Source organism: Cannabis sativa, chromosome 5 (genome assembly GCF_029168945.1).
Source record: "Cannabis sativa cultivar Pink pepper isolate KNU-18-1 chromosome 5, ASM2916894v1, whole genome shotgun sequence".
NCBI lineage: Eukaryota > Viridiplantae > Streptophyta > Magnoliopsida > Rosales > Cannabaceae > Cannabis > Cannabis sativa.
The window spans coordinates 70910755-70973156 of NC_083605.1; the positions used below are offsets into that span (position 1 = coordinate 70910755).

The window sequence follows — 62402 nt, forward strand, 5'->3', positions numbered from 1 at the left end:
TTGAGGTAGCAGTCAAAATAAGTACTCCCATAATGAAGAAGAGTGACATCTATACCATTTTGCCATAGGAGAAGTAGACCCCCACTCATTCCAACACGAGGAGATTCAAGACCATTGTGAAAATTTAAGGATTGTCTAAACCGAGAAATAGAATTACTAGGAAGTTTAGTTTCCATGAGAAAAAGAACATGGGGCGATTGTTGTTGAACAAGCAATCGGAGATGTCTGAATGCATTCGGGTTATTTATGTCTAAATATGAGGAAACATTATATAATTTTGTTGGGTCAGTTATATAATAATTTTGCATGTATTATTTCTAATATTTTATAAATTAATATATTTATAAAATTAAATTGACAAAGTCTTAGATAAAAATTAAATATATGCAAAATGATTAGTTTAGGAATTGATCAATACTTTCTTATTATTAGAAAATAGCTACAGCAATGCCACGTGCTTTGACTAGTATCTTAAATGATTAATATTATAAAATTTTATGGCAAGTTATTCACAATAAATTTTCATGATGTACAAATAATAACAAAATAGTAGTCATGAGACGTGGGACCAAAACAAGTAATTTGTCATTGTTCTCGGCCCTTCTCCGAAGACACGGCATTCTTTAGAACATTGTAATTAAGTACTGAATAATTTGAGAAAAATATTTTTTTAAAGAATATGAATAATTACCTCTGAAGATGATGGCTATATGACTCTGATATCATATTAAGAATCATGGGGTTCTATTTCAAAACCAATTGACAATGAGTGGAGTAGCCCATATTCTTATATATGGCTCAATTCTCTACCATTTATTCCATGTGGGACATTATCTACAATAATAACTAATCGTAGAGCGTCACCTACGAAAAATATTGGGCACCACTATCATCAAACATATATGCTACAAGTTTTTATAGGACTTGACTCGAACCCGCAGTCAGTGTACTAACGTGGAAGTTGTTCCTCTCCCAATCTTGACCTTTCAATATTTATCTCTTCAATTAAATTTTAACCATTAATAAAATGAATTATTCGGGATGGCTGGACCATTAATTTTGTTCTCTGGTTATTGCAATATTTTTGTTGTCGAGTGAATTTCGCAACACAAAAATGTATTAATTAATATAAAAGAGAATTTTCAGGGAAGTGACAAGTGCGAGTATTCGACTTAGAATGGCGAGTACTCGACTGGGAATGCAAGAACAAATAACAAGGCTGGAAAATGTAAATAAGACAAAGAATTATAGTGGTTCAGTCAGATTGTGATCCGCTTAGTCCATTGTAGCAAAGGATTCGTAGGTGCCCTTTTCATGGTGGATCACCCCTTTATATACAAAGTAGGTGTCCAATCGGTTACACAAGGATTACATTCATTGTTAATCCATTATTTGCATATTGAATGGCAATAATTAAACTCAAACAACGTCAACATCAATAAATGTGTAACAGTTACTAAGTTAATCAACGTATGCGTCTTCCGTATCTGCGAGTTGACTGTTCATGTTCCGCTTGTTGAGTTCGCAGGGTCGCCAGTACGTTTGGAACGTCTGCGCCCTTAGGTAATCGCCCCTCGTAGACATCGCATGTTTGAGCTGGTAGAACTTGGACATGCAAAATTATATTGGGGTTACTGGGTCATTGGGACCAAATTGTATCATAGAGAGTTGGTCTCTATGTTTTCGCGGAAATATAGAGGGGATACTCGCACATGTTCTGACACACGCGAGTTGGATCTACCCTGCATAATGAGAATTATGGTTATGCGGTGCGACTTATGTCGCACTCGCAGTATCTCGCTGGTTTTATCCTGGGCGAGGTCTAAAACTTCGAGAAGTCTCTCATGGACATTCCAGCTTTCGTTGGAAATCTGAATACACGTGTCCTTTAAATAGGAGTCTGGTCTCGAGTTTCTAGGTGAGAGAAATCTCACTATAACACATGCCCCTAGTTTCGCGACGTGACAGGAGCGGTCACTAAGGGAAACTATTATTCGAGAGACAGGTGAAAGGTTGTCACGAGGAGGTGACCTTTATGTTGTCCCATCGAGGGTTTCAAAAAATGACGGCTATAATTATTAGTAATTATTACCTTTATGGTGCCACGTCACGAAACTCTTCGGTTTTCGTGCAGGCGTGGCCATAGTTGGCCGTTAGATTGGGCGACCTTAGGCATTCTGGCTGCCACGTGTCACAATCCCAATAAATAAGGGATATGGGTATTTAAACGCTTTGATACGAATCAAATTTTCCCATTTTTCCCTCTTACTCTTAACTTCACTCCATTACATACACTTCGAAAAATCCATTCCAAGATTTCCTACCATTTTCCACAACATCCTCAATCTCAGAGGTGATCGAGAGCAATCGCAGAAATCAGAACTAAAGGTTAGTTTCCAAATCACTGCATTTTTGTTTTCTGTTTAGGAGAAAATATGCTTTATTTTCTGGGTTTGGGTTTTTTAAAGGCTTTTTAGGAATGTATGCTAGTGGGTGTTTATAAGGCTATGTGTTTTAGGAAAGTAAACTTGGGTAAATTCATAGAATATGACCTGTAAACTGACATAACCGCACACAATTCATAGGCACTGTTTCACGTCTTGAATACTCGCGGATATTCGGATGAACAACTTGAATGTTCGCGGGTGTTTAGATGAACAGTTTGAATACTCGCATATTTCCAAGGTTTATTTCCATTTGACTGTTAGCTAGATCTTTTAGGATTTTTATATGTCGCGGGCTGAGTTGCGAGGGTATTAATCGCTATTCCAAATGGTGGGTGTGTCACAGTATTCTAATGGCCATATACGCGGTTATATGCCCCTTGAGATACTGAGATACACCCAGCCATTTGTGACATGCGTTAATATTCAGATGAGCGTACTCTTTGGTTGATAGGTAGTCTTTGAACGGTGGGGGTCTCCCAGTAACTTCAGGGTTATGCTCAAAAATGCATGCCTCTTGAGTCACTGGGAAACTCCCAGCCGTTTCTGGAGGTACACCGTTTAGCCGAGGATGCGTGAATTACTTGCCCAAGATAGTTTTATCTCTTCTCGCACATTTGATGGGATGGTCAGTATTCGCAAGGAGACTGACCATTCTGTCGAGTGTGATTTTATAATCTACTGCGGGTGAGATCACTTACTTTATTTTTCACACATCCATCACGCTGAAAAGATCTTCTATCTTTCAGATGAGCGATTTATCGGATAGCCAGCAGCTCGGCTCAGGAGGCCACGCATTTGACGGTGAGTCTGACCAGGAGAGGGACAGTTTTCTCCCCACGGATATTTCTGAAGTGGAGGCCGCTCAAATAGAATTGGGTCCGATGTCTTCCGTGGATATCGAGAGGATGGTGCAGGAACTCGCGGAACCTGGGACCATCGATATTCGGGACAGCGAGTCCACAGTGTCTGCACGCGACTATCTTATACATACGAGGCATGCTCCTGACGTCGAGGTCGAGGAGATGGACGAGGAATGGACGACTCCAGCTCGCGAGTCAGGTGGGGAAGAGGAGGAGGCGGAAGGGAGTGGGACAGATTCGATTGACGATTCCCAACTGAACGAGCCCTTCGCGTGCGAGGATTTAATCTCGAGGGTTGCCAAATCAGACTTCACCACCTTTGTGAGGTTGAATTTGCTGCGACTCGCGTTTCAACGTCCTAAACCGTCTCAGAGAGTGCACCTTCCATTTACTAACCCTGCGATCATTCCCAAGGAGGATGTGGTAGTCTCAATACCCATCCTTAGGTGTGGTGTGTCAATCCCCTTTCACCCCTTCATCGCAGCCATTCTCAGGCGATATGATATATCGCCCTTTCAGCTAACTCCCAACAGTTATCGCACCGTCCTAGCCTTTTATGCGATGTACATGGAGTATGTCCATAGGGCTCCTTCAGTAGAAGAATTCAGCTATTTCTACGACATAAAAAGCGTAGGTCTTCATAACGGCTTCTACTGTTTTAGCAAATGGGCGACTTCTGAAATCAATGGAGTTGAGGGAATGGTGTCGAACATGGGTGATTGGAAATCGAAGTGGTTCTATGTCTTTAAGGTTCCTGGGATTAGGACTGACTTTAATCGCAGACCTAGTATGTCGCGTATTTCTTGACTTAGACATTTTTTGCATTATTTTTAAAATCTTTTGCTCACTCACTCTTTGTTGTCATCGCAGATAGACCAGCTCGACCGACCCTTGACGCGACTAGCAAGGAGACAGCTGAAATTCTCGGGAGTCTTCCGGTACAAGATCGCGACTGGCGATTATTGTGTACAACTGCAAAGTTGCGAGAACATCAGCTGATTCCTGAGAACGCAAGTCTTCAAAGGGAGCCAGTATACAAAGAACCATCCGAGAAGCAGCAAGAACGAATAGACAAGCGTCTTTCTAAACAAACTCCTCGACAAATTCCAGGTAATTCGTCTCTTGTTATAAACTAACAGGTAGGATTTTGACTTATACTTATCTTTCATTCATGTTCGCAGATATGACTTTTCTGAAGTCTGCCCCTGTCCTGAAGATCAAACCAAAGGGTGGAACAGCGACGAATTCGCCGGTTGTTGCCCAGAAGAGGAAGAGCGATGTGATGGTTTCACTTGTCGCAGACTCTTCCAAGAAGCTGGCCAAGACCACTCGGGACAAGGGGAAGAAGGTCGTCATTGATCCTCCTGTTCGAGCTTGCGACTTCCTGGCCATGCAGGAAAAGTTCCTGGCTGAGATCCCTTACAAGGATCTTGTTACGCGATCTGTTGAACTGGCCGCGCAGTCAATGGCTTTGTTCATAAAAGTTGGGGCGACTCCTTCGAAGGAAGCCGACTCGCTGAAGAGGCAGAACGCTCATTTTCAGGAGAATATAAAAAAGCTGAAGCAGGATGTGGCGAGGATGGAGAAAGAGCTTGAGGAGCTCAGCAAGGCCAAGGAGAAGGAGCTCGAGGAACTCAGCAGGGCGAAAGAACAGGCGGAGCTCGAGGTCAAGAAGTCGCAGACAACGATCGCGGAGATGGCTCGCGATTTGGAGGCTGAGAAAGAGAATGGGAAGAAGCAGTATGATCAGGCAGTGTCTGATTATATCTATACCACTCTTTCCAAAGTCCCAGACTTCGACTTCTCTCTTCTCGGAGCTGAAGCCGCTGAGATGGCCGAGGCTTTTCGCGCCATGTCGCCTACTCAAACTCAAGGTGGGGGAGGTAACCTTCTTGACGAGGTCGAGGGCGTACAAGCTGAAGAAGTCGAGAATGAGGTCATCAGCAAAGTCGCGGATGAGACTGCTCCGGATGAGACTACTCATGCTGCTCCAGATGCTTAATTATCCTTATGTTGTTTTTTTAATTTTACTTCTGTCTTTTTTTTTTTATTTATGCGGTACAAGGGTACTCGCACTTACGTACTTGGACGAATTTACTTTTTGTTTTGGACAAATTTTTATCCTCGCGGGGATAGCTATCCTTTAATATTTACGCAGTACACGGGTACTCGCGATTTTTATATATATATATTTGCGACTTTGATTACAGCTTGGTGTAATAAGTAGGCAAATTTGCACAGCTCGTAAAATTTTTGAAAATTTAGCAAGTAATTTTATTCACATAATCAATAGTACATTCGGGCATATACCCCCCTATACTTAGGATTTTTCCTTGTTGAATGAAAAATATCTAAGTATAAGTACAAGAATGAACATAATCGAATAATGCGAACACTATTGATAATAAAATTTCAAGCTCTCGCTATTCCATGCTCGTGGAATCGCAGTTCCATCGAGTGTTGCGAGTCGATAAGTTGCATCACCAATTTGATTCCCAATTATCCCCGAAAACCCCGTGCGACGGGATTTTGGTGTTTGGCATTACTCTTCTAAGGACCAAGTCTCCTGCTCGCAGGGCTTTTACCTTCACTTTGGAGTTAAAGTATCTTGCAGTTCGTTGTTGGTAAGCCGCATTTTGTAGGTGCGCTTTATCACGTTTTTCCTCCAAAAGGTCAAGGCAGAATAGCTTGTTCTCGTTGTTCTGCGAGATGTTAAAAATTTCCCTGCGAAGGGAACCTGCCCCAACTTCAACTGGCAACATGGCCTCGCACCCATAAGAAAGTAAGAAAGGTGTTTCGCCAGTTGTAGATCGAGGGGTTGTATTATAAGACCATAGGACTTGCGATAACTCGTCTGGCCAAGTCCCTTTGCGATCTTCTAATTTTCCTTTATGGTGTGTTTAATTATTTTATTAATGGCTTCAGTTTGTCCATTACTCTGCGGGTAAGCAACCGCGGAAAAGGATTTTTTAATCCCCAAATCGTCGCATAGCTGTCGCATCTCTTTACAGTCAAACTGTTTTCCATTGTCTGAAATGAGTTTATGCGGAATGCCAAAACGACAAATGATGGAGGTATAGACAAACTCGCGTAATTTCGTTGCAGTGATGGTTGCGAGTGCTTTGGCTTCAGCCCACTTTGTGAAGTAATCAACTGCGACTACAGCATATTTGACTTCGCCTTTTCCCTTGGGTAATTCGCCGATTAAATCGATTCCCCATATTGCAAAGGGCCAGGGACTTGTGATAGAATGGAGGTTACTCGGGGGCTGGTGTGTGTAAGTGGCTATTCGCTGACATCTATCACACCTTTTTGCAAATGCGAGGGCATCTTGTCGCAATGTTGGCCAATAATACCCTTGCCGCATAATTTTTAAGGCAAGGGAATTACCTCCGGTATGATTGCCACAAATCCCCTCGTGTACTTCACGCAGTATGTAACCGCAGTCTTCTCCACTGATACATTTGAGAAGTGGTTGGCTAAAACTTCTGCGATACAACCTTTGATCATATATCACATATCGGGCTGCTTGCTGTCGCAATTTCCTCGCTTCTGTTTTATCATCAGGTAGGAGCCCCTTTTCAAGGTATGCGAGGATAGGAGTCATCCAGGTAATCTCTTGAACATCATCGATCTCCATGATTGTTTCTCGATCTATGGTTGGGTGAGCCAATACATCAACCGGAATCACATCGAGTAATTCGCCTTCTCTAGTTGAGGCCAATCGGGCCAATGCGTCTGCGTGGGCATTTTGAGCACGCGGTACTCGAGACACAACTACATTTTTGAACTTCTGCATTATTTCACGAACGATGGCTAAGTATTTAACCAATCTTCCGCCACTTGCTAGGTATTCTCCATTCACTTGGCATACCACGATTTGAGAGTCACTAAAAGCCTGTAGATACTCGACTTTCATCTCGAGGGCCAGTTTTAAACCTGCGATTAAAGCCTCATACTCGGCTTCATTGTTAGATGCAGAGAATTCAAAACGTAAAGCAGCGTGTACCTTGAAATTATTGGGACTGATTAACAAGATCCCACTGCCAAAACCTTCGTTATTTGAGGCTCCATCGACGTACAATGTCCATACTTCTTTGCTTGCCATGACAATGTCATTTCTATCCTCTACAACCGCTACCTCGGTGCTTGGGAATTCAAGTATAAAATCTGCCAAGGCTTGCCCCTTGATCGCAGTTCTCGGTTTATATTTGATGTCGAACTGACTCAACTCCATCGCCCATTTTAACAATCTCCCCGATGCTTCTGGTTTCGCTAAGACCTGTCTTAAGGGGAAGTTTGTCAAAACTTCAATGCTGTGAGCCTGGAAATAAGGTCGCAATTTTCTTGAGGATATTATCAAGGCAAAGGCCAATTTTTCCATTTGAGGATAACGCGTCTCGGCGTCTAGTAATCGCTTACTAACGTAATATACCGGGTATTGGCGTCCTTGGTCTTCGCGTATTAGTACTGAACTAATCGCATATTCGGAGACGGCCAAATAGATAGACAAAACTTCTCCGGACAACGGCTTTGATAAGATTGGAGGTTGCCCCAAATGCGTTTTTAAAGCTTGGAAGGCCTGCTCGCATTTTTCGTTCCATTGAAACCTTTTGTTGCCTTTCAAAGTCTGGAAAAACTCTTTACACTTATCAGAGGATCTGGATATGAAGCGGTTTAAAGCCGCGACTTTACCTGTGAGGCTTTGAACCTCCTTTGGCTTAGTCGGTGATGGCATCTCTACCAATGCCCTGATCTTCGCAGGATTGGCTTCTATTCCTCGCTGATTTACCATAAAACCAAGGAATTTCCCAGAGCCTACCCCGAAGACGCATTTCAACGGATTTAGACGCATCTTGTATCGCCGCAATATGTCGAACATGGCCTGCAAGTGGGCAATATGATCCTCCGCATGTTGCGATTTTACGAGCATATCGTCAACATATACCTCCATTGTCTTTCCAATAAGATCTGCGAACATCATATTCACTAGCCTTGGATAAGTCACACCTGCGTTTATTAAACCAAAAGGCATTACTTTATAACAGTATAATCCTCGATCAGTAATGAACGAGGTATGTTCTTGGTCTGGTTCATACATCGGGATTTGATTGTATCCCGAGTACGCATCCATGAAGCTCAAAAGCGCGTGACCTGCAGTGGCATCGACAAGCTGGTCAATGCTAGGAAGAGGAAAGCTGTCTTTGGGACAGGCTTTGTTTAGATCTGTAAAGTCAACGCATGTGCGCCATGAGCCATTAGGCTTTGGCACGAGTACTGGGTTAGCTAACCAGTTGGGGTAAAATGACTCCCGTATAAAGCCGCAGGCAAGGAGGCGGTCGACTTCTTCTTTCAGCGCTTGGTACCTCGCGGGGTCCATTTTGCGGCGCTTTTGTCGGACACCTCGCACTTCGGGATCAATGTTCAAGCGATGACACATGACCTGTGGAGATATCCCGACCATATCTGAATGTTTCCAGGCAAAAATATCAAGATTTCACTTTAGAAAGGTCGTTAATTGTTCTCGCAACTGTATGTTTAATTTTGAACCAACTTTTAAAACCTTGTTATTATCTATAGGATCTATAGGTACCTCGATTGTGTCTTCTGCGGCTTGGGCTGCGGCGGTGTGATCGAGGATTCTTGGATCCAAGTCTGGTTCGTCCATGTGCGGCAGCTCCTCGATCCTGAGGATCTCCTGGCGAGGTGGTGGTGCATCCAAAAGGTGGATAACATTTACCGTCCTTTTTTTTGCGAGTTTGACAGCTGCATTATAACATTCTCGAGAGTCGGATTGGACTCCCCGCACTGAACCTACTCCAGCGGGAGTAGGGAACTTCATCGTCAGATGATAGATCGAGGTTATGATCTTCATCTCCTTCAGAATTGGTCGACCAATTACGGCGTTATACGCTGAGTACTGGTCGATTACTGCGAAGTCGGCCATCGACTTGGTGCATTCTTGCGGGGCGATTCCCAAAGTGATTGGGAGCTTGATCATTCCTTTAATTGCTATGACATCTCCCGAAAAGCCATAGATGCTTGATGTCATAGGTCGCAAATCCTTCTCTTGCAACCCCATTTGCTTGAAGGCTTGGAAATTCAGCAAATTCACTAAACTCCCATTGTCTACCAGTATACGATGGACATTGTCTCCACCAATATTGGCGACTATCACCAGTGCATCAGAGTGCGGGTGATGGACCCATCTCGCGTCGCTCTCCATAAAGATGATGTCGTCGCATTCTTTCTTAAAGAGCTTCTCTGGCCGTTCACCAAGATTGTTCACGTTGGTTAACGGCCTTTCCTTGGCTTCTCTGGCATACCTTTCTTGCGATTTGCGAGAGTCGCCTGCAATGTGTGGTCCTCCGATTATAGTTAAGATATTGCGAGGTGTTCTGAAGCCACTCGCGTTTTGGGTTTCTCCTTTGCCATCCGCTTGGGGATGACCTTCCTCGCTTCTTTTATACTTGTCGAACTTCCCTCTTCGGATCAGTTCCTCTATTTCATCCTGCAAGACCCAACATTCAAGAGTAGTATGACCAATGTCCTTGTGGTACTTACAGAATTTTTTGGGATCCCTTCGGTCGCGGTTTCCCCTGATGGGGGGCGGCTTCTTGAAGACCCCGTTCCTTTCCTCAATCGCATAGATATGGTCTCGAGGTACGGCAAGTTCAGTATAGTTGACGAAGCGAGGTCCTCCCTTCCTTTTCGGCGAGGACTCCTTCTTTGGGGGTGACTTAGCCAACTTCGGGCTTCGCTGTCTGCGCGGGCTACATCTTCTCGGGCTTCGGCCCCTGGAATTCTTCCCTCGCGGGCTGCGAGAGCATGATCGCGGTATGGGTGACCGAAGTTTGTCCTTCCCCTTTTCTAACTCTGCTAGAGAGTTCTCGATTCTCTTGTGAGGTTCGGCCATGCCGAAGAACTCTACTAAGGACTCCGGCCTTCGAGCTTGTAGTTCCTTCCAGAAGTCGGTCCTTGGCAAAATACCTGTAATCAACATACAAACAAGCGAAGACTCGGGGGCCTTCTCGACCTTTGTTACTTCTGCGTTAAAACGCTTGAAATAGTCTTGTAAAGACTCACCAGGTTCTTGTTTGATGTTGGCCAAAGTCGTATAGGGTGGCCTATACGTCATTGTGGCCTGGAAATGTGTGAGGAATAAGTCGACGAAGTTTTCCCACGTCGATATCGATGCCTCAGGTAATTGGGTGAACCAATCATGAGCATTTTCCTCGAGTGTTGCCGCAAGAATGCGGCACTTCGCAAGTTGCGGTACCTGGTCCACTTCCATTAGTATTGAACTTTTCTAAGTAATCTATTGGGTTAGAAGTACCTTTATATTTGAGGGATTCGGATAAACGAAACCCTTTTGGAAGTTGGGCCTGTCGCACCTCTGCAGTAAAAGGCGAAGTGCCATGCAGCTTGTATATAGGCTTGCGCTGCTGCTCGAGCATCTTCAAAGCTTGCAGAAGCATGCTTTGGTCAATTCCTCCTGTCGCAGGGGCTGGAGTCGCTGCGACTGCGGGGCTCGCAACCGTTGCGGCAAGGTTTGCTGGGATATTAATCCCAGTAGTCGCGATCGGCGCGATAGGCGGGTTATTACCTGCGTTGACACCCTGATCGCCCGCATGGGGATCACGAAGCGTCTCAGTGTTATGTGGGCTGCGGGAGCGTGCCCTGAAAACTGCGTTGAGATGATCACGCAGATCACCTCGGTGTACTTGATAACGTCCTCCCTGTTGTGTCTGTACAGAGCCGGACCTCGTATACCTGCTCGGAGTGCGGCCATGCGATGACGAAGCGGCTGACTCTGCGTCGTTGTCTCTCGATGGACGACTGCGAGGATTGCGGCGCTCAGGATCCTCGTCGATTTGTGCGCTCTGGTTAGGAAACCTTGCAGATTGATCTCTTGACATCGGGTGATTCAAGTCCAGAGCTTCAGGGTCAGTTCTTCGTTCTCTGCGTACACGGTTAGTATGACATCTGGAAACTGTTACCTGAGGGTTTTCGTTGCGAATGGCAGGAACTCGAGGAGGGCGTCGAGCTCGACTCTGTCCGTCTACCTCGGCTTGTAGAGCCCGCAGTTGATCTTGAATTGCAGCATATTGATCAGTGGTGAGCTGGACCATTCCCTCGGATACTACCGCCGGGGTGACGGGGGGAAAATGCATGGTCGCTGGTGGTGTGGACGTGTCTCCGACTTGAGGGCCAGTCGTTTCTGGGAATAGGTTGAGAGGTCTGATGTTGCTCCTCCCTACTCCGTCGTTGATGACGTCTACAGGTGGCACTCCAGCTCCAGGCAGTGGTACACTCATCATTCCAATATTGATGGATCCGTTGTTAGCTCCGTTAGCGTGATTTCCAGCCATGATGAATAGTGTTCTTTAAAGTGAATGAAATCTTTCAGTCGAATTCCCACAGACGGCGCCAAATGTTGTCGAGTGAATTTTGCAACACCAAAATGTATTATTTAATTAATATAAAAGAGAATTTTCAGGGAAGTGACAAGTGCGAGTATTCGACCTAGAATGGCGAGTACTCGACTAGGAATGCAAGAACAAATAACAAGGCTGGAAAATGTAAATAAGACAAAGAATTATAGTGGTTCAGTCAGATTGTGATCCGCTTAGTCCACTGTAGCAAAGGATTCGTAGGTGCCTTTTTCATGGTGGATCACCCCTTTATATACAAAGTAGGTGTCCAATCGGTTACACAAGGATTACATTCATTGTTAATCCATTATTTGCATATTGAATGGCAATAATTAAACTCAAACAACGTTAACATCAATAAATGTGTAACAGTTACTAAGTTAATCAACGTATGCGTCTTCCGTATCTGCGAGTTGACTGTTCATGTTCCGCTTGTTGAGTTCGCAGGGTCGCCAGTACGTTTGGAACGTCTGCGCCCTTAGGTAATCGCCCCTCGTAGACATCGCATGTTTGAGCTGGTAGAACTTGGACATGCAAAATTATATCGGTTTGTTGGGGTTATTGGGTCGTTGGGACCAAATTGTATCATAGAGAGTTGGTCTCTATGTTTTCGCGGAAATATAGAGGGGATACTCGCACATGTTCTGACACACGCGAGTTGGATCTACCCTGCATAATGAGAATTATGGTTATGCGGTGCGACTTATGTCGCACTCGCAGTATCTCGCTGGTTTTATCCTGGGCGAGGTCTAAAACTTCGAGAAGTCTCTCATGGACATTCCAGCTTTCGTTGGAAATCTGAATACACGTGTCCTTTAAATAGGAGTCTGGTCTCGAGTTTCTAGGTGAGATAAATCTCACTATAACAATTTTTTTCTCTAATTGAAGAAATATCCTTTATTTTTTATACGAGTACTGTATATTACATCCCTCTCACCATTATCCTCTTTCAAAAGAATAAGCTTTCTTCTTCTTCACTATTTCTCACCATTATCTCTCTCTCTATCTCTCACCATTATCTCTTTTCTTTTTTTGAGTAATTTGTGGCATAAATACCTAAGTTTTATGCCGAGTATCAGATAAATACCTAAGTCCTATTTTTGGCGGTAAAAATACCTTCCGTCACTAGTGTGGAACTTCCGTAGGTACCTGGCCGTTATGTGCCAGGTTAGTGTCCACGTGTTATTCAGTGATTAGTCCACGTCATTTAATTTATATATTTTATTTAAAAAATTAATTTAAAAATTAAAAATAAAACAAAAATAATTTAAAATCAAAATAAAATAATAAATATTTAATATTCATATTTTAATTAAATTAAAATAAAATAAATTATTAATTAAAATCCAAAACCTAAAACTAACACATAAACCCAAAAGAAAATTGAAGGGTCATCCCTTTCATCGTCCTCTTCTTCTTCCTGCCATTCTTCTTCTTGTCTAAAACTAACACATAAAACCAGTGTAATCTTGTCTACATCTCTATCCCATTTCTCTATCAAAAGCCCTAATTTATTTTCCCCATTTTGCATAAACATAAACATAAATTAAATACAAACCTAGAATTCACCAAAAAAAATAAAAAAAAAATACAAACCTAGAAAATCTGAGAAAATCCCGTCCGTCCTTCTCTTCTGCGATTCAAGCCAGGGGTTCCTCATCGTCTTCGAACCAGGAGGTCATCGTCGTCGACCTGCAAACTAGGAGGTCATCGTCGTCGACCTGCGAACCAGGGGTGCGAACGAGGAGGTCATCGTCGTCGTCTTCTCTATCTACTGGGAACAAGGGGTGCGAACCAGGGGTTCCTCGATGGTCCGTTGAGGACAGAGACGCTTGATTCAGTACATTAGTTTGACCAGGACGGAGCAATCGCACAAGAGGACGACATCGCTTGACAATTGCTTGAGTTCTCTCCACTCTCTCAGTCCCTTTCTTTCTTGATCGCACAAGGCTTTTAGGTATTTTTTTTTTTACCTTTTTTATTTTCTTTTTCAAGATATGATAGATGAGGATTTTTGTGGGAGAAATTTATTGGGTTTTTTTTCTTTTCAGTTTTGGGATATTTGAGTAGAGTTTTGTTTGTTGGATTTGTTAGATCAGTTTTCTTTTAGTGAGAATGTTTATGAGCTTTAATTGGGTGAATGGTTTTGGGTGAGAATTTTTTTTTAGATTTTTAGTTGAAGACGATGGTGAGGGAGATGAAGAACACGATGGAGAAGACTATTTGAGGTTCTGGGTTTTGTTCTTTCCCGTGTTTCAATTTCTCATTTGAGTTTATTTTCTAATTCAAAGATAAAAAAATGGAAAAGAAATAAATGTTAAAAAATAAAAATGAATTATATTTAGTTTTTTTTATTAATTTTTATAATTTTTAAACATTTAAATAATAAATAAAAAAAATTAATGACATGGACCAATTAACGAGTGACACGTGGATCCTGACCTGGCACTTAACGTCCAGGTACCTACGGAAGTTCCAGGACTCTAACAGAAGGTATTTTTACCGCCAAAAATAGGACTTAGGTATTTATCTGCTACTCGGCATAAAACTTAAGTATTTATGCCGCAAATTACTCTTCTTTTTTTTACAAAAAAAATATAATAACTAATTTTAATATTGCTGAAAATCAAACAATTGATTGATTATTAAACAAGGAGGAAATTTTTTCTAACCAAGAAATCTCGTTTTCCATCTATAGTGCATAATCTCACCATGTTCTGCGGTATTATCATTTCGCATTACATGTTGAAGACATACACCTAGAAAGACAGATAACAAGGACCTAATAGAACTAAAAAAATACCTGCACACAGCCTCAGAAAAAGAAAAAACTAAATTGATGACAACTTCAGGATCACTCTATAAAAGAAATAGAAAGACCTAGCAATGAACAACTTTGGGCGGGATGGGATCGTCTTAGTTGCATAAAAAGAGAATCTTGTGCTTGTGAAGAAAGACTCTCTCAAAAAAGAGAAAATGTTTATACTGCAAAATAAAAATATGCATTAATAAGGAAAATATAGAAATAAAAATAAAAAATAATAATCATAATAAATAATTATATAAAAAAAATTACAAAATATTTTCACTACAAATTAATAAACTATATTGATAAATTGTAACAATAGTTTTAATTAAAAAAAAAAAACTTATCCTGTCAAAGGCAATTGAGATCCTGAAACAATATATTTTAAATAATTTAATAACTTGAATAACTTAATAACTCTACAACTCTAATAACCAATAAATTATAATTTTTCCAATTAACCAAAACCATCCGAAAAAAAATTGTCAGTGGTAAAACACTTGTTTCTCCTATAAGCAAATTAATATAAATATTTATTTTTGCTAAACATATAAGTAAATACTTATTAATTTTGAAATAACTTTAATTAATAATAATAAAAAAAAATTAGAATAATTGCTCAAAAGTAAACTAACTATATAATAATAATAATAATAATAATAATAAACTTATTTTTAACTATCGTAATTTCCTTTTTTAGGGATTGATCGATGGCTGAGATAGGTTCCAATGGCAAAGTTGAGTACTTTGGGCAGGAGGGGATCGTCTTAATTGCATGATAGAGAGAATCTTGTGCTTGTGAAGAAAGACTCCCTCAAAAAAGAAAAAATGTTTGTACTGCAAAATAAAAAATATGCATTAATAAGGAAAATATAGAAATAAAAAATAATAATCATAATAAATAATTATATAAAAAATTTACAAAATATTTTCACTACAAATTAATAAACTATATTGATAAATTGTAACAATAGGTTTAATTAAAAATATAAAAAACTTATCCTGTCAAATGCAATTGATACCAGCTATAGATCCTGAAACAATATATTTTTAATAATTTAATAACTTGAATAACTTAATAACTTTACAACTCTAATAACCAATAAGTTATAATTTTTCCAAATTAACCAAAACCATCAGAAAAAATAATTGTCAGTAGTAAAACACTTGTTTCTCTTATAAGCCAATTAATATAAATATTTATTTTTGCTAAACATATAAGTAAATACTTATTAATTTTGAAATAACTTTAATTAATAATAATAATAATAATAATAATAATAATAATAATAATAATAATAATAATAATAATAATAAATGCTCAAAAGTAAACTAACTATATACCTCACTTAAAAAAAACTAACTATTATTATTAGTATTAATAGTTACAATAAACTTATCTTTAACTATCTCGTAATTTCCTTTTTTAAGGAACTGAGATGGTTGAGATAGGTTCGCAAAGTTGAGTGAATAACCTCATTATATAATTAAGAAGAAGATTGAATAGAAGATGAAATATAATTGTATATTATGTAAGATTCACCATAAAATACTTCTTTAGAAAAACAAACAAAAAAAAATAAATAAAGAAAAGAGTAGAATGATAGGTATATGATTCGTCACAAGTTACTCTTACTAATATGCAAAAGAATATTTTTTTTTAAAAAAAAAAAAATACATATTATTTTTACCAACATTTTAAACTTTTGTCATTAAAATTGTATCATTTCTACAAATGGCATACATATATTTTAGTGATATTTTTGAATTCGATCAAAACTAAATATTTTCAAACCTACTCAATCGCTATAGATTAGGTAGTAGAAATTTTCTACTCGGTAGATCGCTCAAATAAACCTTTGGATTGCTATGACGCTATGCTTTCAAACTTACTCGATCGGTATAGATCAGGATCTACCAACGCAATGTGCAGTAAATCTTGGACGCGTACCCTAATTAGGAGGTATTTTAGAACGATCATACGATCTGATTAGGTAGCAGAAACTTGCAACTCGCTAGATCACTCAAATAATTTTAATGACGTTATGCTTTCAAACTTACTCGATCATTATAGATCAGGACCTACTAGCGCAATGTGCAGAGTAAATCTTAGATGTTTCTCCTAATTAGGGGTTTCGAAACGATCCTACAGTCCAATTAGGTAGCAGAAAATTGCTACTCGGTGGATAGCTCAAATAAACCTTGAATTGCTATGGCGCTGTGCTTTCAAACTTGCTCGATTGTTATAGATCAGGGCCTATACCGGTGTAATGTGCAGTCAATCTTAGACGTCTCTCCTAATTAGGGGGTATTTCAGAACAATTCTACAATCCAATTAGGTAGCAGAAACTTTCTACTCAGTGGATCGCTCAAATAAACCTTTGGAGTGCTATGACTTTATGCTTTCAAACTTACTTGATCGTTATAGATCAGGACCTACCAGCACAATGTGCAGTAAATATTGGACGCCTCTCCTAATTAGGGGGTATTTCAGAACGATCTTACGGTCTGACTATCATGTCAAACCCTAGAAAGGACATGACACTTATCTAAGGTGTAAGTATATTTTATCACTAATTATCATGTCAGTATAAATCTAGTGTACTGACAAATCATGGGACATAAACTTTTGAAATATATAATCATGATTATATTCTACTGTGTCCACAATACTATAATCATAAATAACTATATGTTCTAGATTTAATATAATTTATATATTAAACATATAATCATAAAATAAATCATGTGAACCATGCAACATAAAATAATTTTTGATCTTTTATTAATTAGTAAATCTAATTATATTGAAATGAGTTTTATTTAGGGCATAAAATCCCAATAATCGTGACTTTCTATCTAGGAACATTAGTGGTATTTATCTCAGCGGTTGTGTCAATACAACAGAGGCAATGGGACCATCTTATATAAAATACTATGAAAGAACACTTTGAAATTGAATCAAATAGTATCTCATCTACTTTTCTACTTTGTTTTTCAGATTTAGTCACGTTCTTAAAAAAAAATAGTATTGGTTGAAATAAATACTTTCTTATCTTAATGATCATAGGATGGTCCACCCCTAATCTTTTTAGAATAGCTATCAAACATGCAAACTTTAGTTAACAGTTCTAGATTTTGTTTAGTTAATGATTATGACATCCCTGAATCTAGTAATGGTGTATACTGAGTTTACGACCATTCCATCATTCTGAGATTTTCTTGGGATCAGACTTAGATGGAACAACATAAAATGTCATTTTTTATCTCTAAGGCATTTTCCTAGAAGGACTCAGGCAGGTGCTAGTAACTAATCATAGACCTTTCATTTTCATCAAAATGCAAACTGAATTTTTGGGAAGGTAAGTTTGGATACAATTTAAAGTTCAACTTAATGATCTTTAAACTGTATAACCAAATATTTTTCCACCCTTATAAGTTTGCAAGATCTTTAACCACTTACCTTAATAGTTTTTACCATTTCTAGAAATTCATGAAATTTCTCAAATATTTCAAATTTCTTTGCATAAGGTATATTTTAGAGTAATCATCTAAGAATTTAACGACAACTCATATTCACCCCTGAATGTGCATCCCTATGTCCAAAGATAGATGGACCCACTTCTAAGTGGATATTGGCATGTTTCTCTTTGTAAAGAATGTTATGCAAAGTCTAGCATTGATCTCTCTCAACCACTCAAGATCAATTTACATGGACATAGGCCGATTGGCCATTGAACACCAAGTTTTATAACAGTAAAAGAATCTTGTATTGTATATTATGAGTGTGTATTGTTACAATTGTTGGAAGTTATTTTACCAGGAACTTAGATTTACTCACAAGTATGTTGATTTAACAACCTAAATATGAACTTCTAAAACGATATGAAATTAAACACATAAGAGTATCAGAAATCTTACAGTGATTGCAGCGGAATATATGTCTCCTCCCACTCAGATCTCTAACCCTTGATTCCTTTCTGTAGCAGAGTATAATCAAGATCTGAGCCCGAAAGTCCTTCTTTGTTGTCTCTGAAATCTACACAGCCTTCCTCACTATGATTGAGGTATTACTTGATGTGTGTGGGAACTACTCTAGCACTCATACATTTCGAAACAGTGAAGGGATAGAGAGAGAGAGGGTGGCGGCTCAGAGAGAATTTTCTGAGAGAAAATTCTTTCAGAATAATGTTGTGAAAAGGTTGTACAGATGATGTGTAACTCTGAAGCCTTTGCCTTCTATTTATAGAAGACCACCAAGGGCTATGATTGACATTTTGAATTGAGAAAATCAAAGGGAAAAGGAAGCTAAGTGGGCCGGCCTAGGCAATGTGGAAACAAGGCTTTCCACTTTTCCAACTTTCCTTTTCCTACACTTGATAGTTTCCCTTTTTGTGAAAAATTGCCAATTCCATTGTTCAACCATATTAATGATAAATCTAATTATTTAATAATTAAAAATAATTATCAAATAATATATTATCATTTGTTTTATTAATAATGAAACTAATTAAAGTTTCCTAATTAATAAATATGCCCTTCAAAATCTCTATTTACTGTTTTGCCCTTAATAAGTGCTAAATTCTCAAACTGACAAGTCCATCTTGAGAATTTTTAATTGATTAATTAAAATCAATTAAATGAGTCTTACAAGTAATATCATCTCAACTAGTGAGGGGACCATGGGTCTATATATCCGAGCTTCCAATAAGCAGATCTAGAATTTACCACTTAAATTCACTGACTTATTAATTCTTCGTTGAATCCACACATAGAACTCAGAATTGCACTCTCAGTATATAGAATGCTCTATATGTTCCACCATATAGACACATTATTAGTTATCCATTGTTATAATCCTAATGTGATCAATGATCCTCTATATGGATGATCTACATTGTAAAAGGACTTAAATTACCGTAACACCCTACAATGTATTTTATCCTTAAAACACTTAACCCTGTATAAATGATATTTCAACTAAGTGAAATGAGTACTCAATCATTTATCTCGTTTGGTTAAGCTCGAAGGAAATCACCCTTTGCTTACTATTCGCCAGATAGAAGCTATAGATTCCATATTTATGTTAGCGCTCCCACTCAATCGTACTACCGTGTTTCCAAAATGTATGTATTGCCCAGACTAAAGTTTTAGGCTTAACTAACAAATCAAAGAACACGAATAACACTCTTGAAATTAAGCCTAACCATATCAGGATTTTGATCATGTGATCTAGGATCAACTTATGATATTGAATTGAATAGATGTTTACGGTAAGTTTCAAAATCTAATTCAAAGTTCAATATCGGTCCATTACAATGCATACTCCATGCATCCAACCTGAGCTTTACTTTAACCTATGTTCTGGAAAGAACATAACATTTCTCCAAATGTAAGTAAACTCTGTTGTAGATTGTCATATCAGTGAAACCCAGTGTTCTGATAAATCTAGGAATACTTTATTCACATAGTCATGTTTATTTTCCACTGTATTGACAACACAATAAACATGTTCAAGTATGTGAAAGGGGTTTGGATGAATTTATAAATCAAATAGACAAGCAATTGATTAAGTGAACCAAAACATACACAAGTGAATAAAAAATTACTTCTGTTACTTTATTGATATAGAATAATCTGGATTACATTGAAACAGAGTTTTATTTAGGGCATAAAACCCAACAACAATTACAATGCAGCATTAATTAGGCACTTATATATATCCTAGAACTAGCTAGGAGTTAGTTAACATAACTAACTTACCGAACAATACCTAACTATAACTGACACGTGTATATTAAGAAACTAACAATATTACAAATCTCCACCTAGGAACCTAATGTACAAGAATGAAAAACACTCAAAAAATTACATACTTACAACAAAAGATCAAACCAAAAATCATATGCTAAGTTGTGATTTGTAGTAAGTCTAAACAATGACTAAATTTTGCTGTGGGAAGTGGTTTGGTGAGCATGTCAGAGGGGTTTTCGTGTGTTGAAATTTTCTGGAACTTGACTTTTCCTTCAGCTATTGTGTCTCGAAGGAAGTGATATCTCACATCTATGTGTTTGGTCCTCTCATGGAAGACCTGATTCTTGCTTAGATGGAGTGCACTCTGGCTGTCACAGTGGATGACAACAGTCTTTTGGTCGATACTAAGTTCCCTGGTGATTCCCTTGAGCCAGAGTGCTTATTTAACAGCCTCAGTACAAACAATATATTTTGCTTCAGTTGTTGAAAGAGCTACTACAGTTTGTAGATTAGCCTTCCAACTGATTGTGTACATTCTGAACACAAAACCAGTTTGTGACTTTCTTGAGTCTAAATCTCCTACATAATCCGAGTCCACAAACCCTTTTATCTCAGTGTTAGTTGTGTTTGGACCATAGATTAGGCCTATGTCCATTGTACCCCTTAAATACTAGTAACCACTTCACAGCACTCCAATGTTCAATGCCTAGATTTCCCATAAACCTGCTGACAGTACTCACTGCATGACTGAGATTTGGTCTAGATCATACCATAAGGTACATTATGATGCCTACCACATTGGAATATGGTATAGTCTCCATGTACCTGGTATCTTCATTTGTACAGGGAGATCGAGAGCTATTGAGTCTAAATTGCAGGCCAAGGGGTGTGCTTACTGGTTTGCAATCCAGGAAATTGAATTTCTTCAGGATCTTTGCAATGTAGCTATGCTGAGATAGCTTAAGGGGTCTTAGTTCTCTATTCCTGTTGATCTCAATTCCTGAAATTTTCTTAGCAGCCCCCAAATCTTTCATGTCAAATTCTTTACTCAATAACTTCTTGATCTTGTTTATTTCCCCCTTATCCTTGCTAGCTATTAGCATATCATCAACATATAGCAGCAGATACACCAATCCTTTGGCCTTTCTCACATAGACACAATTGTCATAGGCACTCCTTTTGAACCCTATTTTGGTTTCAAAATCATCAAACCTCCTATACCATTGTCTAGGTGATTGCTTTAAACCATAGAGAGTTCTCTTCAATAGACAAACATGATCTTCCTTTCCTTTCTCCCCATACCCTTCTGGTTGTCTCATATAGATCTCCTCTTCCAAATCTCCATGTAGAAAGGTTGTTTTGACATCTAGTTGTTCAAGTTCTAAATCATTATAGGCCACTAAGCTAAGAAGCAGTCTGATAGAGGTGTGCTTCACAGCAAGGGAAAATATTTCATGGTAATCAATACCTTCCCTTTGTGTGAAGCCCTTTGCCACTAGTCTGGCTTTAAATCTAGCTGGTTTAATCCCTGGAATCTCATCCTTGTGCCTATAAACCCATTTGCAGCTCACAACTCTTCCTCTTGCAGGTAATTTAACAACTATCCAGGTCTTATTTCTTCTGAGGGAGTCCATCTCACTATCCATAGCTTGCCCCCATTGATGCTTGTTTGCTGACCTTATAGCTTCCTTGTAGGATGCAGGCTCATCTCCTTCAGAAACATTCAGGGCATAGTATATAACATCTGCAAAACTAAACCTGTTTGGTGGTTTTATGGCTCTTCTTTTTCTATCTCTTACAAGTTGATAGTCCTCCCTCTCATGATCTTCATCATCACTCATTCTTTCCTCTAATTCTTCTTCAACTGTCTCTTCTCTTTCTCTTTGTTCTTCATCTTCCTTATTCTAATATGGCTCCACCTCAAACTGTGATTCACTGTCATTTGTCAAATGATCAGTTGCATGGTTGCTTTTGAGAGTATCTTTGTATATTCTGCATTCATCAAAGGTTACATCTCTGCTTGTGAAGTATTTTTGGTGATTTCCCTCTTCAATACTCCACATCTTGTAACCTTTTACTCCATCTGGATAGCCAAGAAAGATGCATTTTCTGGCCTCGGTTCTAACTTGTCTTTCCTAATGTGAGCAAATGCAACACAACCAAATACTCTGAAATGGTCATAATTGGCATATTCTTCCCTGCCCATGCTTCTATAGGAGTTTTGAACTAAATTGTAGATGAAGAACATCTGTTTATTAAGTAGCAGGCTGTGTTAACAGCTTCTCCCCAAAAATTCTTTGGTAACCCAGCCTGTATCAACATACATCTTACCCTTTCCAAAATAGTTCTATTCATTCTCTCTGCCAGACCATTTTGTTGAGATTTTTTGGGAACTGTTTTGTGTCTCCTTATGCCGACTTTCCTACAAAATTTTGTGAACAAATCTAAACAGAATTCCATTCCATTGTCTGTTCTCAAATTCTTAACCTTTCTCCCAATTTGAGTTTCAAGCAGGGTTTTCCATTCCTTGAACTTAGTTAGGACATCATTCTTGTTTTTCAAAATGTGTACCCAAACATATCTTGAAAAATCATCTATGAGTGTAAAGAAATACCTTGCACCACCTCTGGAAATGGTCATAGATGGCCTCCACAAGTTTGAATGTATGTAGTCTAAGATGCCCTTGGATGTGTGCTTTCCTGTACCAAACTTGACTTTAGTTTATTTTCCTAGCAGACACTGATCACAAAACTCTAGATCTTGTAGTTTGTCCTTCCCAAAGACACCCTTTTTCTCTAGAATTTTGAGACCTCCATTGCTGATGTGACCCAATCTCCTGTGCCAGATTTTTGTGTTTCTTTTGACATCACAGGCTGCAACATTGACTTGACTGCTTAGGGTTTTTCCTTGTAGTATGTAGATCCCATGGTCCTTGACTCCTTTCATTACCATCCTTGATCCTAAAATCACCTTCATTATCCCACTTTCAATTCGAACAGTGTACCCTTCTTGATCTAACATAGCCACAGAAATTAAATTTCTTTTTAACTCAGGAACATGTCTCACTTGCTTCAATTTTGCAACACCTCCACCATGAAGTTGTAGCTTGATTTTCCCCAAACTAATGATAGGACATGATCTATTATCTCCTAATCTTATAGTCCTTCCTTCCATTGCTTGATATTCACTGAATTGTGATTCATCTAGACATACATGAAATGAACATCCAGAGTCCGTCACCCATCCAGTTCTTGAATTTGAATATGAGACTACAAGAACTCCAGCATTACCATATCCATCACTGTCATCACCATCAGAAATCAATCTTGCATCACCTAATCGATTATGGTTGTATCTTTTCAGAATTGGACAATCTTTTCTAAGATGAGTAGTCTTGTTGCAGATGAAGCACTTTCTTTTAAACTTTGAATTCAACTTCCCTTGATCTTTGTTCTGTCCAGTGTGGTCCTTGCTCCCTTTCTTAGAATTCTTTCCTCGAACAAATAAGCCATCTCCATCAACTACATCTTTTAGCTCAGATTTCTTCTTTAACTCTTTTGACATCAAGGCATTCTGAACTTCTTCAAGAGTCCATGATTCCTTTCCAAACATCATTGTATCCACAAAATGTTCATATGATTCAGTGGGCAATGAATTCAGAACAATGATAGCTTGATCTTCATCTTCGATCTTAATTCCAATATTCTCAAGATCAAGAATGATCTTATTGAATTCATCCAAGTGATCCTCCACACTTTTCTTTGCTAACATCTTGAATGCATACAGTTTCTGCTTCAAGAACAGTCTGTTTGTGAGTGACTTGGTCATATATAGGCTTTCCAATTTCTTCCAGACTCCAGAAGCTGTTTTCTCCTTCAAAACTTCACGCAACACCTTGTTACCAAGACTGAGAATCATAGCACCGTGAGCCTTTTCGAGCATCTCGGTCTTCTCCTTTGTTGTCATCGAAGTTGGCAAGTCTTTTTCTTCTAGCAAGGCTGCTTGAAGCCCTTGCTGAACCAACATGGCCCTCATCTTCACACGCCATAAATCGAAGTCGTTCTTTCTAGTAAACTTCTCGAGATCATACTTTTCAGTGCCCATCTTCTTGGTTGTTCATTGAATTCTTGAATAAGAAACAAGACAATTCACTTCGAACTACCTCCTCCAATGCTCTGATACCACTTGTTATGCAAAGTCTAGCATTGATCTCTCTCAAGCACTCAAGATCAATTCACATGGACATAGGTCGATTGGCCATTGAACACCAAGTTCTACAATATTAAAAGAATCTTGTATTGTATATTATGAGTGTGTATTGTTACAATTACAATGCAATAGTAATTAGGCACTTATATATATCCTAGAACTAGCTAGGAGTTAGTTAACATAACTAACTTACCGAACAATACCAACTATAACTGACACATGTACATTAGGGAACTAACAATATTACAAAGAATAATCTTGTCAAAAACCATTATGAACAAGATGTAAATGCCATAAATATATTATTGTGGTTGTAGTCTTTTGATGATTCCTAGGTCTATTTACAACAAAGAGTTCTTAGAATAGTTCAAGTGGATTCTGGTCTCAGAATATAAAACTCATAATTTATACATTTAACATACAGTTTGGATCCATTGATAGAAAATAAATATTAACAACTTGTGAAAGTTACACCGTAGTGTTCAATGTATTTTGAAAATTGAAATTAAATTTCTATTTAGAATCTAAAATTTAAAGTCAAAGATATAAATTTATACTAAATATTTTTAATAAGTAATTTTTCTAGCTTAGACCACCAATAAAGTACTAATTCAACTTTAAGTTTAAATTACCTTTAGTAAGCATATATATAAGTAAGAGATTTTTTTAAGATTAAAAATTAATATCATTAAGGGATAGAATATCTGGAATATGATCATCTGCGCTGCGCTGAGCCACTCATTTTTTTTATAAAAAAAAAATAGTGACATCAGATGATTTATAAATCTTTTTATCCAATGATATATGTTAAGCAATTTCTAAAACAAAATACGAGAGGAAAATGTATTTGTCTGTTTTTTTTTTAATCTTATCAATCGACCCATACTTTGATATTCTATATAGGACATGAATGAAAAGATTAAGTAATTAAAAGGAACATATATAGGCTAGCAGAATATCTTGTCTTTGTGCAAATCAAATGAAGACAACAACCTAATTCAAAAGCCAAACTTCTAACAACAATTTTAACTAGTTCTTGGAACTGCCAGGCTTCTCATCCTGCCAAGTTGCTTGCCATTGCTTATCATAAAATGTCGTTTCTTCCAGCAGCTTCTTTAGTGTATCGATGTCCTCGTTCTTGCGTATTAGAAGTACACCGGACACTGCTACGAACAACAAAGTTTTGCAAAAGAAGTTTCCCATTTGATCAACCAAACCTACTCCAGTCAAGCTATCAACAAAATAAGCCATGAAAAACCCAATCATGGCAGCGCGGCCTGCATAAAACATGTAAACGACTTATGATTGATTAATGGGGGCTAGCGGAATGTGTTTTTGTGCCAACAAAATGAAGCCGATATTAACAAACCGTTTAGTAATTCGGCTTCAGGTAAGTGGTATCTTTTTATCCATGCCCACCAAGGAATGATGGAGGTGTCGAAAACTACTGGATTCTCGTTACTGGATGATTCAGGGTTGTCCTCAAGCCATTTTCTCCTCTTTGCCTCTGAAAATAGTCAATACTTAATGTTTCTCATTAGCATTGAAGTAATTTTGGAATTATCATGAAGCATACAAGTTAAATAATACATAAATATATACAATTGAAATCAAGTTACTTTACTAATAAGTTACATGCATGATTTATTTACCCAATGTACAAAGAAAAGATTAGATATATTTACCCCCAACATATAGAAAATAACACTAATTCAGAGGTGTAAAGTCCATATCAAATTATCAGTTTTGGATAACAACTAGTCATATACAAAATTGAATAATGATAACCTGTATCAAGCCAAAATAAGTGAAAAGAAACAAAGAGGATTAGAAACCATGTATCTAATAATAAGCCATTGAGATACTCCTAAGTATTGTATCTGATGACAATGTTGAAGAAAAGTTCATTAGCCAAATCTGTTTTGATATGCTCAAGTATGTAGACTAATAAGCTCCAGTGCACAGAAAGAGATAAGAAAGATCAGCATCACCATTCGATTTCTTAACACTCTTGAAAAAGACCAAGTGGGATATGCTGATTTTTTAACCAAAACTTGAAATATGAGCATGTGATCGGAATCCTAATCTAATCTCAAACTTCATGCAAATGGTTCGAAATTTAGAAACCCTTTATGCTATGTATGTTCAATATAGAGTATACACCTTCATTAAAAAACATATCCTATGAGGAAATTGAACCCAGAACAAGTTTTTTATTAATTGACTATCAAAAGTGAACTAGAAGGCAGTGGCCAATGTGGACAGAACTAGTGGAAATTGTTATAGCAGTGAGTGGTGGTATGATGATTCATTTTAAGTGATGACAGTAACAAGTATGGCCACAAGGAACCTGGTGGTGCTATAGCATAAGATTAGTGTTATGACTAAGTAGCAGGAGTGGCTAATTTCCAAGAAATAAATATTACATAAATAAAAGATTGTTTAGAAACTAGTTTAAATCATTAACTAGCCAAAAAGAAAAACTAATTAAAGTTCACATTTTTATCTGATACTAACAATCAATGTGTAATGCTGCACAACCACATTTCTAACCATATCTTCAGACAAAAGAACACTTTAAAAAAAGGAAGAAGAAAGCAAGAACCTCACCAGCATCAATGACAGCGTCCCAATCGGTTTTGCCATCTTTCTGAAACTGAGTCAAATCCCAAGTTCCATTGACCCATTTGGGGTTGTCGAAGAAGCTCACCATTTCCACTTCGGGGGTTTTAAGTGCAGACCCGTTTGACCCAGCTGAGCTGTCAACCTTCTCAGAGGAGGGCACAGAAGGTTCTGGGGCCTTGGGTTCCACAGCGGTGGCAGCTGAGCCGAGTGCTCCGGCTCCATTATCAGGAGAGCATTTGGGGGTTAAAAGACGGCGAAAGAGAGGAGTGTTGGGTCTGAGAAGGAGATAAGGGTTGTTAGGGAAATGGGTCTTGGAATGGGAAGAAGGAGAGAGTGTTGGGAGATGGGTTGGCGGAGAAAACAAGGCCATGGAAGACATTGTTTGTGGTTGGGTGGAAGAGGTTGAGGATATCAGAGCATGGCGTTTGGGCTATCCTCAGCCGTAAGTAAAAGTGAAACCAAAGCCAAGTGGATGTGCTCTGCTTTCCGCTTACTATTTACAAGAATGAGATGTGTTTGCATAATAAATTACATGATTTTAAAAATTTATTTGATAAATATTGTATGTGATTTAATATACCATATATGTGTAAACTTTGGAATCATAATAATCTAGAGGAGAAATGAATGAATTTTTAATATAAAATAATGGAAAATAATATTTTAATATATTGTATATTAAATAGTATGAAAAGAAAATTAGAATTTTCTTATTTTATTTACATAATTAAAAAAATAATCAAAATACTAAAATTTAAGTAAATTATCACTGTTATAAATATAAGAGGAATTACCTCATATATTGTTTTTTTAACTTTTTTTTTTAATTTACGGTTAGAGTTTCTAAAGTGGTTGCAACGCTAGTTGCAGTAGGGGTTTCTATACGATTTTTTGTTACAAATTAGGTTGCAGCGCTAGTTGCAATAGGGGTTTCTATGTAGAATTTCATAAAAGTACAAAAAAAAAAATTATTTTGAAGTGTAAAAATAAAAAAGCCCCTAAATATAATTAGTTTTTATTTATAACATTTTGAAGAACATATTTATCTTTGAAATTTTTACATGAAAAATCCATTTTACACAATTTATTACAAAATTACTCATACACGCCTATGTCTACATTTTTACTTACAAAGTTGGTTTTATTACACAAATACCACTTAGTCATCATTCCATCCATCATCAATCAAATCCTACTCTCTTCCATCTCTTTTTTCATTTTCTATCAATCAATCCATCATTTCACTCTCTTTTTTTATTCTTTTCTTTTTATTTTTAATTTTATTTCAGTTTTTAATTTTTAATTTTTTATTTTATTTTAGTTTTTAATTTTTAATTTTATTTTCAGTTTTTAATTTTTAATTTTTTTTCCATAACAATTCTTCTTTTCTTTTTATTTTTAATTTTATTTCAGTTTTTAATTTTTTATTTTTAATTTTATTTCAGTTTTTAATTTTTTATTTTTAATTTTATTTTCAGTTTTTAATTTTTAATTTTTTTTTCCATAACAATTCTTCTTTTCTTTTTATTTTTAATTTTTAATTGTAAAGCTAGTTTCTTATATATTGTTGCTTAGGTCTAGGATTGACTTCTATCAATCAAGGGAGAACTATATATATACATATATGATATGCACACGTAGTGAAGATTTTTGAGACGTACACAATGATATTATTGTCAACATATATAGTAGATATTAGGAAATTAGGTATACCAATACCAACAGCACCACGATTCTAAGATTTTATTTTTGAAATATCTCAAAATCAGTCTAATATTATTTGTACAAATTAAAAACGCGCATGTTAGTGTGTCTAATTAAGTCAATAAAAATCACTATTGAAAGAGTGATGAACATATATAGCATTGCTATTGAAAAAACTGATGATATACAACATTCACGTGCAACAATATTAGAGAATAGTGTGCAGAGATTTCATTGTCAACGTTTCTGGGAAATTTTACACCTTCTGTATGTATTTTTTTAATATGTTTTTTATCTAGTTATTTCCTGTCCATTTTTATATCATCAATGGGTAACAATGAGATTTATCATGGATGTTGATGTTCAAAGAGTTTTTCCTGTATTTTAGTTTGTATACAGTTGTTTTGTAGTTTTATTATAGTATTGCTACTTGCATATGTTATTTCACTATAAAATTAATATGCAACTATTTGCACAAAACTTACTATGTATATATACTATTTCTTAGTCCCCATCAAATTAAATTCTTGCATAATATATAAACTATCATAAAACGATAATGCAACTATAAGGCAACTATTTGCACTTGCATACAGTTGTTTTGTAGTTTTATTATAGTTTTGCTACTTGCATATGTTATTTCACTATAAAATTAATATGCAACTATTTGCACAAAACTTACTATGTATAACTACTATTTCTTAGTCCCCATCAAATTAAATTCTTGCATAATATATAAACTATCATAAAACGATAATGCAACTATAAGGCAACCAAAACAAAAAATAAATCAAAATGTAACTGTATATAACGTAGATGTATTATTCATGAGGTTTTTTTAAAAAATTTCACATCATACATTGTTTTGAATTTGGTGGGAGGTCCAGATCTGTTTGTTACAGATCTACATTTCATGAATCTGGATTTCGATATTAGGGGGAGTTGTTTTGATCGAATAAAACAGAAAACAAATGTGTAATTTCAGTTTCTTCACAGTTTTTCTGATTTTTTTTTTCGTCATTTTCAATTTAGATCATTGCAGGTATTCTTTTCCAGTTGATTTTGCCAGAATTAATAATTGTATTTTTCTCGTTTTGGTTTCATTTTGGTTGCTTTGCGGTTTTGAAACGAGCGTGTATTTTCATCTTCATGGTTCGCTCTGTACACCTGAAGGCTTAGTGCATGTGGTATTTTTGTAAATATTTGTATGTGGACTGTATAAATGTTTAATGGGCCGGCCCAAAGTATTTTTGTAATTTTTTTTCCTTTTTTTGTTTTTTTCCCTTTATCTTTTTATTTTTTAATTAATAAAATAAATTAAGAAAAGAAAAAATATTCCTTATAAATATTGAGGGAGAACTTTTTCCTTTCTTATCTTTTTTTTTTCTCAAACCCTCCTCCAATTATTTGCTAACAATAGTATAACTTAGGGGTAAGCATCATCCAATCCAATTCAATTAAATCGAACTGATCCAATCCAATCCAATTATAAAAAGTTAGATATCCAATTATAATTGGATTGAATTGGATTCTAAAAATTAGATTCTAATTGGATTGGATCGATTATTGGATGTCAATTTTAAAATCCAATTAAAAACCGATCCAATCTAATTACATTTTATATATGTTAAAAATTATTTATATAATAAAAAATATTGAAAAATATAAGGGGAATTACTTTATATACTGTTTTTTTTAACTTTTTTTTTTTAAATTTACGGTTTAGGTTTCTAAAGTAGTTGCAACACTAGTTGCAATAGGGAATTCTATACGATATTTTGTTGCGATTTAGGTTGCAACGCTAGTTGCAATAAGGGTTTCTATATAAAATTATGTAAAAATGCAAAAAAAAAAAAATAAATAAATAAAAAAATTAAAAGTATAAAAATGAAAAAGGCCCAAAATATAATACATATTTATTATACTTTTATTATATATTTTTTTTTGTGTGTTGAATTTATAACACTTGATTGTTTTATGTATGTATTTTTCATGATATTTTGTTTTATTTTATTACTTAGAAATATTATTGTTTTAATTATTTAAAATTTTTTGCTATATTACACTTTTATTTTGTTTATTTATTTTTATATTGTAAAATATATATATTTTTCACAACTCAAAATATGGTTTAAAATTGTTAAAAAAAAAAGTAACCTCAAAGCATCTTAAATTATAAAATGACATAATATGACCTCAAAATTAAAAAAAAAAATAAAATCATAATTTTAAAGTTAATTGATCAAAATAAGCAACCAAATGTGTATGAGAAAAAATTTATCTTTAAATAATTTGTTATTAATAAAAAGTAACTAGTTAAGATAATATTACATCAAAAGTAGCCAAAAGGTTGCTATTTTTAAAACTTGTATAATACTAAAATTTCTAAAAGCCAAAATTTTCAAGTTTTTTTTATTTATAATAATTATTTTAAATTTTGGTATCTATGCTGACGTGGCAAGTCGGTATTTGTGTAAATAATTTTGTTGAAGGTATTTTGTAAATAAAATTAATTTTACTTATAATATTTAAAAAAGCTCCATATATTAATATGCAATACTACAAAATTTATATAACTTAATTTAATTATTATATAATTTTTTTGAAAAAAATTAATATGTAGTAAATGTATTTTTATAATTTTTAGTAGCTAATTTATTATATTTGACCATTTTGCTAATTTTTTTATTTTAAAAAAATAGAAATTTAGTCATTTAGTTTCTAATTTTATGGTCAATTTGCATCTCAGCCTTGTCTTTATAGAGAAATGCAAGTAAATGGCTCTATTTTTAACTTTATAAATAGTTAATGTCTCTTTTTTAAAATAATAAAGTAAATGTCTTTTTTTACTTTTTAATACCTAAAATACCCTTTATTATAAAAAAAAAAGGTATTATATGTTTTATTTCTTTAATAGAAATTATGAAAACCAATAGATCAAAATCTCTCTACTGAATTTTTGTCAACTATTTTTTCATTATATAAAAGGTGTTATATGTTTTATTCTTTTAGATTTTGTTGTTGTTGTAGCTGTCTAATATGTTATTAATATATTGTATGATATACAAACAATATACCTTAAACCAATATATATATCACAAACTTAAACTAATATACTATTAAATGAATTGTTTTCCACAATATACAGTAGCATACAAAAACTTATACCACAATCATAAGCAAATATACAATAGTCAAAAATTAATATACCACCAGCATAGTGAAAAAAAAAATTATACAAAAAATTTAATTTAATATTCCACAAGTTTTTTTTTATTGTTCTTTTCTTCATGAAATACCAATGAACATAAAATCAATATACATCAGTCAAATATAACTATACCTCATACTTAAATTAATATTTAATAGTTTTTTTTCCTTTCTATCCTTCACGATATACATATCACATACAAACAATATACCTTAGACCAATATAAATATACCATAAACTTAAACTAATATACTATTAAATGATTTTTTTCCACGATATACAATAGCATATAAAAACTATATTTTTCAATCATAAGCATAAATACTATAGTAAAAAATTAATATACCACCAGTATAGTGGGAAAAATATATATATATATATATATATATATGGAACACTTCTTAATGGGTAATACACATTGATGGGAACTAAAAAAAATTAATAAGGTAATAATCCAATAACTTTTTTATGGAAAGTTTCTAAAAATTATTTTTTTAAAAAAATATATATATATTTATTTTTTATAAAATTGAAAATAATAATTACAACTAATAATTTGAAAAAAAAAATTATAAATTTTTTTAAAAAAATTAATTAAAATTACTACTTTATTATTTTATGAAATTATGAGTTTATTAATAATTTATTATTGTAAAAGTAAAAATCATTTACATGTATATTAATGTGTTTTTTTTTATTAGAAGAATATAGGAGCTTGATTGTGGAATCCAATTGTCTTAATATTATTCATATTCTTAAAAATAAAACGCTACAATACTTCTTAGTTCTTACTTAGGCTATCATTGTTAAAAAAATATTATTACCATCCAATGATTTTTTTGATATTACCATGAATCATTCTCCTAGAATAACTAATGAGGTGTTGTTCATTATTTATATTTTTAGGATTGGAATATGATAATCTTGTCTAGGGGTCAAATATAATTTTTTTGTGCTAAAATTCTTGTGTTGGCAATTGCCATTATTCAATAATGTTTATGACACTTTTTTCTTCCTTCATTTTTTTTTTGTTAAAATTTTCTTCATTAGTTTTGTTCTTATAGATTTGGTAAGCTTAAGTATTTTTTAAAAAAATAAAATATATAAATAATTGTTAATTATTATAAAATTAAAGATTTTAGGTTTAAAAAAAATCTTATACATTTTATGTGTATTACAGTTTAAAGCTTAAAATTATTATTTTTTTATTTTCAATAATGCAATTTAGAATTCTAGTATGAAAAATTTTTATAAAAAGATAAATATACACTTTTTTTTCTTTTTAATCTTTAAAATAATTTTTATTAAAAAAAAAATAGTTTGTTAATTTTTTTAGTTGTGTTTTATTTTTTAAATAACAATTCCATTTATAAATTTTTTATTTCTATTAATAGTTTTATCTATTTTAGGAATATAGAGAATAACAAAATAGGAAATATTAATTTTTTAATATTTAATTAATGATTATAAATATCAACTATTAGATATTTGATCCAATGGTCAAGAATAAAATACCCATACATGGGTAATACCCATTAAGAGCATACCCATATATATATACCAAAAACTTAATCTAATATTCCACATGTTTTTTTTTCTTTTTCTTTCCTTCATGATATACTAATGAACATAAAGACAATATTTCCTAGTGAAATATAACTATACCTCAAACTTAAACTAATATTCCACATTTTTTAATTTCCGTCTTTCGTTCATTATATACCATAGTACATTAAAATAATATACTACAATCTTAAACTAATATACTACCTTTCTGTTTTTTTAATATATTATTGCACATAAAAACGATATACTATTGTGCAAAATAACTATACCAAACACTTAATTATTCAAGGTTATAATTGTATTATCAAACTTTTAACAGAATGGACATTGTGTTAATATTTTTTAAAAAAATGGACATTTATTAACTTAATTGTTAAATTTAGGGCCATTTTGCATCTTGGCCCGTCTTTATATGTCAAAAAGCCCAGCCCAAAATCATAGGGCACCAACTTGTTATCTCTCGTTGAAATGATGCGCCACATGCTTCTTCATCTCCTTCTTCTTCTTCTTCTTCTTCTTCCTCTTCTTCTTCTTCTATAGCACAACAACTTCTCTACTCTATTCTTTGAAATACATCACCAAAACTCTACTTCCTTTATTTTATAGTACAATTTTACATTACACCATACATAAGCTTTTCTAAAATACATCACCAAAATTCTATTTTTTAAAAAAATTATTATACTTTATTCATTTCAAATATATAATATTAATATATATGTATATCCTCATACAAAAATAATTATTAAACCCAAAAACTAATTAATAAAATATGTTAGAACAATGAATAGTATTATATAAATTACTATAATGCAAATTTTTTGCCTAAAAACTAGAGATTAGTCTCCTATAAAATTAACACGTGGATCCGATTTTCAAAGGATGGATGAGCTGTTAATTAAGGACTCTTCGAGAATTGACCTCGCTTAAACCAAACTCGCGAGATGATGAGGCCTTGACAGAGTTTAGTCGCATACTACACCTTGCGTAATGTAAGATAAGCAAGACTGAGAGGGATTTATATAAGTCGCACATATGTCGAAACGTATGCAATGACTAAGTAGCCTTCTCCTGGGACTAGGTAAAGATCACTTCTTTACATAACAATTGGTATGAATGATGAAACGTACTCGATGACCCAATAGGGACTCTCGTGTCCAGTGTATCGATACATAAGATGTCAATCAATGCGACTCAGATAGAACGCAAATATCCTAGCTAGTGATAGGCTCATCAGCCCTTTTTATGAATATAGAATGCATCTAAAGCCTGCGAGCTTGTAACGTCCCCGCTTCAAGCCTCCATTGGGCCCTTACACCCACGGACTAATGGCTCTTATACACGAGTACGCCACTCTGGCTGCTTCCTGGATTGATGACTGACCCTACAGACCAACACAAGTGTTTCCAGCGTGCTTTGTCCTCACTCACACGCATCCTGGGAAAACTTCCCAGGAGGTCACCCATCCTTGAAATTGCTCCAGGCCAAGCACACTTAACTATGGAGTTCTTTCGAGATGGGCTACCGAAAAACAAGATGCACCTTGTTGATATAGGTAGTACCAATCAATCCATTTATGCTCTCTTCAACTGTGTAGTCCCATACCTACACAGTCTCAGAATCATCCCGCTTTACCTTCCCCAGGCGGTGTGGGATTACACAGCTTACCCGGTATTTTCCCTTACGGATCACGGGACTACTGACTATCACAATCACCCCCCCTTACGGGGTCCGACGTCCTCGTCGACCACACTTCCGGCTGGGTCAAGGCTCTGATACCATTTTGTAACGTCCCCGCTTCAAGCCTCCATTGGGCCCTTACACCCACGGACTAATGGCTCTTATACACGAGTACGCCACTCTGGCTGCTTCCTGGATTGATGACTGACCCTACAGACCAACACAAGTGTTTCCAGCGTGCTTTGTCCTCACTCACACGCATCCTGGGAAAACTTCCCAGGAGGTCACCCATCCTTGAAATTGCTCCAGGCCAAGCACGCTTAACTATGGAGTTCTTTCGAGATGGGCTACCGAAAAACAAGATGCACCTTGTTGATATAGGTAGTACCAATCAATCCATTTATGCTCTCTTCAACTGTGTAGTCCCATACCTACACAGTCTCAGAATCATCCCGCTTGACCTTCCCCAGGCGGTGTGGGATTGCACAGCTTACCCGGTATTTCCTCTTACGGATCATGAGACTACTGACTGTCACAGAGCTTGTGTAGGAACATGAATAGACAAATCGCACCCTATAAGTCGCATGCGTTGCTACACTTATTAGAACAGATTAAACTGTTCTTCATTTTTTCTTTTACGTTTATTCTAATTTAATATTGTTATTTATTATAAAATGGTTCTATAACCGATCAGTTATGTATAACTAAAAGGACACTTACTTTCTATATAAAGGAGTGATCCAAGATGAATAAACTAAGCAGAAATCATTTGTAAAAGTAGACTAAGCATATTGTGATCTGACTGAACCACTATACTTCCTATGTGGTCATTTTATTTTCCAGTTGTTCAATTGTCTTGGCAGTTTCTTTTGAATACTTGATATTCTAAGTAAAGTACTCACTATTTCTCTTTATTTATTTACTGCTTGCATACAATTTGGTGTTGTCCAAATTCCTTCGAAAAAAATTTGGCGCCATCTGTGGGAAGTTCATTTATCGATTTTGGAGGAAAATCATCATGGCTGCCAACCAAACAAATGGAAATAACAATACAAGATCCTTTAATGTTGGAATTATGCACGTTTCATCCCTGGAGATGGAACAAACCCAACCGATACAATCATCAGAGGTGTGGGACGGACCAACATCACTCCCCAAAAATGTTGGACATGCTTGAGAGACGTCCACATCAACGGCTACAACAGACCACTTCCTGTCGCTCACGCCAACAGTGGCCTCCGAAGGCATTATCGAGCTTACGATAGCACAGTACACGACCATGTAGGAATAGATGCATGCTCTACAGGCTAAATTCGATGGAAGAGAATGAGTCAGGACCTGACGTCCACCTTGGGTCCCAAACCCATGTTTAGGCAACCCTCAAGTAATAATACAGCTAGCTGTCGTACTGATCGTCCTAACAGTAATCGTACTCGCAAGGAACGAGAGATTGAACAAGGAGGTTTCAACCTGAACCAACCTACACGCGACTCTGCACGAAACAGGGAGCATGTTGCCCCCAGGGGCGGAGCCACTCATTATGTTAGAGTGGCCATGGCCCCCCCTCAAATTCTCAAGAAATAGATACATATTTAAGTGTATATAAAATAAATGTAAATAATTAATATATATATATATATAAGATATATATATATATTGTTATTGTGCACTTTTTGTAGATATTATATGAATCTATATAATTTAATTGTAATTTATTAATTAAAATATAAGTTATTTAAATTACATATATTTTGTTTTTTATAGAAATTATAGTTTTGTAATTTCCACTAAATAAGGCTATATAAAATAATATTATTAAATTAGAAATAAAAATATAAAATATAATGACTCTAACACTATTCAATAATATATATGAATATTTTAAGAAGAGGAAAAGAATTTTGACTAATTAATTATTAATGTATATATTGAAAAAAAAAATTTATTTTCAAAAGAATTTTATGCTAAACATATAAATTACTATATAATATTAATTTTTTATGTAATTACTAATTATTTTGTCAAACAAAATTATTAAAATTTATATGTAATATTCACTTTTACATTTAAATACTGTATTTTAAAATATAGTGTAATTACTAATTATAATAGATTATGTAATAATGTAATTTATATCCTAGTAAGTCTTTATAAATAACTTTTGTGATGTATAATATGTAAAAAAAAAGTTATTTAAAGTAAAAAAATTTAATAGTTGGCCCCCCCAATGATTCAGTCCTGGCTCCGCCCCTGGTTGCCCCTGATGTCAGTCGTCAAACTAAGAGAAGAGAGGAGAGACCGCAGGAGGAGGATCCTGAATGGCGAAACCCACGGAGTCGGGCCCAATCGCGAACATAGGTAAATGAAGGTGATTGTCACTCATATTCTATTGATAGTCGTTCTACTAGTATTTATAATAGGTTAAGATCCGTGGAAACTTGACGTGGGGGAAGATACCACGTGCATAGAGGTGATCTCTGCAATCATCTCAATGAGATTTTTAGGGCACAGTCCCAAACACCAAGAACCGCGATGACAATGAAGAGCCCTATGATCCCCGTGTGGGCGATCAAGGCACTCAAAATGCAAATAATGCGACTAATCTAGTCAACCCGTCAATCGCACCAGCTGCGACCACAGAGGTAGTTATCCCTACCAATATAATAGCGATAGCCGCTATACCTGCAGTAATCCAGACCAACCCCATATTAACAGGAGGAATTGACCAAGAAAGCTTCTTACGAGCATTAAGGCTAATCGAGCAGCAGAGAAAGCCCATTTACAAGCTTCATGGGACGTCACCCTTTACAGAGGAAGTGCGACAAGCCAATTACTCCCCAAATGCTTCAGGCTCTCAAAATCTCTCAAATATAGAGGTACTACTAACCTGGTCGATTATCTAGATAAATTTAATACGATTATGGAAATAGAACAAGTACCGTAATTGGCAAAGTGTCGGACACTTGCCTCGACTTTGGAAGACAATGCCCACGACTGGTTTAGCTAGTTACACGAGGCATCAATATCAACCTCGGAGACCTTTGTAGACTTGTTCTTGACACAATTCTAGGCCATGATGACGTAAAAACCGTCGTACACAACGTTGGATAATATCAAATAGGATATTGGTGAGTCTTTACAGGACTATTTTAAGCATTTTAATACTAAAATAATGAAGGTCGAGAAGGTCCCTGAGTCTTTGTTGGTTTGTATGTTAATTACAGGGTGTCCTACTGAGAACAGACTTTTAAAAGGAATTGCAGGCACGACTACCTGAGTCGTTGGTGGAATTTTTCACCATGGTTGAACCACATAAGAGAATTGAGAAGTCTCTAGCAAAACTGGAACGAGGAAAGGACAAATGTGAATCCCCAATACCAAGATCGCATTTTCAAAGTCCACAAACTAAAAGCTTCAGAAATCGAAGTCCTAGAAGACATAGTCCATCTAGGCGACGAAGTCCAAAGCTCGCCAAGTCCCCAACCAAGAAGGATGCAGCCCCGAAAAGGAAAGGGGGCCCATGTTCTGTTAACTACACTAAATTATCTATTCCACGCGATCAAATTTACGCGATCAAGGAACATAATGGCGTTTTTGGAAAACCCCCCAATTCGGGGAAATTGTGACAAAAGAGACCCCAAAAAGTTTTGCAAGTACCACAAAGATATTGGCCACACAACTCTAGAATGTTGGTTCCTCCAGGACAAAATTAAGGAATTGCTCAGACGAGGGAAGTTTGACCAATATAAGAAAATCATCCCCGAGCGAATGAAACTAACAATTCAAGAGATGTGAGTGGTTTTAGAGACCCTCGCAATATCTTAACTATCATAAGAGGGACACATGTCGGTGGAGATTCTAAGAAAGCGTAAGAGCGCTATGCAAAAGAGGCCAAACTAAAACCTTTAATGAATGTAAATAACCTAAGTGAGCGACCCAAAAATTTATTTAAAAAGAAATGTGACTACTTCACTTTCATGGAAGCAATGCGAGATGGGTACACCACCCGCATGCTGATGCCCTGGTGGTAGTCGCTAAAAGCCTAAAATTGGTGGCGACAATGTACACCAAGTTTTAGTTGATAATGGAAGTTCTGTCAATTTTTTGAATCTGCATGCCTTTAAATAGATGAGGTTGTATGAAAAAGATTTGAGGTCAGTGACATATATCGAGCATCTATAGTTTCACTAGAGACACAATTGAATTGAAAGGAATGATAAAGTTACCGACAACTTTGGGAACAACACCTGTTACTGCCAAATTGATGGTTGATTCTACGGCAATTGACCAACACCCCGCTTATAATGCAGTAACAAGTCTCCCCATTTTGGAAGAGATGAAAATAGTTACCTTGATCTACCACCTCACCATGAAATTCCCCACACCCAATCAGTGCGAGGAGTCCAGGCAGATTCGAGGGAATGCTACAATACTGCGTTAAAAATCGTACAAAAGAAAAAGTCAGTGAATGTTCTTTATTTGCTCGAGGCTCCTCCCCCTCGCACATGAGTCTTTTAGAGTCGAAGAAGTATCGCACGTGGAGAAACTTGATCTGGACCCAAGAGTCCTCGCTTGCACAAATATTGCACGAGCCACGAAGGAAACAATTGATGTACCTATTGATTCTCTCGATAATTCTAAAGTGTTAAAAATTGGTTATAAACTGACTTTTTAGCTGCGAGAGAAGCTTGTAACATTTCTCAAACAAAATTTGGACATTGTCGCTTGGAAACATTCAGACATGATCGAAATACTGCCCGAGGTCATGAGTCACTGCTTGAACATTGACCCCGATGCGCGAGGAGTACGACAAAAGCACCGCAAAATGGACCCCGCGAGGTACCAAGCGCTTAAGGAAGAAGTAGACCGCTTGTTGGAATGCGGCTTCATAAAGGAGTCATTTTACTCAAACTGGTTAGCCAATCTTGTTCTCGTACCAAAGCTAGATGGCTCATGACCCACATGCGACGATTTTATAGATTTAAATAAAGCTTGTTTCAAGGACAGCTTTCCTTTACCTGGCATTGACTAACTTGTTGATGTTACCGCAGATCATGAACTTCTTAATTTTATGAATGCTTACTTGGGATATAATCAAATCCCAATGTACGAACTAAAAATGCTCAACTTGCACGCTAAGTTTCACAAGGCTTCTATATCTCACTTCTCACTATTACTTTGAGATAAACTTCAATCATTTATGGAGGCTTAGGAATAGATATTTTTGAGAGCAATTATTAGTTATATATGCAATGTTTAATTTATATTGCATCTTTTATGATTAAATTTATTATCTTTAATAAGTTTATTGTCATTTTTTATCATCATTATTTCGTTAGCATTAATACGTTATATATGCAATGTTTTTTCATCATCAAGATTCATGTTGATCTCTGAATCTTGATTTCATTATGGTTCTTATTTATTCAAAGAATACATTCTTTAATTGTTGTAAATTGATTATGTAAGATTATAATTTCCATCAACCTTTCGATTATAAATATAATTTGAAAATTTTGAAATATATTTAAATGTTGAATTATTTATTAATAATTTATATATAAATATCGAAAAAATCACTGCTCATACGTGGGGTTGTGATCTTGTAATGTATAAGAAAATTAAGATCGTAAACTATGAATAAAACAGTCATCAACATATTAAAGTTTAAAATCTTTAATCAGTGGTTACTAATATGGATTATTGATGTCCATTACTCGGTGCAACAATTTTGATTTAAATTACTAATGTAGTTTGACATCTTAGTAAATGTACTGTATATAATAGAAATTATATATGACAAGACTAATATGTAATTACTCAGTGTTTATCAAACTAATTGTTTACTATTAAATTAGAGATTATATATGACAAGACTAATATGTGTTTACTTTCTTGTTATCAAACATTGTGGTGTAAATTTGACCCATCTTATATTTTGTGCCAAATTTAACCTAATTTTAGCATGTGCTAAATTTGGCACACTTTTTACACTACCATTAGAGCTTTATTTTTTAATGGACTAAAAATAGCAACACACTAATTTTATAGCTCTTCATTGGAGATGCTAGCTCTTAGAGTATCTCCAATAGGGTGCTATAAATGTGATATCTATGTATATTTTAGTCCATTTTCATAAAATTAAACTCCCATGGTGGTGTATAATGTGATTTAAATTTGGCACATGCTAAAATTTATGTCAAATTTGACACAAAATACAAGATGGACTAAATTTTACACCGAAATAAATATTATTTTTTTTCTTTGCCTGCCCGTTTGCACAAGACTCCTTGATGTTGGTCAAAAACTGATTGTGTTGGAGGACTAGTGTGACATCTGTGATGTGTGCTGTTATTTCGATAGGGAAAGCAAAGTTGAGCAAGTTTAAGAAATCGTTTTTGGCTGCTGCTCTTGCAGCTCTGATTTATACTCTATGGAGTAATCCAAATGTCAACAGGTACAAAATGTAACTAAAAGTAGGGTGTCATGTATATGGCCACGGAATGTATCTAATAGTGACAAAGCATGGTTTGATTCTTTGTAAATAGTATAAAGTGTGAGGTCATCTCCTTTTATTTGAGGATGCTCTTTGATTGTATAAATTGACTATTAGAGTAATGAAACATCATCTTATCCATAAAAAAAGGGAAATTTGCGGCAAAAGTCCCCAAATAGTTTACGTTGATGCAGATTAGTCCCCAAGCTCCAAAAATAGCGGCAATAGTACATAAGCTGGACTTTCGTGTTTGTCCGTTCATACCACATCCGTTAGTATGACTAACGGTACACGTGTACGCATAGGATTTAATCGTTGTATTTTTACTTATTTCTTTTCAAAATTGAAAAAATAAAATGTTTTTCCAAATTAAAAATTTAAATAATTTAATTTTTTTTAACTAAATTACAAAATAAAATTAAAAACTGAGACTAAAAAACTAAAACGGTAAAAAAGTGAACATTTGAAAACCAAAAACTCCAACCCCAGAAATCTATTGAACACCACAAATCGTTAATCCCCCTCAATCGTTAATCCCTAATCTCCAGCCTAATCGAAACCCAAAGATCCAACCCCAGAAATCTAGTCAATTGTTTATCACGTTGTTAAATCGTGACCTAAAACAAGTTGCTTCAAGTCGACTGCAGTGGAGGTCCCCAGAAATCGATAGGACGATGGACGACGACGATGGAGGAGGTAAAATCTCATTTCTACCTTTATTTGATGTTTTAATTATTTTTTGTTGTCATAGTGCTTTTTTGGTATCCTCACTGTTCATCTGGAATGAAAATGGTATTATTGTTAGATTGTGTTGGTGTGAATGATATTGTGTTAGGTGTACACATTTATTTGATGTGTTCAGATTCTTAGTGAATGGTAGTGGTAGTATTTAAGGCATTGCATTTTGGTAGATGGTATGTGGGTTGAATAAGTCAAGTTGCACTTGGTTTTAGTGTGGGGCTATTTTATGTGGGGTAAAGTGTTTTGACTGGCATGTGGGAATATTTGCACATGGTGGTAAAGCATATGACAGACACTTTTATTGGAAAGCTTCTATTATTTTACTGTTAAATTTTGTTGTTTTGTTCTTTTCTTGTTGGCAGGTATGTACTTTAGTGTAAATATGCACCATGGAGGTAAATAGTTCATTGACAATGGTTTGAGAAAGTATGAGGGTGGCACTGTCACTGAGTTTGACAAGTGTCACAGTGATATGTTTAATATGATGGAACTAGAAGGGCTGATGATGCAAATTCAGTGGTGCCATGGTCCTCTGCATTTCTGGTTTAGGCCTAAAGATAAACTGTTGAATGATGGATTTGTGCTTAAGGGTGATAAGGATTTGCTGAGTATGTTTGATGACATGAGAAGGAAGAGGTATAGGAAAGTTGAGGTTTATGTGGATCTATCTGGGACTTTTGGAGGGGACTGTCTTGAATTGGCAGTTGTTGGTGGCCCTAGTCAGAAGACAACTACAGAACACTCTACAGTAGCTGGGCCTAAGTTGAAGAGATGCATAATAGAAGAACTCCCTGATGATGCAGATGTTGTTGTTGATGTTCGAGTAAGTGCCCAACCTGAAGACTATGTTATGAGCAAGGCAGCACTTAGGAATCTTGAGGAGGAACTAGCAGATGATTTAGAAGCTAGTAGTGGTGATTCTGAGCAACATGGTGATGAGTTCTTCATGTACATGCCAGATATTGAAGAAGACAGTGAAGAGAATAGTGTGGAGAATTTAGACAGTGACTCAAGTGGAGACAGTGACTCTAGTGTACAGATATTAGAGAATGTAGAAGAAATTGAAGGTATATTTGGAGAAGTTGGATCCACTGCTGAGGATAACCCAACAGAGGCCCACACAGAAAAGGCCCAATCACCAACCAAAAGTCCAATTCAAGCCAGGAAAAGGCCAAGGCAAACCCCAACCCACAGTCCCCCACAATCCCAAAAAAGGCCAAGGCAAAGCCCAACCAACAGTCCACCCCAAACCAGAAAAAGGGCAAGGCAGACCCCAATTAAAAGTCCACCACAAACCAGAAAGAAACAAGCCCCAACAGTTTCTGAAACCCTACCCCAATCAGCCACCCAAACCAGAAAACTACCAACTGAATCCCCAAGTGAAACACCATCCCAAACACCCATCCTAACCAGAAATACAACACCCACAACCAGTGACCACTTTCCAACCCAATCAGGCACCAAAACACCAACCAAAAAACCCTCCCAAACACACATCCAAACCAGAAATAAAACACCCCAAACCAGATCTCAATTTGCAACCCAACTAGCCACCAAAACACCTATCCAAACCACCAGTAGCACACCCAAAAGCAGTCACCCTATTGCTTCCCTATCACCCACCAAAACCCCCACCCAAACCAGGAAAACCCCACCCCAAACCAGATCCCAATTCACTTCCAGATCACCCACCAAAACACCTGCCAAAACCACACCCCAAACCAGATCAACCACACCCCAAACCAGGTCCAAAACTGCATCCCAAACACATCACCAAACCACCAGTAGCAGTGATCATCTAGCTTCCCAATCACCCACCAAAACACCCACTCAAACCAGAAAAGCCACACCCCAACCCAGTCACCAATTCACTTCCCAATCACCCACTAAAACACCCACCCAAACCAGAAAAACTACACCCCAAACCAGATCCCAATTCACTTCCCAATTCACTTCCCAATCACCCACCCAAACCAGAAAAACTACACCCTAAACCAGATCCCAAATCAGGCACCAATCACCCACCAAAACACCCACCAGAACCACACCCCAAAGCAGTTCAAGCACACCCCAAACCAGGTCCAAAACTGCATCCAAAACACCTCACCAAACCAGAAGAAGCACACCTAAAACCAGATCACAAGCTGCATCCCAAACACCAATCCAAAACAGGAGAAGAAAACAACAAGAAACAGAAGATCCTGACTTTGAAGAAGAAGAATATGCTCAAGACACAGAAAATCCAGAGCATGATGATGAAGATGGATGATATGTAGACCCTAGCCAATGGTGGGGTTCAGTGAATGAATTGTGTAGCAGTCAAGCTAACCATGAAGAGGAAGGTGGAGGATATGTAGAGGAAGATGATTTGATAAGTTTGGTAAGTGATGATGAAGATGGAGGAGTACTTGGCAAGAGGCCCATTCAATTTGATCCACAATTTAGGCCTGAAGAAATTGTGTTCAAAGTGGGAATGGAATTCCCTACTGTTGAGCACCTAAGAGAGGCTTTGAAGGAGTATTTCATCCAGCAAGACAGAGAGTATAAGTACATCCACAATGACAAGTTGAGAATTAGAGTGAATTGTAAAAGAGAAGGATGTAAGTGGTTAATGTATGCTCGACGTATGAGAGATGATACTTCTACATTTAGAATTAACAAGTATGAAGATGAACACAACTGTGGAATAATATGGGAGAACAGGCTGCTAGATTCTGATTGGATTGCAAAGGAATTCTTAGACAAGTTCAGATTGAATCCGAGCATGTCATTGGGTGATTTCAAGAAGGCAAATTCAGATAATAAGTATTCCAAAGTCTCCCCTTGGACTTTTTACAGAGCTAAGAATAAAGCTATGGCTAAGGTACTAGGAACTGTGAGAGATCAGTATGCAATCCTTGATGATTATTGTACACAACTAGTGAGACTTAATCCTGGAAGTACAGCTTTGATCAAATCCAATTTAGTGGATGACAAAAGGGTTTTTGAAAGGGTTTACATCTGCCTTGCAGCTTGTAAAGCTGGCTTCAAATTTTGCAGACCAATTATTGGGCTAGATGTGTGCTTCTTGAAAGGCTATTGCAGAGGTATGCTGCTTGTAGCAATTGGAATTGATGCAAACAACAACATGTTTCCTATTGCTTTTGCTGTAACTGAAAAGGAAAACACTGACAGTTGGACATGGTTTGCTGAACTACTGAAAGAGGACTTACAAATGGAGAACACTGCAGAACTCACCTTCATTTCAGATAGACAAAAGGGATTGGAAAGGGCTGTGGGGACAGTGTATGAAGGATCTGAGGTTCGATTTTGTGTTAGGCATCTTTATGCCAACTTTAAGAAGGAGTTTCCAGGTTTATTGTTGAAGCAACAACTATGGGCTTGTGCTAGGGCAACTACTGTTGAGGAATTCAAGAGAAAGTTGGATGTTTTAAAAGGGACTAATGAAAAAGCTTTTGATTGGCTATCCAAAAAATCACCAACAGAGTGGACCAAATCCCGCTTCAGGACATCTGTTCAGTGTGACATGTTGTTGAATAATTTGTGTGAGAGTTTCAATTCAGCAATCTTAGATGGTAGAGACAAGCCAATCATCACATTGTTAGAGTATGTACGATATTGGTTGATGGATAAAATGCAAAAACAAAGAGAAAGTGTGAGTAAGTGGAATAATTCAGTGGGGAAAAGGATCTTTGACATCCTAGAGAAGAACAAGAAATTGGCACTGAAATGCCAATGCACCAAGTCTGTTGGTGGATTATTCCAGGTCACAGCCCCTTCTGGTGAGGTGGTAGCAACTAATTTGGAGAAGAAGACATGCTCTTGCAGATCATTTGACCTCACAGGTATCCCATGTGGTCATGCAATAACATGCATATGGTATTCAAGGCTTCAGGTTTATGATTTTGTTGCTGCATGTTACAAGAAGGAAGCCTTCATAGGCACTTATGCAGGGGCAATTGCACCTATGCCTAGTCCTGAACACTGGCCTGATAAAGGCAAAAATCCAATCCTTCCACCACCAGAAACTGTTTTACCTGGTAGGCCCAAGAAATCTAGAAAAAGAGAAGTGGATGAACCTCCACCTGGTGCAACTAAAATGAGGAGATTTGGGCAGTCCAACAACTGCTCTAATTACAAACAACCTGGACATACAAAGAAAACTTGCCCCAAACCAGTACAAGTTCAGGTATATTCATTTCTTAAGCACTAATAATTTGAATACATTTTCCATGTTTAAGTATGTAATCTGACAGTAGCACTTGTTTATGAATCAGGAACCTCCACAGAAGAAAAAGATGGGTCGTCCACCCAAAAAGAATTTAGACCCTGAAACTGTAAAGAGAAACATTAGGAGAATGAAGCAAAAGGCAAGAGAAACAAGTTCAAGCCAACCAACCTCTGGACCAAATTAGTTGTTGTTCTCAATCTATATTGTATTGTTTTTTGTTGAATTGTCAAGGGTTGTTGTACCCAATTTAGGTGCTGTTGTATATGTTCTTTGTAATCTGTTGAATTGTGAAAGGTTTTTTTTTGTATGCTACAACATGTTTTTTGTTGAATTGTGCAAGGGTTCTTGTACTTATGCAGCTGTTTGTATTGGTTGTTTCTTGTTGAAATGTCTAGGGTTCTTGTATTTATGCAGCTGTTCGTAGTGTTTTTTTTTTTTTTTTGAAATGTCAAGGCCACTACTTGGACCTAAACATTAATCTATTATAATTTCATTTAACTATGTTGGTGGCCTATTTTTATCTTATGCTATGCAGTACATTTACTTGTCATACTTGTTATTAATGCATAATTATATGATCAATTGCCTTTGAAGGTAATAACTTTGATTCATAGAAGGCCTATTAATGCTGATATGCAATGGCCTATTACTGCTGATATGATGCAGACATTTTCCTGATAAAATAAGGACAAATCTGAGAAGGCAATAACTTTGATTCATAAAAGGCAATATCATTACAAACTGTTTGATTCATACAAGGCAATGTCATTACAAATTGTTTCATACCAAAAAAAGATAATGCCATTGCAAACAATTTGATTCAAAGAAGGCAATGTCATTACAAACTGTTTGATACAAAACAAAGACAATGCCATTAAAAACTTAGTGATTAACACTTCTAGTTAAGCATAAAAAATACAAAACCAATAACACAAATAGTAATGAGAATGGTTTTCAAGTTCTTCAACAACCATATATGACCACAATCACACTCCTGAACATTGCTACATCCTTTTGGAATGTCCTTGAATTCTTTCAAATCTTCATTTGACTCATACAACATCAACTGATCTTCAAGCTTACTTATCTTCCTCAGAAGTCCTGGTATTAACTCTCTGCACTTCATACAAGAATCAACATCCACCCATTCAAAAAACTTACACCCTCTACCATCCTCCTGTGGATAAATTTCAAACTTTTCACCTTGAATAACTTAACATAAACAATAATATTCAAAAACAAAACTGAAAGGGAAAAAACAATGGCTTACATATGCTAGCCTGCATTTCCTAAAACAACGTCCTGGGTTTGCTTCGGTCCATGATGTTCTAACGATCCACGGAATGCCACAGTAACAATTTTGAGGATCCCTTCGATAACCAGAACTAACCACTCCTTTCGACCTTCGACGAGTGGAACTACTGTAAGAACCCTCCCCGTCCATTTTCACCTTCCACGAATGAATCTTTCAAGCTCAACTCTCTCTCGATTTACACAGACCTCCTTTCAATTTCTGGGTACCTCGCCAGAAAGAATCGCGATTAGGGATTTGGGATTCAGGGTGATGGGGTTTTCTTATTTTAGTTTTTTTGTCTCAGTTTTTAATTTTATTTTGTAATTTAGTTAAAAAAAATTAAATTATTTAAATTTTTAATTTGGAAAAACATTTTATTTTTTCAATTTTGAAAAGAAATAAGTAAAAATACAGCGATTAAATCCTATGCGTACACGTGTACCGTTAGTCATACTAACGGATGTGGTATGAACGGACAAACACGTTAGTCCAGCTTAGGTACTATTGCCGCTATTTTTGGAGCCTGGGGACTAACTGCATCAACGTGAACTATTTGGGGACTTTTGCCGCAAATTTCCCTAAAAAATATATATATATTATTTTTTATTTTCTCTTTTACCACTCGTTAATACAATTACTAGCCTTTAATAATTTTATTTATGTTATAAAATAATATAAAATAATATAAAGTAGATGAGAAGAAAGAAGAAGAAGATGAAGAGAGAAAGAGAAAGTGAATGAGAATTTCTGAGTTGTTTATTCCAATGGGGTGAACCCCTATTTATACAAATACAAGAGTGAGATATTAAGAAACTAAGAAAAAGGGAAACTAAGGAAAAGAGGAATGTTGATTACAATTCATGGTAATAAATAAAAGATTTGGACATCCACATAATTATTAATATTTATAACACTCCCCCTTGGATGTCCATAATAGCTGCCTTATTAAAAATCTTGCTGAAAACTTGGTCAAAGGAAAAAGAGTATAGTGTAAACTAACTCCCTCCCCCTCATTTAGGCATTTGTGGAGATCTTCTAATCGACGAATTTCGATCTTGTCTGCCATCTTCTCAAATGTTGATGTTAATAATAACTTTGTGAATAAGTTTGTAAGATTGACACTTGATTGAATATGTTGAACACCAATATGCATTTTCTTGAAGCGTATAAAGAAGAATTTCGTGAAATGTGTTCTAACTCTATCTCCTTCAATGTACCTCCTTTTAGTTGAACGATGCAAGCAATATTATCCATAGAGAATTGCTTGGGTTGATACTTCTTTATTGAGTGCAATCCATATGTTTCCCGAATATGCTATGCCAATGATCTCACTCACACACATTCTCTACTTGCTTCATAAAATGCAAGTATGTTAACATGATTTATAGTTGCCTCGTTAAAAACCTTGCCAGAAAAACCCAGTGGGACAAAATCTGAGCTAAGGGAAAAGAGTACAATATATATTTCATATTCATAACTATTTGCAAGTTGCCTCGTTAAAAACCTTGCCAGGAAAACCCAGTGGGACAAAACCTGAGCTAAGGGAAAAAGAGTGCAACATGAATATGTCTCCCACTCATGCACATATGATCCATAATTCTTTTGGTGATAATAAATCTCATAAGATTATTGTTATCACTTTTAAAATATCACCATATATAATCTTTGATCATATATTTTCTATAACTCTTCCAGAGTATGTATGGACTTCTAAATTATAGATGAGGGGTTCGTGGAACATTAGTCTTTATCCAACTAATTGTATCATTCATGTGTGTACACAACTTTGTTCATACGAAAATTTAAAATTTCAAGTAGATATGAACATAACACATTAATGGTACTACAAATTTTCATTTGTGACAATGATGGTACTCCAAGACCATATATTTATTCCATCTTGTTTTATGATCTTAATTTCCATATCAAATGATCATATATCTATAATTCTTGATACATATGAAGTACTTCAGGACTTCAATACTAATGAACAAACTTTATACATTAATATTTCTCGAAATACAAAAGAAATAAAAGTTTGTTCTTCAATTAATCAAAAACTCTTCAAGAGTCTATCACAACGTATAATTTACGTATTTATATTGCATAGACAACCATAGGTATTTTTCAAATAATAATTTACTTACATGTCTTTATTTCATACAAAGATCTTTGTCATATAGTGCGCGCGACTTTGAATTTATATCACTTAAGACATGTATTAAATTCTTCTAGAATTTTTAGATAAGGCTTATTTCAAATTCTCACTATATTAGGAGCTCCAAATAAATAACATTTTGTTGCAACATTTATGTGACGCTTATAAATCCTCATAAAATATATTCCAGGCTATAATCAAATCATGATTATATTTTCTCAATATTTAAGCCTTACTTCAATCAATCTCATGCCTATGCAAGCTTTGTACAACAATTCATTATGTACAAATACATATATGCAAATTTCTCATTAGAAATATTTATTTGCACACCCTACAGGTCTTACTTCACTTTATGTGAGTAAATTTACCTGGATTGCGTCATAATATTTTGGCCAAAAATCAAAATGTATGTCGATGATTCTCGACAAATCTAATACCATGATCCTTGCTATCTCATGTTAATTTATTGCATATGCAAACATTCAATATTTATTGTCGACAAAAATTTCAATAAATGATAATTTCCTCCCATATTGACATAACTTATAGAGATCTCTTTAAATTACATATTTTTCAAATATGTTTATCATTTATAGGTACCTATATAGAATCACTTCAGGGATTCAATTATGATCAAATGTGTTATGTCTAACTTCTCTTGGGAGTCTTTTCGAGTACCGTTTTCATCACGGTTATCATTTTAATACTTTATAACATTAAGGTATCTCCATGAGTACCTCTAGATTTAACAACTTCAGGGCAAATCAAATGAACATTTATTAATAATTTCTACATTGTTCATTTACGCTTCAGGCGTTTTCAACTCATTCTATCTCAACTTTGAATAATATTGATTTGCAGTTGGTATATATCATTTTGAACTATATTGTTCTTATATACTTTGTGCAAGGATTATTTTTCAAAAATTATCATCGATCCCAACTGCTTCTCTCCCCCTGATCGAGAGAATTTTTAAAAATTGTGATATCTAATAATATTAATACACCTGTAGGGATTTCAATATATCACAATGAATCAATATCTATTTAAACTCATATATATTATATGACATTGAACTTCGGGTTCAATAACTTCAGTTTCAAGTTCAATACTTATGAACTTAATTCATTTCTAAGAATGTGGAAATATATGCACATTCTTCTTTTGAGCCTTATAAATAACAATGAGAAGAATCTTCTGGTTCTTCAACAAAATTTAGTCAAATTCTTTGACAATTTATTGCATATGATTGATCATGTCAAAATAATTCAATTCATGAACTTCAGGTTCACTATAATTTGTATTTCAATGAAACTTTCAAAATGTAATGTAAATTCATTACAACATAATCATTACAAGTTTCATTTTTATATACACGAATAATATAATTATATTATTCTCCAAAACATATACACTCTTCAGGAGTCACTATTATGTTTATCAAACTTTATATTTCTTCAGGAATCACTATCATCAATTCAATGATGTGTATAATGTAAAATGTATATGACAACTTCATCACGTTGTTATAATGGTCAAATAGATATAACCATAATATATCATTCATGTTTCCTGGTATCTTTTTAACAAGTCGTCTAATTTATTAATAGACTATTCATCAGTTTAATTATCATGACTTGATATATTATATATTTAAATGTACAACCAGTACATATAATAAGTCATCTCTTATTACTTTCATAACTAGATAAAAGCTATACATCTAGGTACATACCAAGATATTTTACTACTCAAAGTAGCAATTGTATGTAAGAGTACTTCTTCAGGAAGCTTTTCAAATAATCATTTTGTGATTCTTTATCACTTTGATTATATTGGATCACTAACAAATATTAGTAAATTATATATCCACTTTTGGGAATATACAAACTGAATTATATAGTAACTATATATATACATATCTTGTACTAACAATAGTTTGAAACTATTGATTTCAAGAAATAATAAAATATGTATATATTAATTTGCTTCTGGCATTACCAATATATGTGAAATTTATATTCTTTGAAATAGAATTTCATGCCTATTCATTCTCTTTAGGTAATGATATTTAAATATTCTAAATGTACAATAAGTTTGTACAATTCACATTCTATTAAATAATCAAGTATACTTTTATCTTGATTATAAGTGTGTCCGTACTACAAGTACGCGACCACTATTATTCAATTCCACACATGATATATAGATTTCATGCACTTTGATTGTGTGTGGTATCTCATCTTTTGGTTGTTTCCACTTTTTTCTGGAAATATTTGAGTAGTAAATAATGTCATTGATTATTTAAAATCATTACATTCACTTCGGGGAATGGCGTTGAACAAGTAGAACATTATTATAAATTTCTTAAAAATTTATTACTTGTTCATCCATAAAAATATAAGAAATTATTCAACAATTTCTTTTACGATATTTCAAAGAATATATGAATGCAATTTTTGCATAGTCTCCAAGATGTATGCAAAATTTAATCTTTAATATATGTCAGATTCAATAATTTCCAACATTGCAAGTAATAACAATGTATAATAACATGACTAATACGAAGAATCTTTAAAAGTAATTGACTTCAATTCGTATCATTCTCTGCAGGGAATGATGAACAATAAATACATGCCTCATGTATTTAAATAACATTAGTCATGCTCATTGTTATTCTTATACTTTGATGTTTCAATGCAATTTTCTTAATATTCTCTTTGGATATTCAAAACCCACTATAAAATTGCATCAATAATAATCATTTTTAATGATTCTTTAGTTGTATTCACATAAATACAATCATTTTTTTTTTGGCAAATATAAAACATTTACTTCAGGAAATGTTTGTCAAAATCTATATCGATATTAGATTACTTTTCATTGTCCTCAAAGAATACAAGAACATATATATAAATATGTATTCATCTCTTTCATTATATATCCATCAACTATATAATGAATATTACGTTTGCATAATCTTCAGGATATATGCAAGATTTTATTGAGGACGCATAATCATCAGGATATATGCAATATTTTATCGAGGATGCATAATCTTCGGGATATATACAATTTTTTTATCGATGATGCATAATCTTCAGGATATATGCAATATTTTATCGATGATGCATAATCTTCAGGATATATGCAATATTTTATCGATGATGCATAATCTTTAGGATATATGCAATATTTTATCGATGATGCATAATCTTTAGGATATATGCAATATTTTATCGATAATACATAATCTTTTGGATATATGTATAATTTATATAGATTTTCTCTATCATATCATAGGCGCACATATATTGTAAATATTATAAATGATAAGAACATAATATATATATATGAAATTAATAATAAATATATAAAAACATATACATACATATATAATATATAGATATATAGATAAAAAGAAAAAGGAAAACAAAGGATTCTTGAAATTGTTTCAGTCAGATAAGTATATATATATAAATATATATTTAGTGTATCATGACTTTGAAACAATTCAAGAACTTTAACAAAATACTTACATTGGGACATAGCATAGACTCATGCTTGAAGCTTGGGCAGAGACTCGTGCTGATAACGTGTTATAAAATAATATAAAATAATATAAAGTAGATGAGAAGAAAGAAGAAGAAGATGAAGAGAGAAAGAGAAAGTGAATGAGAATTTCTGAGTTGTTTATTCCAATGGGGTGAACCCCTATTTATACAAATACAAGAGTGAGATATTAAGAAACTAAGAAAAAGGGAAACTAAGGAAAAGAGGAATGTTGATTACAATTCATGGTAATAAATAAAAGATTTGGACATCCACATAATTATTAATATTTATAACAATTTATATATTTAATATGGTTTTTTTATATTCAACATAAATTTAATATTTTTTGTTGACTTTTTTATATTTTTCTATTAAAATAAAATTTATTACATTGGAGCACAATTATAAATTTAAATCAAATGTAATATCATCTTATTTTTTAAGCTAAATTTAATATAAAATTTACACTATTTATTAACGATGGTATCAAGAGAGAGGTGAAAATGAAAGAAAAAGAACAGTAGTGTATCTTTTTATTTATATTTTTTTAACAAAATGTGGGGTTGTATTCTATTTAAACCAGAACTATTTTTATAATAAAATTGGACCGTTTTTAGAAAAGATTACCTTCTAAATCCTAATAATGCATATGATTTTTTCTATGAAAAAATGCATATTATTTTGTTTTGTATCTTTCAACCTTTTTGTGTAGAGGGTGTACCTCTTTACATATATGGGGAATATTTGTTTGTTTTTCTACATATATATAGTATGTTAGCTGAGAAAAATAAGAAGAAAACGACGTATATATATACTAGTCAATTATCACTCACTAAACAAGATAAAATAAATAAAATAATTTTGGTATATATTTTCTAATTTACATTTTTGATAAAATGTCAATATTATTAAGAGGTATGTGGAATGCATCATCAATTAAGAAAATAATAAATGAACTAGTTGTGGTGTTTCATTATAGTTGGTTAAAATTTTGTCAAAATTACTATAATCATGAACAATATGACTTCTTTGTGTTAAACATAGTGGGAAGGATTAAGCTTTTTTAAGAGAATTTTTTTCCAGATTTTCCTTTTTTTTTTCTTATACATTTTCAAAGGCAAATAACATTAATATTATTAACCAAAAAGGAAAGTAGATATTTTTTTATATAAAATAAGTAAAGGAAAATAGAATTAGAGTACTCTAGGTAGCTTACTTACTATTCTTGGCTTTGTATTAAAGAGAAGTGTTAATTATAAATTTCTATTATAATATTTTAATTTATTTTCGTACTTAAAATTATACGTCGGAATATTTTTTTTTAATTTTTTTATAACAGTATTCGTTATATAGTTACAATATTATTTTTATAAATTTTTTAAAATTTTTAAATAGTTTATAGTATCAAAAATAAAATTCTTGATATTCTAATTTACGTATTAAAAAACTTCATGCATATTTACTGTATTTTAAAAGTTTATACTAGTTTAATAAAAATATTTTAAGATGTATTTTTGAGCGCAAAGACTAAATAAAAAATTGTAATAAAAGATTGAGGGTACCACCATTTTTTATATTATTAGAGCATCACCAAGGAGGCATCAAATTTGGTGATGCAGTAGAATTAGCCCTCCAACGTAACATCAAATTTTACACTAAATTGCTGTGTGTGCTACAGTGCACGGCATATATGCCGTGCACTGTTCACACGGCATACTTTTTTATTTTTTTATAACTAATTTTTGTATATGTCTATATTATTAATTGTATTTATTAAATTACAATGTGTCTTTTTAGTCTTTTTTTTTATTAAAAAATTAATATAATAATAAGGAATATTTTTTTAGTGTAATTTTTGGTGTTGTGGTTGGAGTGAAGATAGTTTTTAACATCAAATTTGGTGATAGTGTGACACCATATTTGATGAGCTCCTTGGAGATGCTCTTAGAGGGAGTATTTGCCACGTCACCACAATTAGAGAGACAAGTCTATCCTAGTCGTGTCCGTACCTTATCTATGATCAGAAGTCACAACCAATAGCAAACTCGTTTTTTCAAATCTACTTTACAGCTTACTCTATCAACCAATACGAACTAGACAATCATCTCTAATGCAACTCGCACTAGTCCCTTTAAATTTAATAATTCTTTTTTTTTTTTTTACATAAGTAGGAAAATTCGAACTTGAGACTTTTTTGGTTATGTTTATGACTCTCAAGTTAATTTCAACAATTTATTTAAAAATTATATAATGCAAGTTTTGTATATGTAAAGTACATTTTATTAAAAAAAAAAAAAATTACTAATTACAATCTCTTATTATAATTTTTTAGTCAATCTTCACCCTCGAAATGTCAGAATATTTTTTTTTCATAGTATTATTCGTTATGATTATAGGATTATTTTTGTAAATTTTTTAAAAATTTTGAATAATTTACTGTGTCAAAAATAAAATTCTTGCTATTTCACTAGTTCTGTCCACATTAGCCACTGCCTTCTAGTTCAATTTTGATAATGTAATACTTGGTCAATTAATAGAAAACTTGTTCTGGGTTCAATTTCCTCATGAGCCATGTTGTTTAACGAAGGTGTATACTTCATACATAGCATAAAGGGTTTCTAAATTTCGAACCATTTGCATGAAGTTTGAGATTAGATTAATTAGGATTCCGATCACATTAGCTCATATTTCAAGTTTTGGTTAAAAAATCAGCATATCCCACTTGGTCTTCTTCAAGAGTATTAGGAAACCAAATGGACTGATAGTGATCTTTCTTGTCTCTTTCTGTACACTAGAGCTTATTAGTCTACATATTTGAGCATATGAAAACAGATTTGGCTAATGAACTTTTCTTCAACATTGTCATCAGATACAATACTTACTACTTAGTCATAAGTAAGAGAGACAAGAGTATCTCAATGGCTTATTATTAGATGCATGGTTTCTAATCCTCTTTGTTTCTTTTCACTTATACAGGTTATCATTATAAAATTTTGTATGTGAGTAGTTATTATCCAAAATTGATGATTTGATATGGACTTTACACCTCTGAATTAGTGTTATTTTCTATACGTTGGGTAAATATATCTAATCTTTTCTTATTGTCAAATTGTGGGGCTCTGTACATGGGTAAATAATTGGGTGGCCACCCCAGAACTTGCTGAAGGATTGGGATTTCGTGAGGTTCTAAGCTGGATCAAAGAGCGTCAATAGCAGGAGGTGATTATAGAAACGGATTGTTTGACCGTTGTGCAGACTTTACGGAATTCCGTTCATATGATTTCATTATTTGAACAAGTAATTAATGATTGTAAAAGTTTACTTTCCGTTTTGCAAAATGTTTTTTATTGTTTTTATTAAACGATCGACTAATATGGTGGCTCATAACTTTGCTAGAGCTTCTATATTATATCTTGGTCTTCGTTTCAGCTTAGATGATGTTCCAACTAACTTGCTACCTTGTTTGGTAGTAGAATTTAATACTTAATTTTAATGCGAGAATTTCCATTCGAAAAGAAAATTCTAATAATAATCCTTAATTTTGCAAATCAATTTGAAGCGGTAGTTTGAGTTTGAACATTGATAAGGATAAAAAATTTGAAGGAGTGAGATTAGTTCAGTTATAGATTTGTGCCAATCAAATGATACCAAAGTTATTAATAGAGAAGAACATGAAAACTGAAAAGTATTAGTGTCCCCCATCAAAAAGGTACAAAAAAAATGTAAAGTTATCTTTACTTATATAAATGGCACTATTTGATTTTTGAGAATTAAGGCTGACAATTTAATCAAAATAAAAACAATTGAGAAAAACATAAGTTAAATAAAGTATATGAAAACAAAAAAAAAAAATAAAGAAGATTAATTTTTTACTTAATTTTGTTTTTGCAAATTAATAAACATGTAATCCCTGGTCAAGAAAAGTAACTAAAATATAACTTATTCCCTAAAAAAACACCTTATTTCAAGTGCTGTTAGTTTTGTTCCAACATAACTACTTAGTTTCAGCTGTCAATTAAAGTAAACTAATTGAAAAGATTAAGATGAAGATCAAGCTTCCCAGCCTCTCAAGAGGGTAGCACGAGCAACTCGATTGACTCCTAGTGTAAAGGCGCCCATTCGGAGGTTACAACCATGAGTTTGACACATTCCCTTTATATCAACAAAAGCTTTCCTCATGTACCTATTTAGTTCTCTGTTCACTTTCTCTTCCTCCCACATAAATCCTTGTATATTCTATATCAGAAAAACGCATAAAAATCACAAGTTTAGTATTGTACTATAAGAACAGGAAACATGTTGACAGACATTTTTAGAGTAAGGGAAGTTTCTTTCATGTCTGTTATTTTACCTGAACCCATTCAAAGTAGCTCACAGTTACACCACCAGAGTTTGCGTAGATGTCTGGAAGTATAACTACTCCTTTCTTGGATAAGATCTGCATATATTTCACCAATTAAGGTGATGAGATTGATTGAGATGAGCATGGTTGATGAAAGGCTATTTTGCAAACAGTTCAAATTCTTTTAATGTTACTAAAAGTCACTTTTCGAAATGGTATATATGGATTTGATCAAGGATTATGGTAATACTATAATCAGTACCTCATCTGCTTCGGGGTCAGTAGGGTGATTTGCAGCTTCGATTATGAACTTTGCCTTCACATCAGCAGCATTTTCCCTATAGAAGAGAAAAAAGATCAAATATACCATTTCTACACACCTTACAGTATTTAAGTCCTATGTGCATTTCTTTCTATAAAAGATCAGTTTCATGTTGTATCGACTAGTTACACACCGAAACAATGTGTCATAATTAGGTGTTCTTTATTAAGTAAAATACTTACTTGTTGAGAACACCACCTAAGGCACAAGGAATGAGAACATCACATTCATGAACAAGCAAGTCCTTTGGATCAATAACATCTCCACCCTGAAATTCCTTCAAACTTTCATGGGCATCTTTGTGTCTCATCAGAGCTGGGATATCAATCCCATCTGGGTTCTTTATTGCACCTGTTATATCACTAACGGCAACAACCTTACCCCCTCTCTCATGGATGAACCTTGCTGCCCATGATCCCACATTTCCAAAGCCCTGAAAAATTGCAAATCAATATCGAAACAAATAAAAAGAAGCATCACTAATACAACAACTGGAAAGAAATTAGACCAAATTAACACTCATATCATTCTATTTCTCATTCCTCTTCTTTAACACCCAATACTTCTTTCATTTATGTCTGTTACTTAAGAGTACATATATCAATTGAAGCTTCATAGTGATATTGGAGAAACCTGTATGACAAACTTCAGATTAGAGATTGACTTCCCATATTCAGCTAGTAAAGCCTCTGTTGCAAAAACCACACCTAGTCCAGTTGCAGCCTCCCTTCCAAGTGAGCCTCCAAGGTCCTAACATCAAACAAGTACAAATCAAAAAATTGAAAGCACTACCATCTATTAATACAATAGGCTTTTTAAGCTTTGTATAGATTGAGTGTCACTCTTTTGATACTTACAATAGGTTTCCCTGTCACAACAGCAGGTGAATGCCCATGAAACTTAGAGTACTCATCAAGAATCCATGCCATTGTCTATTGGAAAACATATATCATTAGAAGGAAACTAAATTGACCCCTCTTCCAAAAAAAATCCCCATATAATGTATGAGAAGTTTATATTTGTTTTTTTCTTTAAAAAAAATTCATAGGACACATGATTATACCTGTGCATTAGTTCCCATGTCAGGGGCAGGTACATCCCTGTGAATACCTATAAGATCATGGATCCTTTGAGTGAAAACTCTAGTCAAACGCTCTTGTTCACTAATACTGAGTTCCCTTGGGTTGCATCCAATCCCACCTTTGGCTCCACCATAAGGAATATTTGCTACTGCTGTCTTCCATGTCATTAATTGAGCCAAAGCATTCACTTCATCTGGATCAACCTTAATATACATACACCATTGAAATTCATACATCAAATATAACTATATAAGTACCCAAGTAGTGATTTTTCTAATGTCAATTAATAAAATTATCACCTTAAAATGAGATGAGACTCAAATGTAAAAAATCCCAAATCAACAAAGACATATATTACAAATCAAAGAGAGATAGATAGAGAGTAGATTTGGGGGAAGCAAGAAAAAACCTCAGGGTGATAACGAATCCCTCCTTTCATAGGCCCTCGAGCGTTATCATGTTGGATTCTAAATCCAACATAGGAAGCTAGAGTCCCATCATCTTTGGGGATTGTACACTCAACCTGAAAATACCAACCAGATTACAATTTAAAAAAAGAAAGAAAAACAACAACTTTTTTTTAAAAAAAAAAAGAAAAAAATGAATGAAGAGAAAATGATGATTACTTTAATTTCTCTAAAGGGTATCAAGAGACTCTTTTCAAGCTTAGAATCCAACCCGAGAATTCGACTTGCGTTGAGAAAATTACGGTTGGTGGCTGCAAGAGCATTCATGGTTGGTGTTTGAACCTTTAAACAAACAAGAGTAGAAAATGGGTAGAATACAAGTGAGAAGAAAGATACAATTTTGTAGTCAAAAGAAAAAGGTTGTGGATTTGTATGAAATTTGTAAATAGAATTGGATAATGTAATTAATTGAGACTTTCTTTGACATTAAATAATAATATATAATGAGATAGATGTTTGATATGACATGACATATTATACGAGGTAACATATATGTATGAGAGAGTATGAGTATGAATCACCTGACCCCTCCTCTGTGATTTTTCCACAACTTCTCCGTGACCTGGTTTTGGAGCAATGCTATGCTATGCCTACGGTGACAAAGTGACAATGGCATGGCATCATAATCTCATATTAATAACTCACATTTATTGCTTACTCTGACTCACTGTAGCGTCACAGTCTCTACAATTATTTAAGAAATGTGGTACTTTGTCATTGGTTAGTTATATTGTTGTTATATTTAACTATATACGATTTAATATTTAATTGTATTATAGCATATAACACACACACAAAAAAAAGTGTTAGGTAATAGTAGTATTTTTTCTTAATAATTAATAATACTAATATTGAAAAAAGAGAAAAAATCTATGTATACCCTTGTTTTTGTATGATAATTGCTAAAAGATATTAATGGTGTTTAGTACTATTTTTAGTGTTATAATGTAATTAAGTATCGAGTCTCATATAACTTAAGAAAATAATTTAGAAAGTGTTGGATACTAATGGTGCTTAATAACAATGTTCTTTTAGTATATTTATAACTATTTTAACATTTAAGAGTTTTTTAAGCGAATTTATTTTTATGATTGCGTATAATATAATATTTAGGATTCTCTGTAAATTTTTCAAAAAATTAAATAAGATACATTGTTAAAAATAAGGAACAGTTATTTATTAAACGTATAAGAAAAAATAATTATACGCATGCAATAAAATATTTAAACTTTAATTTTAGCATTTTAAAATTTACAGGTAATCTAAATAACCAGGACATAATGAAATAAAAAATTTGCTGAAAGAGTCTATAGGGGTGTACGAGAACATTCTTTTAGGCTAATTAGTAATTTTTCCCCTGAATTTTAACATGTATCAAATCATGCCTCCTGAACTTTTTTGGCTGTTAAAAGTTTCCTCTGAACTATTGAGATTGTTAGATTTAAGAATTTTTATCTAATTTTAGTAAAAAAATTCTAACATAGATGAAAATTGAGGGAGCATGATTTGGTACATATTAAAGTTTAAGGGGCATGATTTGGTAGATATCAGAGTCTAAGGGGTATGGTTTAGTACATAAACAATCACTGAAACAGTAAAATTGAATGAAATTAGACAAAAGTCCTTAAATTTAACAATCTCAATAGTTCGGGAAGAATTTTTAACGGCTAAAAAAGTTCAGGGGCACGATTTGGTAAATGTCAAAATTCAGGGAAAAAATTACTAATTAGCTTTTTTTATATATATAAAATTACATTGAATATAATATTTATTCAATTACTAAAATCTTATCATGTAGTTACGACTTGGTATCCCGAGAAATCTTTTGGAAAGTGTACACTTATCCAATAATATTATAGATAAATCATGTATTAATTTAGTGTAATTAAATTAATATTATTTTATTTATTCTAGTTTGAAACAAATTTTGCTATAGTTATGGGAGGAGCATTTGTACGGAAAACAAATTTATCCGATACAATCCTTTCTCATTTAAATTCCAATTTCATTAATAAAGTAAATCCAAACTTAAAAATGCATATAAATAAATAATGATCATCACAATTTTGTACCATCAAATTAAAAGGGAAATTTTATTTTTTCATTTTTAAAAATTAATATAATCACTTTTCACGTGGTTAATTTAATTTTTTTTAATATTATAATAAATAGTAATATATAATAAAATTATAAATATATTATCTTATTTAATATTATTATTAATAATTTTATTTATTAGAAACTAAATATTATTTTTCTCTATGTCTTTCCTTGTCCACACAATGTCCGCACAGTAAGTTTGGATTTTGTACAAACTTCAAAATCACATGGTATAGTACTACGAGGAGGATCTGGCCGGCTACTATTTTCACTACGAGGGATTTTTCTTTCTTGCTTTGTCCTTTGGTTCCTTG

At 34.3% G+C, this 62402-nt stretch overlaps 3 protein-coding genes across 3 annotated transcripts; all 3 read right to left on the reverse strand.

Moving 5' to 3' along the window:
* Positions 1-25344: 25344 nt before the first annotated feature.
* On the reverse strand, positions 25345-27704 carry LOC115716609 (light-harvesting complex-like protein 3 isotype 1, chloroplastic). The gene is made up of 3 exons (XM_030645440.2): positions 27122-27704; positions 25881-26018; positions 25345-25788 (listed from the first exon to the last, which is right to left on the reverse strand). Exons 1-3 carry the CDS (start codon positions 27513-27515, stop codon positions 25541-25543), a joined length of 780 nt encoding a protein of 259 aa, XP_030501300.2. The 5' UTR covers positions 27516-27704; the 3' UTR covers positions 25345-25540.
* A 19795-nt stretch (positions 27705-47499) lies between these two features.
* On the reverse strand, positions 47500-48209 carry LOC133038481 (uncharacterized protein At4g04775-like). The gene is made up of 3 exons (XM_061116647.1): positions 48036-48209; positions 47697-47942; positions 47500-47610 (listed from the first exon to the last, which is right to left on the reverse strand). The coding sequence occupies exons 1-3, from the start codon at positions 48207-48209 to the stop codon at positions 47500-47502; spliced, it is 531 nt and encodes a 176-aa protein (XP_060972630.1).
* A 9418-nt stretch (positions 48210-57627) lies between these two features.
* LOC115717097 (glutamate dehydrogenase 2) lies at positions 57628-60660 on the reverse strand. Its single transcript, XM_030646040.2, has 10 exons — positions 60510-60660; positions 60148-60270; positions 59931-60044; positions 59503-59724; positions 59297-59371; positions 59073-59189; positions 58622-58872; positions 58380-58455; positions 58127-58213; positions 57628-58011 (listed from the first exon to the last, which is right to left on the reverse strand). Exons 2-10 carry the CDS (start codon positions 60253-60255, stop codon positions 57826-57828), a joined length of 1236 nt encoding a protein of 411 aa, XP_030501900.2. The 5' UTR covers positions 60256-60270; positions 60510-60660; the 3' UTR covers positions 57628-57825.
* Positions 60661-62402: the final 1742 nt, after the last annotated feature.

Coding starts and splice junctions, on each gene's coding strand:
- LOC115717097 (XM_030646040.2), bottom strand. CDS start 60,255: ATGAATGCTCTTGCAGCCACCAACCGTAATTTTCTCAACGCAAGTCGA. Junction 59,372..59,502: donor ACATGGGAACTAATGCACAG/GTATAATCATGT, acceptor GTTTTCCAATAG/ACAATGGCATGGATTCTTGA. Junction 59,190..59,296: donor TTGTGACAGGGAAACCTATT/GTAAGTATCAAA, acceptor GTTTGATGTTAG/GACCTTGGAGGCTCACTTGG.
- LOC133038481 (XM_061116647.1), bottom strand. CDS start 48,209: ATGGACGGGGAGGGTTCTTACAGTAGTTCCACTCGTCGAAGGTCGAAA. Junction 47,943..48,035: donor GGAAATGCAGGCTAGCATAT/GTAAGCCATTGT, acceptor ATTTATCCACAG/GAGGATGGTAGAGGGTGTAA. Junction 47,611..47,696: donor CCATTCTCATTACTATTTGT/GTTATTGGTTTT, acceptor TGTATCAAACAG/TTTGTAATGACATTGCCTTC.
- LOC115716609 (XM_030645440.2), bottom strand. CDS start 27,515: ATGTCTTCCATGGCCTTGTTTTCTCCGCCAACCCATCTCCCAACACTC. Junction 26,019..27,121: donor GGACGCTGTCATTGATGCTG/GTGAGGTTCTTG, acceptor GACTATTTTCAG/AGGCAAAGAGGAGAAAATGG. Junction 25,789..25,880: donor TGAAGCCGAATTACTAAACG/GTTTGTTAATAT, acceptor TGTTTTATGCAG/GCCGCGCTGCCATGATTGGG.